This window comes from Oncorhynchus clarkii, chromosome 12, assembly GCF_045791955.1.
Source record: "Oncorhynchus clarkii lewisi isolate Uvic-CL-2024 chromosome 12, UVic_Ocla_1.0, whole genome shotgun sequence".
Taxonomy (NCBI): Eukaryota; Metazoa; Chordata; class Actinopteri; order Salmoniformes; family Salmonidae; genus Oncorhynchus; species Oncorhynchus clarkii.
Window position 1 is genome coordinate 70,714,027 of NC_092158.1, and position 69,987 is coordinate 70,784,013.

The 69,987-nt window shown below is 43.3% G+C and overlaps 5 protein-coding genes and 1 pseudogene across 10 annotated transcripts in view; 1 reads left to right on the forward strand and 5 right to left on the reverse strand.

Annotated features, from left to right (window-relative positions):
- Window positions 1-573: 573 nt before the first annotated feature.
- On the reverse strand, window positions 574-6,768 carry LOC139421162 (flagellar attachment zone protein 1-like). Of its 2 annotated transcripts, none has more exons than XM_071171773.1 (4): window positions 6,599-6,768; window positions 3,310-5,196; window positions 3,069-3,196; window positions 574-2,136 (listed from the first exon to the last, which is right to left on the reverse strand). In XM_071171773.1, the coding sequence occupies exons 2-4, from the start codon at window positions 5,174-5,176 to the stop codon at window positions 1,672-1,674; spliced, it is 2,460 nt and encodes an 819-aa protein (XP_071027874.1). In that variant the 5' UTR covers window positions 5,177-5,196; window positions 6,599-6,768; the 3' UTR covers window positions 574-1,671. The 2 variants fall into 2 exon arrangements, with proteins under 2 accessions (XP_071027874.1, XP_071027875.1); XM_071171774.1 differs by having other exon boundaries at window positions 576-2,136; window positions 3,310-5,209; window positions 6,599-6,733.
- Window positions 6,769-7,693: 925 nt separating this feature from the next.
- Window positions 7,694-29,136, reverse strand: LOC139421164 (outer dynein arm docking complex subunit 4). Its single transcript, XM_071171775.1, has 11 exons — window positions 29,020-29,136; window positions 12,007-12,138; window positions 11,584-11,737; window positions 11,394-11,455; window positions 11,124-11,280; window positions 10,647-10,871; window positions 10,347-10,554; window positions 9,483-9,569; window positions 9,125-9,321; window positions 8,252-8,352; window positions 7,694-8,159 (listed from the first exon to the last, which is right to left on the reverse strand). Exons 1-11 carry the CDS (start codon window positions 29,134-29,136, stop codon window positions 8,130-8,132), a joined length of 1,470 nt encoding a protein of 489 aa, XP_071027876.1. The 3' UTR covers window positions 7,694-8,129.
- On the reverse strand, window positions 18,201-21,350 carry LOC139421163 (heat shock 70 kDa protein-like; annotated as a pseudogene).
- A 382-nt stretch (window positions 29,137-29,518) lies between the features above and the next one.
- Window positions 29,519-43,952, reverse strand: LOC139421165 (dnaJ homolog subfamily C member 7-like). Of its 3 annotated transcripts, none has more exons than XM_071171777.1 (15): window positions 43,635-43,952; window positions 43,030-43,113; window positions 37,137-37,225; window positions 36,866-36,990; window positions 36,529-36,642; window positions 36,251-36,325; window positions 36,014-36,132; window positions 35,749-35,902; window positions 33,908-34,072; window positions 32,519-32,610; window positions 32,313-32,386; window positions 31,917-32,063; window positions 31,611-31,763; window positions 31,182-31,259; window positions 29,519-31,053 (listed from the first exon to the last, which is right to left on the reverse strand). In XM_071171777.1, exons 2-15 carry the CDS (start codon window positions 43,101-43,103, stop codon window positions 31,016-31,018), a joined length of 1,497 nt encoding a protein of 498 aa, XP_071027878.1. In that variant the 5' UTR covers window positions 43,104-43,113; window positions 43,635-43,952; the 3' UTR covers window positions 29,519-31,015. The 3 variants fall into 3 exon arrangements, with proteins under 3 accessions (XP_071027878.1, XP_071027877.1, XP_071027879.1); XM_071171776.1 differs by having other exon boundaries at window positions 31,182-31,262; XM_071171778.1 differs by having other exon boundaries at window positions 43,030-43,141; window positions 43,635-43,936.
- Window positions 43,953-43,965: 13 nt separating this feature from the next.
- LOC139421167 (NF-kappa-B inhibitor-interacting Ras-like protein 2) lies at window positions 43,966-46,924 on the forward strand. 2 transcript variants are annotated; one of them, XM_071171779.1, is made up of 4 exons: window positions 43,966-44,052; window positions 44,332-44,450; window positions 44,542-44,783; window positions 45,128-46,924. In XM_071171779.1, the coding sequence occupies exons 2-4, from the start codon at window positions 44,357-44,359 to the stop codon at window positions 45,368-45,370; spliced, it is 579 nt and encodes a 192-aa protein (XP_071027880.1). In that variant the 5' UTR covers window positions 43,966-44,052; window positions 44,332-44,356; the 3' UTR covers window positions 45,371-46,924. The 2 variants fall into 2 exon arrangements, with proteins under 2 accessions (XP_071027880.1, XP_071027881.1); XM_071171780.1 differs by having other exon boundaries at window positions 43,990-44,052; window positions 44,590-44,783; window positions 45,128-45,393.
- A 6,907-nt stretch (window positions 46,925-53,831) lies between these two features.
- LOC139421172 (zinc finger protein 385C-like) overlaps window positions 53,832-69,987 on the reverse strand; it is a 223,705-nt gene continuing 207,549 nt past the window's right edge. Inside the window, exons 5-10 of one of the 2 annotated variants that reach the window (XM_071171787.1) lie at window positions 69,572-69,803; window positions 62,877-63,257; window positions 60,789-60,982; window positions 56,185-56,283; window positions 55,484-55,573; window positions 53,832-55,042 (exon numbers count right to left, since the gene is read on the reverse strand). In XM_071171787.1, the coding sequence (XP_071027888.1) occupies window positions 54,815-55,042; window positions 55,484-55,573; window positions 56,185-56,283; window positions 60,789-60,982; window positions 62,877-63,257; window positions 69,572-69,803 (1,224 nt within the window). In that variant the 3' untranslated portion in view covers window positions 53,832-54,814. The remainder of the gene's footprint in view (window positions 55,043-55,483; window positions 55,574-56,184; window positions 56,284-60,788; window positions 60,983-62,876; window positions 63,258-69,571; window positions 69,804-69,987) is intronic. The other variant, XM_071171788.1, reaches the window with a different exon arrangement.

A 69,987-nucleotide genomic window follows, 5' to 3' on the forward strand; every position in this document is an offset into this window, starting at 1 on the left:
AAACCACATTTCTTTAAGCAAGTCAGCCATGAGCCATTTAAAACATTGTTAAATTTAAAGGCAGTAAATGAGGCCGAATGAACTGTGTCGCTGTCAGACAAGGCTCCGCTGATAGCCAGCTGTAGCAGTGGTATAGGCGCAATTAATGTATTGTATACATTCTGCCTGCGGCTATGCAATCCTGACCTGTTCACCGGACGTGCTACCTGTCCCAGACCTATTATTTGACCATGCTGGTCATTTATGAACATCTTGGCCATGTTGTTATAATCTCTACCCAGCACAGCCAGAAGAGGACTGGCCACCCCTCATAGCCTGGTTCCTCTCGGTTTCTTCCTAGGTTTTGGCCTTTCCTAGCCAACGTGCTTCTACAACTGCATTGCTTGCCGTTTGGGGTTTTAGGCTGGGTTTCTGTACAGCACTTTGAGATATCAGCTGATGTACGAAGGGCTATATAAATACATTTGATTTATAGTGTTGTGGCTTTGCTGGCATCCCACTTATGTCTCACTGAGATTTACATGCTTAATTCACCAATGGTGTAGAGATGAAGAAACAGTCTTGAACAGGGTGTAACAGTATAAATTGCATTAGACAATATTTGCCGCAAAACAAATTCCTTTATTAAGTGTACAAAACATGTGCAAAAATAGTGACTCATTGGAAGAAATACACAAGCATGGCTTTGCCCTAAGAGACCTACACATCAGTCATGAAAAGACAGTGAATACATACAACTTGACATGCGAAAACTATGGTTGACAGAAAGAGGGATGATCCCAGGCTGCAGTCACCTATACTACAGAATATTGCAAATTGTGGCCTTGGTTTCACAGCATTTGATAAGTACCAAGTAAGTGCCAGCTAATGAAACAAACTGCACATTCATCAGCATTCTCCCTTTGATTTCTGCTGCATCGTGCAAAAATAGTTAATTAGGAATGACCTCGATGAATGACATTCACAGTTCATCAAATCAAGCACACAGACACCCTTTTGGCCCATGAGCTACTTATGAAATTACCCAGCTCTTTCCTTCGTACTAAACACACACATACAAATGCAAACACATGACAGGGCCGACTGACTAAATCACAGGAAATGACCAGTGTCACGAGAAATTACTGAAAGAGATGTGCAACTTTTTGCAAAGAAGCTAATCATGACTAGAACTACATCAGCTAAACTGAAAAATCTGGCATGCGATGAAAATACTATTTGAGCCACTCACACCAAACATGAAAACACATCTAAATGCTTAACACTGACATATGCGGAAGGGGTTGTATATAGTGTTAGACGTGAATTGAGTAGGGAAAAATAGTGGTCACAAACGGGGAGAAGCGGTACTAGGTACAGCAGTACTACATCTGAGCCATGAAATCAGGCCTTGTCTACAGAAATCCTATCCAATTGCAACTATGGCACTAAAACGCATGACAAGACACTGAACAAGATGCTAAGCTTGACCTAAACTGTGGTTTAAAGGCCTCTTGGGTTGTGCAGCAAAGCAATAGAGAAAGGCACACAGCTTGTGGATTTGGGGTGTATAGCCAAGACGCCTCCCAAACCCCAAAAGTAGCACAAACACAAACCTCCCCACAGACAAATCAGAACACTAGTACGCCACTCATCCCGAGCCATCCATTACCACCACCTTCCCCCTCTCCTTTACAGTATGGTGCACTTTTGCTTCTTCTTCTTGTCCCCGTCTTTCTTGGTCGTGTCGGCCTTCTTGGGCCCGTAGAAGCTGGAGAAGCAAGCCTGGGCGGAGACGGGCTCCCTCAGACTGAGCAGCCACCTCCCCTTGCCGTAGTAGGCCAGGGAGCCGAGCTCCATCTCCTCCACCAGCTCTCCCTCCTGACCCTCTTTCTGCAGCGCTAGGATCTCCAGCAGGTCAAAGCCAGTCTGCTGTGGCTCAACCCCCTCCGCACAGCCCAGGGTGATGTGGGCACGGCTGCCTGCGGGCAGGGTGGCGGCAGCCGGGACTAGAGGGACTGCCTCCTTCTCAGCGTCGGCAGGCCACAGGGTTAACTGATCCTCAGAGAGTGAAACCCGGGCACCAACAGTGCGAGGTGTGACGAAGAGGGCACTGAGGGACAGCTCGAACGCAGAGCCATACAACTCTTTAACAATCTAGAGTGGGAAAAGAGAAAGAGGTTGTTTCAAAATGGTCCCCCGAAAAGTGAAAATGCATTTAAACAACGCACAGGTCAGATTTTAAATTCATAAAACAAGGCCAATTTGAGCTGTGTAGTAAATGGGTTAATAGGATGAGGATGCATTTTACAAATATTTCCCATCACCAATATACACCAAACAAAAATATAAAAGCAACATGTCAAGTTTGCCCCATGTTTCATGAGTTGAAATAAGAAATTATCCAAACGCACAAAAGGCTTATTTTGTGCACACATTTGTTTATATTATATCCGTTTGTGAGCATGTCTCCTTTACCAAGATAATCCATCCACCTGACAGGTGTGGATTTCAAGAAGCTGATTAAACAGCATGATCATTACACAGGTGCACCTTGTGCTGGAGACAAAAGGCCACTAATTTGCAGTTCTGTTACAACAATGCCACAGAAGTTGAGGGAGCATGCAATTGGCATGTTGACTGCAGGAATGTCCACCAGAGTTGTTGCCAGAGAATTGAATGTTAATTTCTCTAGCATAAGCTGCCTCCAACATGATTTTAGAGAATTTGGCAGTACGGCCAACCGGCCTCACAACCGCTGACCACATGTAACTATGGCAGCCCAGGACCTCCACATCCGGCTTTTTCACCTGCGAGATTGTATGAGACCAGCCACCTGGACTGCTGATGAAACAGATTAGTATTTGTCTGTAACAAAACCATTTTATGGGGGAAAACATTCTGATCGGCTGGGCCCGGCTCCCAAGTGGGAGGCCCACCACTGCACCCCTGCCCAGTCATATGAAATCCATAGATTAGGGCTTAAATTAATATATTTAAATCGAGTGATTTCTTTATATGAGCTGTAACTCGGTAAAATCGTTGAAATTGTTGCGTTTTATTTTTGTTCAATATTCTTTCAGACTTACTGGTTTGTCTGCATATTCCTTGGCTCCCTCAGCCTTGCCATAGTCACAGAATTTGGTAGTGCAATGAAGAACGCCATTGGCTTGGAAATACTGCTCCAGGTCCACCTCTTTCTCAGCCTCAACAGTGACTGAAAAAAACAAAGCAAGCTCAGTTGTCACAGTCAAGCTCAAGAGACTAAAATCTGATTTAGATATAAACAATATAATTGTGTGTATCACAAGACAGTTGTGCTGAACTCACAGTCAGGCAAGTGCTTCTTGAAGGCCTCAAGCGTGTCCAATGTCTTCAGGAAATCCATGGACGTGCACCTGACCTTGTCCTGGATGCCAGGGAGAAGGAACCAGCCAAAGAAAAGGGGCAGGGATGTCTCCTCAAGAGGAACTTTCATGGCCTGGATCTGGGATTCCTCTAGCCCCCGCAGAGTTCTCTTGGCCAACTGTGGCAAGTCTCTGCTCCACTCAGTGCGGGGCTCCAGAAACATGGCCACCAGCCGGTGCTGCTCTGCTACCTCCCCCAGACGGGCCAGCCGATCATGGGTATGGTTGGTGTCATCCACCACAATCACTTGAGCAGATGTTCCTACACTGCAGCAGGCTACCACAGCATCGTCAAAAGCCTTGTACCCATCTGCCGATGCTTCTGGACTCTCCGGTTTCACACCATGGTCATCAGCACAGCAGACAGTGCAGAGACCCTGGTAGCTATCTGCAATAGCACGTGCCAAGAGGCTCTTGCCGCTGCCGGGGAGGCCTCGGAGGATGATTAGAGTGCGAGAGGTGCGAAGGGTGGCTTTGGTCTGCTCATGCTCCAGGAAAGCGAAAGACAAAGTGCCAGGGGCAGGGACCTGCTCGACAACTTCTGCCTTCTGCTGCTCCACTGCATCACCTTCTGCCTGTTTCTCTGACTCGACTTCTTTTTCAATTTCAGCTTCTACCAGTTTCTTTTCCATCACAGTCTCAGCCGCTACCGGCTTCTCTGCTTCCACCATCTTCACAGTCTCAGCCGCTACCGGTTTCTCTGCTTCCACCATCTTCACAGTCTCAGCCGCTACCGGCTTCTCTGCTTCCACCATCTTCACAGTCTCAGCCGCTACCGGTTTCTCTGCTTCCACCATCTTCACAGTCTCAGCCGCTACCGGCTTCTCTGCTTCCACCATCTTCACAGTCTCAGCCGCTACCGGTTTCTCTGCTTCCACCATCTTCACAGTCTCAGCCGCTACCGGTTTCTCTGCTTCCACCATCTTCACAGTCTCAGCCGCTACCGGTTTCTCTGCTTCCACCATCTTCACAGTCTCAGCCGCTACCGGTTTCTCTGCTTCCACCATCTTCACAGTCTCAGCCGCTACCAGTTTCTCTGCTTCCACCATCTTCACAGTCTCAGCCGCTACTGATTTCTTTGGCTCTGGTTCCGGTACAATTTCAGCGTCGGTCGCCCTGTCTGCCTCCACTTCCTTTACAGTTTCAGGCTCCGCTGGCATCTCTGGCACCACCTCCAACACAATACCAGATTCTGCCTGCTTCTCAGATTCCTCAGGCCCTTTCTCTTCTGGTTCGAGCAGTTTCACGTCCTCAGATTCTGGCTGTGTGACAAGCTCGGGCGCTGCCTGCTCAGACAGTTTAACAGCCTCTGGGACGGGTTCTGCTATTTTCTCTGGCGCAGTTTCAATGTTATTCTCTGCTAGAGGCTCTGGTGTTCTCTCTGGCATTGGCTGCTTTTTAGGCTCTGCGGTCTGGATGTTTTCGCGTTCTACGTACATTGCTGTAGCTGGCTCAGAGACCTCTGTTGAGCTCTCTAGTTCTGGTTGTTTTTCTGGGTACTTCTCTGCTTTAGTCACAACTTCTGTAGAGGTCTCTGGAACCTTCTCAGGAGATACAACCATTTTCATTGGGGATTTTTCTGCTTTAGGCGCCGTCTCTTGCGTTTCTTCTGACGGTCCTGATTCTGTAACCACATCTTGCAAATGCTCCATTTCTTGCCTAGTCACTGGAGATTCTGCAGGATCTATTGGAGAGTCGTGTTGTGACTGGGGGCAGTCTTCTGCTCCCGTCTCCTGTTGCTCTCGAGTCTCTGACGCGGTGTCCAACACCTGGTTCTGCTCAGCATCCATATCTGGGTTCCTCAATGGACCTAATGATAAACACTGGTTTAGACAAAAGATTTTCAACGTGAAAATACATGCAATGATATGATACAAATGAAACTCATACAAATTCAATACTTAGGGAAAACAGGAACTTTATCAAAATAAAACTGTACAGCATACAAACAATGCAATGGCGCTGGAATTCATTTAAACTTCAAGCTGTTAAAAAAAAGGACGAAATTTGACAACTCTTCCCTTGTGCAAATATTTGTGATACCACACTTATCTTAGTGAGGGAGTCAAATGATATACTTTGGTATTTCTAATAAGCGTTAAAGGGCGCAGCAGATTCCTTATTTAATTACTGCACTGCAGCGGTTTCGCTGTGTCGCCCCTCGAGTCCTGCCGACTCAGTGCTCATCGTGGGCAAGGCCTCTGCCAGGTTTGACAAAGGCATTGGGTGGTTGGCTTGGCTCTATCGACCTGATTAATACATGGTTTAAGCACAGCTGGCATATTTGGAGTGGTGTGTGAGACGAGGATGTGTGTAATGTATGCCTTCATGGCTCAATTCTCAAAACATCCACATAACCGGCTGCATTATACGTGTAACGTTAGGTGGGGAAGACGTAACTGGGAAAGAAACAAACGTCAATTAGAATGCATGAACATTCATCCATAAAACCGATCAAATATGCATCACCAATTTAGTACGGAATTGGATTGATTAATGAAAAAGATTCAGATATAGGCTACGCAAAATTGGCGAATAAAAAGTAGAGGCGTGCTCAACCGCCGAAGACTAGGCCGGGGTGAGAAATGAACACCTGCGACTGATTAAACCAACCTTTTGTGTGGACAAGGGCTCGTATAGCCTCTTTAAAACGCACTTGAATAAAAAAATCGCAAGTAACACCAAGAAAAGTACGCAGAAATGATAATTTTTGAGTAACAGACAGTTGGTGAAATTAGACGACAAAACAAAAAAAATCATGGTCATCCCGTTACAGGCTAGAAAAGTTGCCCAAGAAACAAAACGACATTCGAATCAGCTCAAATGCCAATATTTATAGGAAGTGAATATTTAGTAAAAAACAGTCAGATGAGAATAATGTTTAAAGTGCAACGGTGTAAACGCGACTACTATCATCTAACAATGAAATGGTGAAACGGGGAGTGGCTGCAATGCAATCACCACGCTACAGATAAAACTAATTCGGCGTGGCAATGTCATGTCCAGATTTAGATGCCACATTTGAACAATAACGGTAGCCTATTTCAAAGCTAAAGAAATTGTATGTCTGAAATGCGACTATTTCTGAAAATTTTGATCACGTCAGTCAAGTTCCAAGATCGTACTATATGACAGCAGCTTCTAATCGGGCGATTTAGGATAACTACCATATTGCTATGAATGGGACGAGATTACCGACGGATGTTTCTTACCGTGCCTGTTGTGTCAGGAGTATGCCGCTGACTCTGCAATTTAAGCGTTTTCAAAGCTGGCAAGCAGTGGAGAGTAGGCGCTCCGCGCAGAAATCTGCCCACAACACGCAGGAAACAAAACGGAAACTACTGTCTCTTGAGCACGCGCAAGGCTTCGTGCTCTTGAGGGTGGGGTGCTTCCTATCGTTTGCGCGCCCCCGCTCTTATCAACGCGAACGGCCCAGCAATGACAATGTAGACCTGGCTCCTGGCTGAGAAGAAAGTTAAATATGAGTTTAGTTGAATTGAAATTCCACAAGCCATGGCAATAATGCCAGAAAGTCTGATAATTCATGGCATAAGTGACAACAATGAGTCATTTTCTATTTTGGCAGTTAATGATTTTAGGTCCACTTCCACAACACATACTCCTTGAAAAATAAAGCTCTGTAATAAAAATGTTTCCAGAAACGCATGTTCCGTACAGGAAATTTGCTCAACAGTTTGGGGACTTTATGAGATTAGTTGAGTCTAATCAATTTCTGATCTGATAACATGGCAGGATTTCTTAATACCCATATTAAGGGAACCAGCTACCTAGTGAATAACAGCATTGTCAGCATGCCATTCTGAAACAATGATATCAGAGTGCAGAAGTAAAGGGAACGAGCCTTGTTATCAGATAGAAAAACACCACAGCGTAACGTGTACACAGTTCTAAAGAACTGTAAGATGACTTTTGACTGGGTGCATTGTGCCAGTCAGTACATGTCTGTTGTTTTTGTCTCCAATGGCCTGCTTTTATGCACATTGGCACAGGCAATTAAACCCAAGTTACCCAACACCTGCTAACAGGTTCTGCTGAAAAATGTGCCAGATCAGCAAAAGTTCATGAGTTTCATAAGGCAGTCGAAACACATCTTAACCATCTTCCTAACCTATATTTCCTTGTATAAAGCTTCTGGGCAATTCTCTCGGTCTCTCAGATAGTTTTAATTAGATTAACAATACCATGTGTGCCAAGTGCCAACGACTCAACACACAGTAATTGCTTTCTGGATCATTAGTCGGTGGCACGTTACACTGCAAACAAAAATGACTCCAAAACACTAGGTAAGGCATAACAAAACGCTTTATTAATGAGACACTACAAAACATTACATTGGAAACGTGCATTTATTGCAATACTACAGGAAACACATAAATGAAAAGGAAGACTTCAAATTATACTATACATAGCTGTAATGATTGAATCCCTGTGTAGATGAATAATAGATTTTCAAAGTAATATATCATAGGATAAATCGATTTTGTTCCCACCCAAGTGAAGTCCTTTCCTCAGCTGTATCTCCTAAGTTTATTCTGTAAGGGGTATGTACATTTTGTATGTGTGCAATGTTTCTATTTCTAAATACGTAAATCAAAAAATAAAATAAAAGTATGCAAAAAAACTCAAGTGGAGGTCAGAGAAGCATGTTTAAAAGTCTGTTTTTATTACATTGTCTTTGAAAATCTGTCTGTGGCTCCTCTTCAGTCATCTTCTAATGAGCACTCATAAACGTTGCCTTGCCTCACGGAGAGCCTAAATAAGGGCATAAAATATTGTACCAGTGAGCCATTGTGATTTGACAATAGGAAAGAAGTGACTTGAATTGACAAGGATGATCAAGTAACCTTCTGGATGGCATCCCTAGCAGGGTCATCCTGGAGAATCTTAGCCCTGTCCAAAGCTCTTTCAAAGTGGGCAACACCGGATTTAAAGTTGCCAAGCTTCACTGGGAGGGGACACATAAGGAAATGACTGTTAGGACCAATTTAATGCTATGACTAAGATCAAGTAGACCAAGACTAATCACAGTCTCCATGAAATCAACACTCAATTTCATAGAAACTTTGAACACAACACTAGTGTCCAAAGTTTCTATGAAATCAACACTCGTGTCCAAAGTTTCTATGAAATCAACACTCGTGTCCAAAGTTTCTATGAAATCAACGCTCGTGTCCCCAGGTTGTAATTCAAAAGAGTCAGCATTGATCAGAATTGTACGGACATTTTGCCATTCAATCCCAGAAAGTCAAGGGAAAGGGAATACCTAGTCAGTTGTACAACTGAATGCATTCAACTGAAATGTGTCTTCCACATTTAACCCAACCCTTCTGAATCAGAGAGGTGCGTGGGGGGGGGGGTGGGGGGGGCTGCCTTAATCGACGTCCACGGCATCGACGCCAGGGGAGCAGTTGTGGGGGTTTACTGCCTTGCTCAAGGGCAGAACGGCAGATTGTTCCACCATGCTGGTTCGGGGATTCGAAACAACACTGTACCAACACTATCCTCTAGGCTACCTGCCGCCCCTCAATGGAACCACAGTACATAAAAAATACATTTTATTAATTTGATCAAGCTCAGACATGAGATAATTATATTTTCTTTAAGAGTCTGTAAAGATGAACATAAAATACATGCCAGGGAGCCTTTGCTATACACATCACAACTTATCAACGACTCAAACAAGGGAAGGGTTCCTCCACACTTCTACCTGCACTTACTCTCGGACTGTGCTACCAACACACAGGCGTTCAGTTGCCACTTCTCATCAGCGATTTCATCGGCCACAGCGAGTGAGCGAACGCCGTAGTCCCGGGCCTCGGTATGACGCTTCAGCTCCAGGTAGCAGCGGCCTATCTCATGGAACAGCCAGGTCCTCTCCAAACCGCCACTGGTCAGGGGGATCTTTTCCTCCCAGCTGAGAATGGAGAAGCAAATACACAAACACAGTCAATAGAATGACACAGTGAATCCATACATTAGGAGTCCTTTGTATTAAAGAAAATTATTTGCTTCATCACACAATCAAAACAGATAAAAACACAGATGTGATGCCATATACTTTGAGTTTCCACTTACGCATCGATAGCCTGTGGGAACTTTCCTATTCTGGCGTACACTCGGCCAACATTATCAAGTGCCCTTGACTTTGCCTCTGGGAGTTTGCTGTTGGACAACAAAGAAAGTGAAAGAACACTGTTCAAAAAATAAGATGCAGTGTGTGAAAAGCACTTGATTTGAAATGTGGGTTGTTAGACAATCATATACTCTCCCCTACGTATTTATTACGTATTTTGGCTCTATACGCCAGCATTTTGGACTTGAGATCAAATGTTTTATATGAGGAGACAGTACAGAATGTCACCTTTTATTTGAGATGATTTTCATACATATCTGTTTTACCTTTTAGATATGAATGCACTTTATGTATCTAGTCCCCCCATTTGAAGGTGTCAAGTATTTGGACAAATTCACTTAGTGTATTAAATGGAGTCAAAAATGTAGTATTTGGTCCCATATTCCTAGCATGCAATGACAACATCAAGCTTGTGACTCTACAAACTTGCTGGATGCATTTGCTGTTTGTTTTTATTGTGTTTTGGATTATGTTGTGCCCAAAAGAAATGAATGGTAAATAATGTATTGTGTCATTTTGGAATCACTTTGATTGTAAATAAGAACAACGTTTCTGAACACTTCTACATTAATGTGGACGCTATCATGATTAAGGATAATCATGAATAATGATGAGTGAGAAAGATGTACAAAGATCATGCCCCCAATACATGCTAACCTCTCAACATAAGAGGGGAAGTTAGCATTTGATCTCCAAAATCCTGCCGTATAGAGCCAAATTAAACGTTTTAGCCTCACTATCAAAATAAATGCTTAGTTGAGTGTACCTTTCAGACTGAAATGAAGTGTCCACTCCACAGCACTCACCATTGTCTGGCGAGGTCCAAGTCCTTCAGATGGTTGTCTAGGGCTCTGTCCATTTTCCCCAGGTCAATCAGGGCATTTCCAATGCAGCTGTGAAGGTTCCCCAGCACCTCTTTCTTATTGGGAACCACCTCCTCTGACCAGCATTGAACTGACTTCAGGACCTCCCGAGCTTTCTTCAGGCTGCTCTCTGCATTGCCTGCAGTCAAAGCTTAGAGGGGGGGAACATCTGTTTACTATTGACCAGGATGTATTGATAAGCATCAAACTACCATATTCATCCTTGGGTCTGTTCTGTCTTACCTGCATCAATCTCTTCCAGGCTCTTGAGTACAAAACGTGTGGGATCAGAGGGAGTGTTCTGCCGGGTCTTGTTCCACTTCTGCTGCATGAGCTTGCGGTCTCTCTCCCGTGCGTAGATGGGCTTCTGCTGGCGCCAGAACTCAGTGCGTGTGTCCAGATAGGTGATGCAGTTGAGGATGAGGTCCTGCAGTCTCTCCCCATCCCGCATCTTACCTTTCACCAAGTCTGGAGGCCATTTATGATATTGACTTTAATGGAATATTTGCCCTTTACCACATACTGGGCTCTGTAATTCATGCTGATAATAATGACTGTGTAAGGGAAATTAAAAGACACGTAGAGGCCAATTCTCCAGATAGGGTACGTGATAAAAGAGCATCTTCCCAAGTGTGACAGTGTATTGATTGTGTACTGAAACTCAAAGGAAAGAGTGAAAATACAAGAACATGCTAAGTAAAAGATGTTTGGCTGCGCCACCTTCGTCTTTCAGTAGCTTCTCTAGGTACTCCTTATCGCTGTAGAGCTCTCCCAGAAGCTGCTTGGCTGTCTTCTCACTCTTAGGCGTCTTCTTGTTCTGCTGCCTCATCTCCCTTCTCAGGGGGTGAATCAGCCCCTTCGGTCGTCCCTTCTTCACCTGCCAATCAACCCCACACACAGAATTCATCATGAGGATGACATACATGTCGAGGTGGGAGGAATTATGAAAAATATGCCGCTTATCGTCTCAAGGCTTTACCACTGACTCACCTCATCGGCCTTGTGGAAGAAGGACAGGTCGCCCTTGTTTTCCAGTTTCACAGATGAGGGGCCTGAGGTGGTAGAAAGGTAAGATATTTAGAAAACCAGATGGAAAACTTACAAAAACGGCATTAATGAGAACAATGAGGTACTCAATCTGTTGGTCTTTTACAAAAATATTTTTTGACCCAGTACTTACTGCCCACAGAGTTGTCAATAGCCTCTTGGGCCTTCTGGATTCCCAGTCTAAATTCCTGCAGCTCTGGCCTCAGTTTGTGCCCTCTGTGGTAAAACACCAGGGCAAACTCAAAGTCTCCCATGGTGTATAAAGCTTCCGCTTTCTGATACAAACCCTGGGAAATGAGGAATACAAATAAATCAATGGATTTTGCTTGGGAAATTATGACTAAACAGAAACAACAGTGTGCCCTAGTGGTCATTGAAAATAAAAAAGATTTGAAATTCAGTACAGTAGCTGGCCAACAGGGCCAAACAAAACAGACAATAAAAAGCTTCCCTGAATAACACGGGCTGAGAGACAATACAATGACAGCTACACAATAAAACCAAAGGCTGAAAATAGAACAGGGCTGAATAATGATGCCCAATGTTTAAATTGCACCTTGAAGAATTCTTTGTCCTCCTTGAGAGAGGCCTCTGCATCCCTCAATGCATTACCAGAATCTCCCATCTTTACATAACATTTGGATCTGGCAACCAGACAATTTTTGTCATCTGGCTGAAGAATCAATGCCTGAAAGAAATGTATGAACTGTCATTAGCTACAAATACAAACTTGACATACATGTAGTGTAGACTTGAGTAGCAAAAAAGCCACCAGCCACCGACTGAGGAGACAGCCCAAACGACTTGGCAACCAGCACATGCGTTTTCGATTGACAGCTGAGTAACAGAAGAAATTGTCTAAATGCATATACACAGAGATTGCATTCAACCACAGCAAATTGATTATATGGTCATAGCTAAATAGCTAGCTATAAGTGGCTAAATGTTTATTGTTTAGCTATCATTAGAGCTACCCCACAGATATCATCTTTCCTACTAGTCCCTTCCTGGACACCCAAGATTTAGCATTACAAAAATCATGTGATCTAAGGTCATGATGTTTTGACTGCAGTCAACTGCAAGTTTCTTCTCATAACTTCATCCATCTCTTGCATTGTGGGAGGCTCTATTGCCAACCAATCATTCGTTTTTTTTTACATGACCAAAGACATGACTGAAACAGGAACCAACTGTGCCGTGATGTGAATGTGATGTTTGAGGCGCTCTCTCACTAATTGATTGTACAATGTACACACGTATGATTTCCGTTTGTGCTTAGGAGACATGCTTTTTTCAACATTATAATGAAAGCATTTTATAAACAATGGCAACACTGCCATGTTGATCTGAGCCTTGCTGTTGGAAAACCACATTAGTGTCCGACTTTTGGCTGTGTGAGATATACCTCCCCAGTCGGTTGCTTTAGCCTTACCACTCAAACACGCCCACTCTTTTCACCATTTCTCCCAGTGGGCGGTGCTGTACATCATGGTGGGCGTGGGTTTCAAAGTGCAAAGACTATCCGATGAGCGTCCACGTTCAACCGAGAACCCTCCACCTGGGACCTCTTTCGTACATTTCAGCCAGACTCGACCCTCGGGACCCAAGGGGTGCACCTATTGGTTTTTGCCCTAGCACTACAGAGCTGATTCAAATAATCAACTCATCATCAAGCTTTCATTATTTGAATCAGCTATGTAGTGCTAGGGCAAAAAACAAAATGTGCAACCCTCGGGTTTACAATTGCACTTTCATATCAGTACATCATTTCGCTGTATTTGAACTATAGATAGCTAGCTACCAGTGGAGGCTGGTGGGAGGAGCTATAGGAGAATGGGCTCATTGTAATGGCTGGAATGAAATAAATGAAACGGTATCAAACATTTCAAACATATGGAAACCACGTTTGACTCCGATCCACTTATTCCAATCCAGCCATTACTCAGAGACTGTCCTCCTATAGCTCCTCCCACCAGCCTCCACTGCTAGCTACCAAGTGGGTGGACCAGTTTTCCCAAATGTGAACAGTGTGTAAATTAATGTCAAGTTTTGCTTGCTAGCCAAACAACAACGGCAATGCCACTATCAAGACAATATACTATGAAATATATGAAACTGATCATGAGTAGATTTAATTTCACTACGATTGGTAGGTCAACATGCAATAATACCTGTATACTGTCTCTCACTGAGATTAATAATTTGCATTGCTGGCTTCATTAAAAACAGTTAATCTGATGGATTTTGGATGTCCTTGGTCTTTTTTTTACACGAGGCCAACTTTAGCCTATTATCCTGGAGGCATACTTACACACCCTGTCTCATTACTTTGCGGGAATGATATCTCTCAACTTTAAACCAGGGTCAGCATTATGGGCGGGCCTTAGGGGGCCTGGTCGCGCTACCATACCTCCTTGCCTATCATCCAAATAAAAAAAATGTCAATGGGGGAGGATGGCCGCGAGGTGTAATGGCGGTGGGGCAAGAGAAGCATGGCAAAAATGTTGGACGAAGGGACGAGAGGTCGGAAAAGAGATATTGGGGGTAACAATATGATGTTACTGTTGAAATGGTTGTTGACATGCTGAACAATCCTAAAGGTGGAGTGTTTCAACAGGATATAGATCAAGTTTAATGGGATTGGGGTGTGGTAAAAGTTAGGGATTTATTTGGTTTTTAATTTTATGTTCATGGTAGTACAGAATAGGGACAGATCATGATTGATCGTACATTCCAGCACAGTAGGTGCACTTTAAACGCTTGTTTGCGGACCATCATCATATTATATCGAAGAAGAAGAAGTGTAATGGCGACTGTTAAGAGTTTCTTGAGTCAACGCTACATGGCGGAAAATTCAAGAACTTTGATTTGCTATGCTCTCCAGAGCTGAGGGCTGTTGAAATGAGTGATAACTGGGGTGGTGTTAAATGTTGAGAAACAACTGAAATTGAAGATTCCCGGTGTCTGTGACGCCTGCCGTTTGGTGTGACGCAGACCCGGTGGAGAGCGTGGTGAAACAGAGAAGATACTGTCTGTCCTGCTGAGTTTTGATGCAGAGTCTTTACCAGACAATATCAAGTTAGGAGGTGTCAGATATCCTGTGGGAGCTTTGGTCCCGACCCCTAGTTTGGTAACAGCTGCTGTACAGTAATCAAATAAACATCTCCATTTTGAAACAGTATTTTTTTTTAATCGAATTAGAATATATTTTATTAACAAAAACACAAAGATGTTGATGAAAAAGTACTGTAGAGGCTGTTTTTAATTTTTTATAATACTGGGCTTACAGTAGTAATGGATGTGAGTTACAGTTCACACCTTGATGAGCAATTAAATTGGACAATAGCTAGCCAAAACGCTCATAACAGCTAATTAGTGCTGGAAACTAATTTGAATGATTGTATAGAAACACACATGCCACATAACAAACAGTTACCTTATAACAAAATAATCTATATCATAAACTGCCTCAATGGCACCCTATCAAATAGAAATGAGTTTAGATGAATATATGGCTTAACATCTTTATTTATCACAGTGTGAAACTGAAGTTTATAAAAAAAATACAGTTTGCTGCCCATTAGAAAGAAAAGAAGGCGACTAATTTATTCTAGATAATCGTTCATTCAGTTAAACCCATAAAACTGTCGACAACGTGGCCTTATTTTGTAGTCTTACTGTAGGTCCGCAGTAATTTCTTTCAGGCTGGAGTAGATGTGCTCAAAAATGCTCTCTGGTGGTCTGAATGAGCATTAACAGCAACAATGGCTGACAGTAAAATACTATGATTTCACACACTTTAAAAGGTGCCTTACCATACCACACTGCAGCACAATGCAACTACTAAATTAGGACCCACTTCACATTATATACGCAGCAGTGCCGGTTTGTGCCGTTGAAGATTATGGAGGATTTTGTTTTATGACCATGGCCTTATTTCTATTACAGCATATTGGATGACTCTCATTCATATTCCCATTCACCCAGCTCAATGTAACATCAATAGGTGTAGGCTACTACATGTTACTCAAATTTGCCAAATCCCAATCAAGAGATTGCTACAACCTATAGCCTAGAAATGAAAGTTTATATTGTAGGTGCACAGGTCGAGAGACAAATTGGAGTAATCAAGGTGACAGAGACACATTCAATACCGCCTTGCACACTCTTGCCTGCATCTGGGGTGTAATCTTTAGTCCAAACAGTTGCAAAACGTTTCAAGAGTTTCTATTGGACAAATTCAGGTAGGTCCCGCCCCATTTCGTTCTGTTTAAGAATTTTTTTGCCAAAGAATCGGCAGAATGAATACACCCCTGATCACCCACAGTTCAATTTCATAGCAGCCACATAGAGCATTATCACTTTGCTTGTTGTAAAATTCCTTCTCGCATCTACAAGCTTTCCTTCTTTCACTTTTTCCCTTCACTTGTGGGCTTCAGTACACAACACAACAGCTGTCTGTGACTAGGCACAAAAACCTCTCCATGCCAAACCTTCACACCATAACCCCTAACCGCTACACAACCTACATCGTCACCATTTTAAGGTTATAGTAAAACAAAACAAAATAGAACCAACGCATTGGTACACCCACAATCCAATCCCAAGTGTACAATCATGCATCACAGTGTACAGTAAGTAGTTTAGCAGTTAAACCGGTGGGTCCCGGTGTCAATACATTTATAAAACCAAAACATTGACTTGGAAGAGTTGCAGTGTTGGATAGCCTTAGCCAGCTAGCTAACATAAAAAGCATTCCTCTCTGTTTGAGTCAGGATATTTGGGTAGGCTAAATTAGCTGCATTAGCTAAGTGAAAGATAGACTAAGAAGAAAGAAAATACAACGAAATATAGCTAGCTCGCTCTCTCTATCTATGCTGCTTCAACTATTGCCTTTCTTTCTGAGTCAACTACTCACTACACTTTATGCACTGCAGTGCTAGCTAACTGTAGCTTATGCTTTCAGTACTAAATAAATTATCGGATCCTTTGATTAGATGTAAAAGTTGTTAGTTCATACTGCAAGAGCTCTGATAGGTTGGAGGACGTACTCCAGGTGTAGTCATAACTACTGCGAAAGTCTATGGAATGGGGTGAGAACCACGAGCCTCCCAGGTTTGGAATTATTGAAGTTTTGAATTACCCAACGAAAACGTGCAACTAATTACCCAACGAAAACGTGCAACTGCGACACACGGGCCATTGTTTATTTGAAAAAAACATGGCCCTTTATTATGTCCACTTATGTACATATGCTGTATATAGCATCTTAACATTTTAAAACAAAATAGATAAATCATTTGTCCAGCCTTTGCTGCTACGCAGATGTGCATAATATGCTGCGACCCTAATCAAAAAGTATTTAACAACTCCAAACAATAACTTAGCTATAGGTTGTAAAATGTAAACTTAAAACATGTTTTTCATTGAATGAAACATACATTTTATGGGTGAACACCTTATAGTTTCATTGCATTGACATTCCCAGCATTAGTTAAGTCTGTTTTTGTTCAAAATATTAAGTTATTGAAACTGAAACAGTGCATCCTGAATGAATGGCAGCAGCAAACATAGTACCAGGCCAGCTGTGATTTACAACCTGATAGCAAAATGTTTTGGACTACCAAGAAATGCATTGGTGAATTATATTAATCATGCATTGAACTGCATCCATCTATTCTCCCAACAATGCCTTACTTTACTTCATGGAATTTTGAGTCAAATAGAACCAATTTTAAAACCTCTTATAAAGTTGGTTTTGAAGCATAAACTGGGAATTTTATATGTTTTACTGATATTATGATTGCCCATTAGTTTCATATCTGCAAAGTAGTTAAAATGCTGTCAGTTCCACTTTAAATACTTCAAAATCAATTAATTATACAGTATTTGGTTCTCTGAGCTTAACACCATTAAGCACAAAGTAAAGAAAACTGTGACCTGTAATATTTTTTTAAAATATGTGCCAGAAATATATTTGTGCCTCTTTTTCCAAGAAGAACCGTAGTGATTGGATCAGATGTTATCAGAGAATAAAGAGTTGATAGCCTAAACATTGTGGTCATTCGGGTATCTCTGGTGGTTTAGCCATCTATCAAAGTTTTGTTTACAATTTTGTGTAAGAAATATTATAGAAATGTGAATACTGAATGTGTTATGATGAGAAGAAATTCAAGGAAACAGCCAAGAGACCTAGAAACTTATTTCAATACATTTTATTTGCAATGTCCAGCAATGAAATATGGTATGAAATATGGTATCAACTCTTTTTTAGATTTTCTTTTCTGTGTTTTCTTTTATCTTTCAGTATGTTTATATATTGTCATCTTTAAATATATATATAAAGCACTTCCTAAATAGCACTGAGCCATAAAAATGCATTAACATTTTCTTTTTAAAATAATTTTACCCCTTTTTCTCCCCAATTTCGTGGTATCCAATTGTTTTAGTAGCTACTATCTTGTCTCATCGCTACAACTCCCGTACGGGCTCGGGAGAGACGAAGGTTGAAAGTCATGCGTCCTCCGATACACAACCCAACCAAGCCGCACTGCTTCTTAACACAGCGCCATCCAACCCGGAAGCTAACCGCACCAATGTGTCGGAGGAAACACCGTGCACCTGGCAACATTGGTTAGAGCGCACTCCACAGGAGTCGCTGGTGCGCGATGAGACAAGGATTTCCCTACCGGCCAAACCCTCCCTAACCCGGACGACGCTAGGCCAATTGTGCGTCGCCCCACGGACCTCCCGGTCACGGCCGGTTACGACAGAGCCTGGGCGCGAACCCAGTCTCTGGTGGCGCAGCTGGCGCTGGAGTACAGCGCCCTTAACCACTGCGCCACCCGGGAGGCTATGCATTAACATTTTAACCAGTAGAAATAAGTACAAGTACAAAGTATTTCCTGAATAGCAAATTGTATTCAGTGATACTTATACATTTTGAAAAGTCCTTTATACAAGTCCCTCACTTTAGTCAATCTCTTCAATGGTTGGGCCTTGGGAGCTGACACCAGAGCTGGTCCGTGCCTGATCTCCACAGCAACCTGTGGGCATCCCTCCCTGCTGGTATAGCTTGGTAATGATAGGCTGGCATACTTTCTCCAGCTCCTTTAACTGATGCTCATACTCCTCTTTGTCGCCTAGCTGGTTGTTCTCCAACCAGGAAATGGTCTGGTCGCACCTGTCCATCACTTTCTTTTTGTCCTCCTCGCTGATCTTGCCTTTCATGTTTTCGTCCTCCACGCTGCTCTTCATATTGAAGGCGTATGACTCCAGGGAGTTCTTGGCTGCCATCTTCTCCCTCTGTGCGTCATCCTCAGCTTTGTATTTGTCAGCGTCCTGCACCATCCTCTCAATATCCTCTTTGCTGAGCCGGCCCTTGTCGTTGGTGATGGTGATCTTGTTCTCTTTGCCCGTGCTCTTGTCCACCGCTGCTACGTTCAGAATGCCGTTGGCGTCGATGTCAAAGGTCACCTCGATCTGAGGGACTCCTCGTGGGGAAGGGGGATCCCAGAGAGCTCAAACTTCCCCAGGAGGTTGTTGTCCTTGGTCATGGCTCTCTCTCCCTCGTAGACCTGGATCATGACCCCGGGCTGGTTGTCAGAGTAAGTGGTGAAGGTCTGGGTCTGTTTGGATGGGATGGTGGTGTTGCGTTTGATCAAGGCGGTCATGACACCTCCGGCGGTTTCGATGCCCAGGGACAGGGGAGCCACATCCAGCAGCAGCAGGTCCTGGACGTTCTCAGACTTGTCGCCAGATAAGATGGCCGCCTGGATGGCAGCGCCATAGGCCACCGCCTCGTCTGGGTTGATGCTCTTGTTTAGCTCTCGGCCGTTGAAAAAGTCCTGCAGGAGCTTCTGGACCTTGGGGATCCGGGTGGAGCCTCCGACCAGGACGACGTTGTGGATTTGGGTATCCCTGAGGGCTTTCTCCACAGGCTCCAGTGTTCCCCTGAAGAGGTCAGAACACATCTCCTCAAAACGAGCCCTGGTGATGGAGGTGTAGAAGTCGATGCCCTCAAAGAGGGAGTCAATCTCAATGCTGGCCTGGGAGCTGGAGGACAGCGTTCTCTTGGCCCTCTCGCAGGCTGTCCTCAGTCTCCTCAGAGCCCGCTTGTTCTGGCTGATGTCCTTCTTGTGTTTCCTCTTGAACTCCTCCACAAAGTGACTGACCAGGCGGTTATCAAAGTCCTCCCCGCCCAGGTGAGTGTCTCCAGCTGTGGCCTTCACCTCAAAAATCCCATCCTCGATGGTCAGGATGGACACGTCGAAGGTGCCCCCACCCAGGTCAAAAATCAGGACGTTGCGTTCCCTGGACTTTCCTTTGTCCATGCCGTAAGCGATGGCTGCCGCCGTGGGCTCGTTGATGATCCTCAGCACATTCAGCCCAGCGATCACTCCAGCGTCCTTAGTGGCCTGTCTCTGTGAATCGTTGAAGTAAGCAGGGACTGTGATGACTGCATTGGACACCTTCTGGCCAAGGTAAGCCTCAGCGATCTCCCTCATCTTCACCAGGACCATGGAGGAGATCTCCTCTGGGTTGAAGGATTTGTTCTCACCTTTGTAATCGACCTGAACTTTAGGCTTTCCTCCGTCGCTGACCACCTTGAAGGGCCAGTGCTTCATGTCAGCTTGCACGACCTGATCGTTGAACTTTCGGCCAATCAGGCGTTTGGCGTCGAAAACGGTGTTGTTGGGGTTCATGGCCACCTGGTTCTTTGCTGCGTCTCCGATGAGTCTCTCAGTGTCTGTGAAGGCCACATAGCTGGGCGTGGTCCTGTTGCCCTGGTCGTTGGCGATGATCTCCACTTTGCCATGCTGGAACACCCCCACACAGGAGTAGGTGGTGCCCAGGTCAATGCCGATAGACGGGCCTTTAGCTGATGACATCTTGATGGTTTGGAGTTAGTTGCCTACAAAATAATGAAATATTTTAGAAATTGATATTATTCTACGAAAACCTAGGTGCAAATAATGTCAATCTCAACCAACAGAGATGTTATCCTAAATATACTTGAATAACAACTAGACCTGGGTTCAAATACATGCGTTCTTAAGTATTTGTAATTCTTATTTTCTGTGTATTTTAATATTTTCAGATAATCTGGTCACTTCTATTTAAAGTATTTTCTAATAATTTCATATAAATACAATTTGAAACTATTTTCAAATACATTTCTAATACACTTAGGAACAAACAATTCTGGGTTCAAATGCATGGAATATTTAAATATTTTAATTTTAAAATACACTTGTCTGTGTATTTGAGTATTTTCAAATACATGCCAATTCTTTCCAAATATATTTCCAAACACATTCCAATGCTCAACTATTTATATTTCAAAAATGTACTGGTATTTGAAAGTCCTTGAAAAACAATAATACGCATTTGAACCCAGGTCTGATAACAACACTGTTGTCAATGTTTGTGTTATATATTAGTGTTACTGGCCAGGCACATATTTAGTGGAGTTGAACAAAGACAATGACAGACACAATCATTTCTGCTAATCTATTACAGAGAAACTCTTTTCACAACAGGCCTACATTTTTTTCTATGAACACTCCTGAATAATATTGTATTATCTTCACAGAATTAGAGCAGATTTTCTACATAGCTTCATGTTCTATTTCTATCAAGTTTATAACTGTCACGGCCATTATGAAAATAGGGTACTGAATGAATCTCTTTACTTACAGTTTATGAATGTAGAGGTCTTTCGAACGTGGCTCTTCTCTTTTCTTGCTTTCTTTTCCCTTTAGTATTCTCGTTGGGTCGATGATTGAATCTGAATGTACTTCACCAGAATATATACCATCCCCATTGCCTGAAAAAAAACAACTTATGATTTCTAGACATTTCTCGAACGCTCTGACTACATTGCCCAATGAGAGCGCAGCATTCCTGCGCAATGACGCACCTGCGAGGCGCATGCATTGCACGCGCAGGAAAAGAAAGTTCTCGTCTTTCCAGAGCTTTCGAGAGGCGCGGAGACCTGTCTAGAACGCACACACACAGCACACAAATAATGAAACCATTATTTGTCTTGATTAAAATAATCAAAACAGTTAATGATTCAAATTTCAACACAAATGGAATAGCATGCGGTTCAACCTTATTCAGTCGACGTTTCAGTTTATCGGTTACACTGCAGCTCCTCAACAGTTCACGAGATGTCAGTCTATAATTTTTGTCTCACTAATGAATAATAGATATGTATTGTAAGACAGTTGAGTGCCTATAGGCATACAAGCAACTCATCACAAGTTAATGTGCCTCCAGGGAAGATTCTTTTTTTGTATTAAAGCCAGAGTATTTAAGATATCCAGTATTCATTTTTAAATGAAAGACAAATGATGAACACACCGGCTAATCCTTCTCTATTCTATTCAATGCTATTCTGTTCTATACAATTCTAGTCTAGCCTATTCCTTACTGATGGCCCATTAGTTCACATTTGCTTACCACAAACAAGATATCCCCATGATATCCCCATAAGTAGTATTTGCTAATACACTTGGAAAGTATTCAGACTCTTTGACTTTTTCCACATTTTGTCACGTTACAGCCTTATTATAAAATTGATTAAATTATATTTTTTAATCAATCAACACACAATACCTCATAATGACAAAGCGAAAACAGGTTTTTAGAAATTGACACATATTTATTAAAAATAAAAAACAGAAATACATTATTTACATAACAATTCAGACCCAGATACTTATCAGACTTCGAAATTGAGCTCAGGTTTATCCTGTTTCCATTGATCATCCTTGAGATGTTTCTACAACTTGATTGGAGTCCACCTGTGGTAAATTCAATCGATTAGACATGGTTTGGAAAGGCACACACCTTTTTCTATAAGGTCCCACAGTTGACAGTGCATATCAGAAAAAAAACCAAGCCAAGAGGTCGAAGGAATTGTCCTCCGAGACAGGATTGTGTCGAGGCACAGATCTGGGGAAGGGTAGCAAAAAATTTCTGCAGCATTGAAGGTTCCCTAGAACACAGTGGCCTCCATCATTCTTAAATGGGAGAAGTTTGGAACCACCAAGACTCTTCCTAGAGCTGGCCGTCTGGCCAAACTGAGCAATCGGGGGAGAAGAGCCTTTGTCAAGGAGGTGACAAGAACTGATGGTCACTCTGACAGAGCTCCAGAGTGGCAATGGGAGAACCTTCCAGAAGGACAACAATCTCTGCAGCATTCCACCAATCAGGCCTTTATGGTAGAGTGGCAAGATGGAAGCCACTCCTCAGTATAAGGCACATTACAGCCTGCTTGGAGTTTGCCAAAAAGCACCTAATGGACTCTCAGACCATGAGAAACAAGATTGTCTGGTCTGATGAAACCAAGATTGTACTATTTTGCCTGAATGCCAAGCGTCTCGTCTGGATCGAGGGAAAGACGAACGGAGCAAAGTACAGAGATGAAAACCTGCTCCAGAGCGCTCAGGACCTCAGACTGGTGTGACGGTTCACTTTCCAACAGGTCAACGACCCTAACTACAAGGCCAAGACAGCGCAGGAGTGGCTTCGGGACAAGTATCTGAATGTCTGTGAGTGGCCCAGCCAGAGCCCGGACTTTAACCCAATCGAACATTTCTGGAAAGACTTGAAAATAGCTTTGCAGTGATGCTCCCCATCCAACCTGACAGAGCTTTATAAATTTGCTTAAATTTCAAAAAACTGTTTTTGCTTTGTCATTATGGTGTACTGTGTGTAGATTGATGAGGGGGGAAAAAACAATTTAATCAATTTTAGAATAAGGCTGTAACGTAACAAAATGTGGAAAAAGTCAAGGGGTCTGAATACTTTCCGAATGCACTGTATTGTAAACATAATTCCCATGTAGCAGTAGCTAGTTGTATTTATAAATACATCAATATGAGAGGTATTTATTGCTCACAAAATTCACAGACGGTGGTGATCGCAACCTTTCAAAAATATTTTGTGGCCCTCCGTCTATCATGGAAACATGATACAAATACATACTCCGTTCATAACCAGAGATGGGAATTGACCAATTATGAAGTAGTCATACAGCACCTGCCCGCACCCGCTGGCTTTCTGTCCGACTCGCTATCGCAACAATTTCAAAGATTTTACTGAGTTACAGTTCATATAAGGAAATCAGTCAATTGAAATAAATTAATTAGACCCTAATCTATGGATTTCACATGACTGGGAAGGGGTGCAGCCATGGGTGGGCATAGGCCCACCCACTGGGGAGCCAGGTCCAGCCAATCAGAATGAGTTTTTCCCCATAAAAGGGCTTTATTACAGACAGAAATACTCATTGGCACCCTCCCCACACCCCCTCAGACGATCTTACAGGTGAATTAGCTGGATGTGGAGGTCCTGGGCTGGTGTGGTTACATGTGGTTTGCAGTTGTGAGGCCGGTTGGACGTACTACATCGTCGTTGGAGGCAGCTTGGTGGACAATCCTGCAGTCAGCATGCCAACTGTACGCTCCCTCAAAACTTGAATACATCTGTGGCATTGTGTTGTGTGACAAAACTGAATTTTTATTTGTTTCATTTTTAATTTTACCCCTTTTTCTCCCCAATTTCGTGGTATCCAATTGTTGTAGTAGCTACTATCTTGTCTCATCGCTACAACTCCCATACGGGCTCGGGAGAGACGAAGGTTGAAAGTCATGCGTCCTCCGATACACAACCCAACCAAGCCGCACTGCTTCTTAACACAGCGCACATCCAACCCGGAAGCCAGCCGCACCAATGCGCCGGAGGAAACACCGTGCACCTGGCCACCTTGGTTAGCGTACACTGCGCCCAGCCCGCCACAGGAGTCGCTGGTGCGAGATGAGACAAGGACACCCCTACCGACCAAGCCCTCCCTAACCCTGTTCAGTGTAGTTTGAAGAGAGCAGAGTTGGAGAGACTTGCACTTTCTATTGAGCTATTTGTATAGCCTACCTTTTAGGAGTGGGACGATTTTTAGACAGAGACTAAATCAGATCAATATTTATTTCAAGACAATCAATCAAGACATCATTTAGGAAGTAGATTTCCTTGGAAAGATAACTTTGTGTCTCTCTGCCTATGCAGCTAAGCCTACTCTGCTTAATTGAGACCACATGAAGCAGCAAGAATGACGACAGACTTGTACTAGATTTTGCTTATTATTATAATTTTTTTTTAACTAGGCAAGTCAGATAAGAACAAATTCTTATTTTCAATGATGGCCTAGGAACAGTGGGTTAACTGCCTTTTCAGGGGCAGAACGACATATTTGTACCTTGTCAGCTCGGGGGTTTGAACTTGCAACCTTCCGTTACGAGTCCAACACTAACCACTAGGCTACCCTGCCACCCCTTATAAGATAGAGCCTACCTTTTAGGAGGACGATCTGCAGGCAGAGACAAATAAATCAGTAATCAGTATTTGTTGAAAATGAAAAGCACAACTCTCACTCACCATGGTAGCCTATGCGCTTTTCAATGATGATAAAACATTTTGATTGCACCTGGACTCACATTGGTTGAGCGCCCTCCACTTTTTTTCCACTATCAATATTTATTTACACACACTGTATTAAATCATAGTCTAATCCAATTTAAGTACATTTCCTTGGAAAGATAACTGCCACGTGATTTTCAACCCATGCATAGGCAGCCTACTCTATTTCAATGAGACCACACATATACTAGGCGCACTTGAACTCGCATGCCCGACTAGGAGAGGAAGGCCACTGAAGTTGAAGCAGCTATTTTTTTTACATGAAAACAAATGTTGACCGTGAGACAATGATCTCTGTTGGGACCAAGATAATTGCGGCCTGCAATTCGGGGCGTTCCTGCATGTAGACATTCCTATATCTGCAGAAACCCCTCTTTATAATTATATTGGTCAACTTTTAAGCTAGGAGACGGAAGGTGGGCGGTGTGCCAGTACAGTAGGTTGGACGCACAATACGGTTGGATGCCAGCTGCCGATAAACCCCACAGAAGAAGGTGCGGCAACGGTAGATAGCTGGCCATACACCAGTAGACAGTGTCCTTCGTCCCTGCCTGTTGGGCACTGTTTTCTCGCAGTTCTGGTCACCTGCCGGTGAGGGCAGGTGTTTGGGAGCGAAGGACACTGTTATTTTAGCAAGATAGTCCGGTACACAGCAGGTGGGAGGCGGGGGTGACACCGTGTGCTATCTAGCTAGCTAACTAGCATGTGGTGAACCTAACTAGCAAGCTAGCTGTGCTAGTGGGAGGCGGGGGCTACTGGTAGACAGTGTCTTTTGCCCCCGCCTGTCGGGAACGGTTTTCTCCAGTACACGGCAGACAGGGGCCACACTGTGTGCTAGCTAACTACCACATGATGTTGGTCCCGCCTGCTGCGTGCGAAGGACCATGTCTACAGCTAGCAAAGCAGGGGAGGGGTGTCCATTCAGGAACCGATGGGGCTTGGTATGATATGTTACGAATTGGCAAAACGTATATGTTGAAATTAAATCTAATTTTATTGAACACATACACGTGTTTAGCAGCTGTTATTGCGGGTGTAGCGAAATGCTTGTGTTTCTAGCTCCAACGGTGCAGTAATATCTAACAAGTAAACATCTAACAATTTCACAACAATATACACAATACACACAAATCTAAAGTAAAGGAATGGAATTAAGAATATATAAATGTCAGAGCGGCATAGACTAAAATACAGTAGAATAGAATAGAGTATATACACGAGATGAGTAATGAAAAATATGTAAACATTATTAAAGTGACTTGTGTTACATTCGTGGCCAATGATCTGAAGTCTATATAGAGCTGCAGCCTCTAATGTGCTAGTGATTGCTGTTTAGCAGTCTGATGGCCTTGAGATAGAAGCTGTTTATCAGTCTCTCGGTCCCAGCTTTGATGCACCTGTACTGACCTCGCTTTATGGATGATAGCAGGGTGAACAGGCAGTGGCTCGGGTGGTTGTTGTCCTTGATGATCTTTTTGGCCTTACTGTGACATCGGGTGCTGTAGGTGTCCCGGAGGGAATGTAGTTTGCCCCCGGTGATGCGTTGGGTAGAATGCACCACCCTCTGGAGAGCCCTGCGGTTGCGGGCGGTGGAGTTGCCATACCAGGCGATGATACAGCCTGACAAGATGCTCTCAATTGTGCATCTGTAAAAGTTTGTGAGAGTTTTCGGTGCCAAGCTAAATTTCTTCAGCCTCCTCCTTCTTCACCACACTGTCTTTGTGTGGGTGGACCATTTCAGTCTGTCAGTGATGTGTACGCCGAGGAACTCCACCTTCTCCACTGCGGTCCCGTCGATGTGGATAGGGGGTGCTCCTTCTGCAGTTTCCTGAAGTTCACGATCAGCTCCTTTGTTTTGTAGATGTTGAGTGAGAGGTTATTTTCCAGCCCCACACCCCCAGGGCCCTCACCTCCTCCCTGTAGGCAGTCTCGTCATTGTTGGTAATCAGGCCTACTACTGTTATGTCGTCTGCAAACTTGATGATTGGAGGCGTGCATGGCCACGCAGTCATGGGTGAACAGGGGGTACAGGAGGGGGCTGAGCACGCATCCTTGTGGGGCCCCAGTGTTGAGGATCAGCGAAGTGGAGGTGTTGTTTCCTAACTTCACCAACTGGGGGCGGCCCGTCAGGAAGTCCAGGACCCTGTTGCACAGGGCGGGGTTCAGACCAGGGCCTCAAGCTTAATAATGAGCTTGAAGGGTACTATGGTGTTGAATACTGAGCTATTGTCAATGAACAGCATTCTTACATAAGTATTCCTCTTGTCCAGATGGGATAGGGCAGTGTGATAGAGATTGCATCGTCTGTGGATCTATTGGGGCGGTAAACAAATTGAAGTGGGCCTAGGGTGTCAGGTAAGGTAAAAGTGATATGATCCTTGACTAGTCTCTCAAAGCACTTCATGATGACAGAAGTGAGTGCTACGGGGCGATAGTCATTTAGTTCAGTTTTCTTACTTGGGTACAGAAACAATGGTGGCCATCTCGAAGCACGTGGGGATAGCAGACTGGGATAGGGAGAGATTGAATATGTCTGTAAACACTCCAGCCAGCTGGTCTGCGCATGCTCCGAGGACGCGGCTAGGGAGGTAATACGGTCGGCATTTGATTGTGAGGTATTCTAGGTCAGGTGAACTAAAGGACTTGAGTTCCTGTACGTTATCACAATCACACCATGAGTAGTTAATCATGAAACATACACCCCAGCCCTCCTTCTTCCCGGAGAGATATTTATTCCTGTCTGTGCAATGAACTGAGAACCCAACTGGCTGTATGGACTCACACAGTGTATCCCGAGAGAGCCATGTTTCCGTGAAACAGGGTACGTTACAATCCCTGATGTCTCTTTGGAAGGAAATCCTCGCCCTGAGCTCATCAACTTTATTATCCAGAGACTGAACATTAGCGAGTAATATACTCGTAATCAGTGGGTGGTGTGCACACCTCCTGAGTTGGACTAGAAGTCCACTCGTTATACCTCTTTTCCGCCGGTGGTGTTTTGGATCAGCCTCTGGAATCAGTTAAATTGCCCTGGAGGGTACGAACAAAGGATCCGATTCGGGAAAGTCATATTGCTGGTCGTAATGCTGGTGAGTTACCACCGCTCTAATCTCCAAAAGCTCTTCCCGGCTGTATGTAATAACACAAAAAAATTCTGGGCTAATAATGCAAGAAATAACAAGTAAAAAAAAAAAATACTGCAAAACTGCCAAGGGGCTAGAAGCACAGCTGGCTTTTTTTTAAATGAATTCCATTTTGTTGTGGCTAATGTTAGCTAGGTTAGGGTTACGGTTAGGTTAAATGGTTAAGGGGAGGGTTAGTTAACATGCTAAATAGTTGCAAAGTAGCTCAAAAGTAGTGAATAGTTGAATTTCATAATTAGCTAAAATGTTCAAGTTGTCCCTGATGAGGTTTGAACATGCAACCATTGGGTTCCTAGACGTTCCCGTTATAAGCCTATCCACCATCCCTTAAGTAACCTTACCAAACCTAAAATCAAATTTGAGTGTCACGGATTTACGTTAACTATGTTACGTCTAGTCTATGAGAACAGGCAGCCCTCTGTGTCCAGCCCTCTATGGCGAAGTTGTAAATAGTAGTCGGATGCGATCACGTGCTTTGAACTCGTTGATAAACGCTGATTGGCTAATGACCAACAACCTGCATAAACCATATACTAAAAGTACAGCGATCATGCTTGTAAAAACATTATATGGTTTAACAACCATATTAATACATTTATTTTATAAATGATTTGTTGTAGCATTCAACTGCCGAAAATGTCCTTAATAGGTGACGTGAGAGCCGGCGCGCAGGCTGATTGACGAGGTTCCCACTAGTAAAATTATGTTAGCTACCAGTTGGAGGGGTGTTCCAAGTGATTTTTTTTCTAGTCGTATGTGGTAAATTCACATTTAGCACTTGGTTACGAACGAAGCAATACAATAGTCCTCACTGTACCTATTCCTGCTTCCACCCTCTTCCTACTTCTGCCAATCCTCTCTCCCACTAACGTTAGCTTGCTAACTTGACTAGCTACTGTAGCTGCTAGTTAACAACACACAGAGTAAAGTTAAAGCCATACCGTTGAGTAGCTTTCAATGGCTTTGACATACTCTCCTTTCTGGTACAACTGGTCCCCCTCGGCCATGTAAGTAGAAAATGTGCTTTTGGGTCCTTGGTCTCCTTCATTGTCAGACATGTTTGCAACAAAGTCCCAGTGGTATCCTAGCAACCAACATAAGTCTCTCGATGGGTCATTCTATGTCGTCACTAGTTACCACATCCACAAAGGCATAAACCCAGCCTATTTCTACAATTTATCTTCTTAAAACGTGATTTTAAACCTAACCACACTGTTAATATTTTGTCTAACCCTAACCTTGAACAGTTACATATGCATTGGATTTTTTACTCATTCACCACCTGCCATCTCTCCAAAACGCCACAAAAAGTCTGTCTTGCATCCCAAAATATTAATTTTTTAGCACTTTCTTTGAGTTTGGGGTACACCTCGAAAATAAAGCCAAAGGAAATCAAATAAAAACGCAATAAAAACATTGACAAAAGGGACATTTGAAGGGTGAAGGGGGGAACAAGAGGCCTACTTTATTTACATGGCTGTTTGATAAAGACTCCATAGTCAAGACTGTTGAGGGCTTCATGAGAGCAAGTCCAGGATGGGGATGCCTTCCTCTTAAAAGTGCACCAAGAGATCTTAAAAATAAGATCAAAACCTCTACTATCCATAATGGCATAGCAATTGTATGATGAGCTCTTTATATTAGCGGCATAATTTACACAGGGCATTGGAACTCGGGCCTGAATAGTTTAATACTTCTAGGGTCATAGCCCAGAGACAACCTATACATTATACCAGGGTATACTTTTAAACAGCATGGGGAAAATAAGATGTTAACTCATTTGACAGCTTGCCTAGGCACGTTCTAGATAACCCCAATCAGACCGTATGCATTATGTGTGCTGTGAGTGAGATGATACTTACTGTACTAGTTGACTGAGTGGTTGCTCAAGTTCAGCATACTAGGGTACACAGCCAGTTAAATATATAGATGTCCACACAGTATCTTATAAAATGGCAAGCACAACCAAATTCATTTCCTGAGTTTGTGCCAAAAGGATGTTGTTCGTTGGTGCCCTTTTTCAGTCTTTTCCATAATAGAGCATCCTCATCTCCTGGTAGTGGCTCAGACAGCCAATTTACAATAAATATACATTTAAAAAAAATAAGAAAAACAGTCAAACTATCAACACAAATAAACACTTTACATTCCAGTAAAATGTACAATGTAGCAACCGGTGAATGGCAACATCAAACATAAAACCTGTGGCGAGGAAGCTTACCACAAGATGGCAACAGGCCTGGCATAGTACACCAGCACAGCCATCTTCTGACTGTACTTAAGCAGTAGTTTATGGATTTAACTCTATTTACCCCAGGCTGTTATGGAAAATAATTAACTGTTCATATAACATGAAATGGAGACAACTTTCATTAAGCAATCATCCACAGCTGCTAAGTCATCTTTTGGTTGTTGGGTATAAAGTAGGCTGCCCACACAACATGCAAGTTGTTCAGTTTCCCATGGAATTTTGCACCATTAAATACTGGGCAATATATGCATGCTTTGAATACGGCTTGGACAGTAGGTCAAATGTAGGAGGTTTGTAGGTCCCCAGGTTCTTCTCAGATTGCCCCATCTTGAAGTCACATCTTGGCCTGAGCCTTCAGAAGGCCAGATACCTGCACAGTCCCGTTTAATAGTTCCATTATGAGTCATACTTGTTTGGGCCAACATTCTTTTTATACAAATTTGAATTTCAATGTTTTTATTGTTTGACAAAATTAAACCAAATATCAAAATAGTATTAGTCTTCAATGGATCCTTGCATCATTCGTTTGTTGCATGATGTGATTTGACAGCATTATTCATTCAGGTAATGACAGAGTCCAACTGAGGAACAGCCAGACAAATTAAAAATGAGGGTGGAGTTGGGGGGTGAATCCATTTGAATAGAGTCCATGATTGAGCTACTGTATAAGTACTAGGATCCTCCAATTAACCAAACTGGAAGAAAAAATTTCCTGGTCCGGATGCTACAACACAAAACAAAAAAGTGTATATTATTCAACAGAATCTGAAATAGGCTGAATTGTGAATTTATTATTTGTTAAATCGTTTAAAAAAAAGTACTGTTGGTTCCTACAGCTGTTTGTATACATACATTGATTAGCTTCGAAACTATAGCCCTGGCCACCTCCACCACCAAAGAATGCCTTGAAAATGTTGTTGGCGTCAAAATCTGCTGGGGACAGAAACACATTATGAGGATCAACATCACAGCTGAGGGAATCAGCCAGTACAATCTCAGCACAAATTCATAAAACTAACCATGTAAAGTTAATGTGGTAAACACCCATTTACAGCTCTGAAATACACATGGCTGAACCCAGTTGATTTTTAAATCAAGTAATAGTAATTTAGTCCCTGTTAAAGCTGAAATGGGGGGGGGTGGCACCACATTTCACCCCAGCACCTTTGTTATTGTTGACGAAACAGCGCAGAGGAGCAGCCAGCGTTGTAGTGTTTTTTTTTTTTTTTTTGCATTCTAGCAGTTTCAGCCCCTTCCCCCCGGCTGATCTCCAGCCCTCACCTCCCATGTTGCCCGTGTCGTCCTCCAGATCGTGACCACTGTCGTAGCGGGATTTCTTCTTGGGGTCAGACAACACGGTGAACGCCTCGCCCACCTCCTTAAACTTCTTCTCCTCTTCCTTCTGAATCTCAGCACTGGCCGAGCTGTGACGGTCTGAGAGAGAGACAGACAAACCAGGGCCGTCAGTCAGGGGAAAAGTTCAATGTTTTATTTCCCCTTTGCATAGAAATACATCTCCTGACACTTATTTTGTTATATTAGTAAAATAGACTGGATAGTTGAACTGAGAAATGGGCTCTTAGCTACCTGGATGGTGCATGAGGGCCCGTTTACGGTAAGCCTTCTTGATCTCGTCCTCTGTGGCGTTCTTGTCCACTCCCAGCACCTTGTAGTAATCTTTTCGCTTGCTCTTCTTCAGCTCCAACTGTGCATTCTTCAGCAGGTGCTTGTGTTCTAAGGAAAGGAGTTAAGAGTGAGACGACAAAGATAGTATTAATAACCAAGAGCAGTTAGAGCACCGTAACAGCAGGAGGAGCTATACAGTAATTCCACCCCTTAGAGAACGACACCTGAGACACTGCGTCATAACAGGGTGTGGGGGGGAAAACAGGAGTGTGAAGCAACAGGACCCAGACAGAGAGGTAGCGTGGCGGCTGGGATGGAGAGAGGGGTGGTTGAGTCACACCAATGAGACAGACATACCTTTTGTTTTCTCTGTCTGGTAGACCTTCTCATAATCCCTCACAGCCTCATCGTACTCCTCCTTGTCCATGTAACTGAACACAGAGATATATAGAAACAAGCTTGAGGGATCATAACCATATCCAATGAATATCCATATTCTTGCTTGCTCTCTAATAATAAGAACTACGGACATATTGCTAGGAAACTAAGGTAGATTGACGTACCACTGTGCTCTCCGTAAATAGGCCTTGATGTAGGTCTCATCCAGCTTAACTGCCTTTGTGCAGTCTTCAATGGCCTGGTCTATTTTTTTCAGCTTTGGGAAGAAAAAAAAAAAAGAGAAAAAAGGAAATAAGAGAGTAAGAGGACTGGGGAATGTGCAAAAAAGCACAAGCCAAAAAAAAAGATGCTGGCCTAGTTCTAGATAGAGAAAATGAAGCAAAGTGCAGAGCACTGCTAAAAATACACACAGTAAGAGAGGCCTCACTCTATGAGAGGTGTGTGCGAGTTTGTGGCATACATTGTTAGTATGTGCGCACGTGTGAGCGAGAGAGTGAGTATGCGGGTGCCCATGCAGAAGGCCACCTTCACAGCCAGTACTGTAGTGCTACATTGGTCCATATGAGTGACTTCCTGGAGGATTTACAATCTAACAAGCTACACATGCTGCCAGGACACATTTTGAGCAGAGTTATACAGGTATAAGGCCTTTTAAAAATCTGTTTTGCAAAGAATTCGTGTGGAATCACAGAATCCAGACATTAATACAGAATTCAACAACACTCAAATGTATTTTACTTATTGGGAAATCAACTAAATATATTGAACTTATTAGAAAATGCATTAATTTGTCCAAGACATGCATCAGTGATTCAGTGAACTTTCTGAAGAGGCAACGGCTCAGGAATGCCCGTGTGCGTGCGGGTCTACCACTTTGTGTAGTCGTTAGTGATGATGCTAATATCACAACAACCATCTTCTGGTATATGGAAAGGCTTTCCCAAAAACATACATTTAAAATATTAAACACACAAAGTAGCCTACGCCTGCCTACCTGGCAGAATAATATCATGGATTATCAATCCAGCGGCCATTTGTTTTACAAACTCTGCAATCACATGAGCGCTACAGAAACATTGTGACCAAAAAGGTCTCTAGCTTTGCACAGTTGAATTATAGGGTAGGTGTACCCAAATGTGGTTTAAGCATGGTTGTGGACAATAATAAATACATTTGGATGTTATATCAAGTGTGATTTAGAGAGCGAAAACCTGAAGGAAAAAACCAAACCCTGGAAAAACAAAACTGAATTTGGGAAAACACTAAACGGAATCAGGCAACAAAAAATGCACACATTTTATAGGGACCTAAATGTATCAAATATCAGCTGCCTGGCTGAAAAGGCAAAACAACCACGGTGTAATATAAAACAGCAATAGCTCCTTTGCAAGCGAACAGAGAGCCTTTCAATGAAGACTAAAATATTAATAATAGGCCAAAGTGAACTGGGGACCAAAATGGCAGAAACACCAACACCAACACCATAAGACAAGACAACATGGTATGGCAGATGAGAGGGGTTCTCCTCCTGGTGCTGTGTGTTTGAGCCTCACCTTAGATCCCACAGTGCCCCTGTTACAGAAGAGCTTGGCATTGGTTTTGATGTTGTTGGGGTCTATAGTCAGGGCCTCAGAGTACAGCTCGTAGGCCGCATCATAGTTCCCATCCTTGAAGGCCTGGTTCCCATCTTCCTTCTTGGCTTTGAGTGCTTTGGCATTCTGGGTGGAAAAGAGAGAGCACTTAGCAACCTCTGCAAACTTAATGTGTCAGCAAGCCAGTAGTGGAGACTAGAGGTCGACCGATTATGATTTTTCAACGCCGATACCGGTTATTGGATGACCCCCCCCCCCCCCAAAAAGCCGATACCGATTAATCGGCCGGTTTTTATTTATTTATTTGTAATAATGACAATTACAACAATACTGAATGAACACTTAATACAATACATCAATAAAATCAATATAGCCTCAAATAAATAATGAAACATGTTCAATTTGGTTTAAATAATGCAAAATCAAAGTGTTGGAGAAGAAAGTAAAAGTGCAATATGTGCTATGTAAGAAAGCTAACGTTTAAGTTCCTTGGTCAGAACATGAGAACATATGAAAGCTGGTGGTTCCTTTAAACATGGGTCTTCAATATTCCCAGGTAAGAAGTTTTAGGTTGTAGTTATTCTAGGAATTATAGGACTATTTCCCTCATTACCATTTGTATTTCATTAACCTTTGACTATTGGATGTTCTTATTGGCACTTTAGTATTGCCAGTGTAACAGTATAGCTTCCGTCCCTCTCCTCGCTCCTCCTTGGGCTCGAACCAGGAACACAACGACAACAGCCACCATCGAAGCAGCGCTACCCATGCAGAGCAAGGTGAACAACTACTAGAAGGCTCAGAGCGAGTGACATTTGAAACGCTATTAGCGAGCGCTAACTAGCTAGCCATTTCACTTCGGTTACACCAGCCTCATCTCGGGAGTTGATAGGCTTGAAGTCATAAACAGCGCAATGCTTGACGCACAACGAAGAGCTGCTGGCAAAATGCACGAAAGTGCTGCCTACCACCGCTCAGTCAGATACTTTTATTTATTTAACTAGGCAAGTCAGTTAAGAACAAATTCTTATTTTCAATGACGGCCTAGTGGGTGAACTGCCTTGTTCAGGGGCAGAACGACAGATTTGTTCCCTGTCAGCTCGGGGGTTTGAACTTGCAACCTTCCGGTTACTAATCCAACGCTCTAACCACTACGCTACCCTGCCACTACCCTTATATGCTCCGTCAGATTATATGCAACGCAGGACACGCTAGATAATATCTAGTAATATCAACCATGTGTAGTTAACTAGTGATTTATGATTGTTTTTTTATAAGTTTAATGCTAGCGAGCAACTTACCTTGGCATACTGCATTCGCGTAACAGGCAGTCTCCTTGTAGAGTGCAACGAGAGAGAGGCAGGTCGTTATTGCGTTGGACTAGTTAACTGTAAGATTGCAAGATTGGATCCCCCCCGAACTGACAAGGTGAAAAATCTGCCGTTCTGCCCCTGAACGAGACAGTTAACCCACCTTTCCTAGGCCGTCAATGAAAATAAGAATGTGTTCTTAACTGACTTGCCTAGGTAAATAAAGGTATATACATTTATTTTAAATCAGCGCCCAAATATACCGATTTCCGATTGTTATGAAAACTTGAAAATCGGCCCTAATTAAATCGGCCATTCCTATTAATCGGTCGACCTCTAGTGGAGACAGAATTGGTTAAAGTGCTCTGTGGCTACCTCTTACAAAAAGGTAAGGATGGAGGCAATTAGTCCACATTAGCATAATTATTAGGCCGGTTAGTTGAGCCTAATTGCAGGGCTAGAGTCCTGGTGGTAGGTGGATGGAGGACTCACTCTGCAGGCCAGGCGAGCCTTCTCATGGTCAGGGGCCATGCGCAAGGCCTGGACAAAGAACTGGACAGCCTTGTCAATACAGTCCTCATAGTACAGACAGAGACCACGGACGTACAGGGCATCGCCATTAGTAGCATCCATCCGCAGGATATCACTGAGAGGACGACAAAGAAACAAGTCTTACATGACAACACACATTTCCAATTGTGTGCATCAGCTTGGGAAATTGCCTTTATTTAATGGTTTTCAACAATGTCTTGTTTACCTGGCTACCGACTGGGCCTCTGGGTAACGCCCAAGCATGGCCAGACACTCTGCTTTCAGAACCTTGAACCGATGGCAGGCTGAGGCCGACTCCAAGGCACGGTCCATGCAGAACACAACCTGCATAGTCCAGAGAGAGAGAAACACGGTCCTATCAAATCTAGCACCAATCTGCCCATTCCCCCAAATAAGGATAACAATCTGCTTGATAAAAGACAACATGCAGCCAAGAGCCTACCATCCTGAAGTCATGCTTTTCAAATCCTATTTCAGCCATCTTTTCATACTCCAGGACGGAATCTGCATTCTTTACCTGAAAATAGATCCAAACTTGAAGAAATCAAACTTATGCTTTTATATAAGGAAGCCACTACACGGCATGATGTTTTCCTCAATCTAAGCAAAACTCATGGAATATCTGTCACAGTTAAAGGATTTCAACTACTGTAGAGCAATTAGCTCTTTACAATGCAATGCTGTTAGGACCTAGTCTGCCAGACAGACTGTCTGACCCACCTCCTGCTGTGCCTGGCTGTTGTCAGGCTCCAGTTCTAGAACCCTGTGGAAACAGCGGCTGGCTGCCATAGCGTTGCCCAGGGACAAGTGGCACTTCCCCTCCCGCAGATGACCCTGTGGGAAAGTTGACTCACAGTTAAGAGGCAGGAACACTGACACAGGCAGGGAGGAGACCCACCCGCAAACCATGACTCAGATCTTTCCATTACCTTACCGTTGTACTCATCCAACTGCCAAACATACTATGAGATGAGACAAACCGGAAAGTCTGACTAACTTGTCTGCCTAGGAGCTAGCTGGGTATTCAAGGCCTGCTACGCCTGGTGGCGGACCCTACCTTCATGAAAGTGTCGTCGAGCCGCACTGCCTGCTGGGAGTCCTCCAGCGCCTCTCTGTGCCGGCTCAGCATCATCAGCGTGGCCGCCCGGTTTCCATAGTAACTGGCATTCCTAGGACACATGTCTGTCGAGAACACAATAGAAAAATAAATCAAATCACTCACTGTCATTAACAAGAATAGATGATCCTCTCCCCCACAGAAAACAAGGATGTTACCCCTCTATAAAGAGGATATTCTTTGCAGTTGATATCACTGATGGAATTCTTACCTATGGCCTTGGTGTAGTAGTTGAATGCTTCAGAGTAATCCTTCTTGATGTAGTAGGCATTACCCTGCTCCTTGAAGCTCTCCGCTTCCCTGGATGACAGAGAAATAAAAGACAGAGCTTGACAATGAGGCCATTTGTTGACATTACCCAAGAGAGAGTTCTGAGTAAAACTGCATAATGACAGGATGTAGGGATGGGCATGACTAATCGGGTACTCAAACTGACATCAAAACTCCATCTTTAACCAGAGATCACTTTTTTCCCCAAATAATGTAAAACTATTTGATCAATTTCATCTTGAAGACAACATTCATTTGCTTTGACGCTAGTGTTTGATTTGTGGGACACACACACGCACAAAGGAAAAAGAATCACAGTTCTGCTCCCTAAATTCCCTTTCCCCCCCGTGTCTCACTCAATTGTATTCGGACCTCTCCCTCTACACATGCGTTTTGGAATAATTGCATAACTTTCCACTTAGGCTACTTTGTGGTTGTCACAAGTTACCACAGCCAAAATTGTCTATATTGTAAAAATTCATAAATAGAAAGAGCTATTTGGTCTTAATTTAAGGTTAGGCATACCGTGAACAGAGTGGCCTTTTGCCATTTATTCTCACTTTGTTATTTGAAAATGAAATTAACTCCAAAATATTGCTATTTTTAAAACAATCCTTAGAAAGTTGTTGCAATTTCTGTTTAATCCACCAGAAAAGACAGAACAAATATGGTTAAACTGAAATATACTAATAGATCATTTAAAAAAAATTCAAACCCTGTTTTTTTTTTTTAATAATTTCTTGTTAATTCTATCATAAATAGGAGTGGTGTTGTCACACATGCAGCTAGCAAACATAATGGAATGTCTGCTAAACCCACAACTACAACCAACTAATTGCAGCCTTACCGCAAAAACAGAAGAGCGAAGTAGAAGGGGGAAAAGTAAGGTACTTGTCTTTTGGCCCAAGACTGCAAGAGGGAAAGATTTGATGTCCATTCCATGGCAAAAACTGATACAAAAAACAGCATTGGATTCAAAACTTAGAATTGTTTTATTAAAATTATAAAAGTGTATTGCAACCAATACACACACATACATATAGGGGTTACAACCATCCCAGCTGTGCAGATCTCGCTTCGAAGAGAGTCATTAGATCATTTGTTTTGGTACTGTCCACATGTAGATTGTTTTTGGTCACATTCCAGGAATGGCTGAAGAATTGCAACATTTACCCAGAGCTAACTCTACAAATAGCACTACTGGGTGATTTAAAAAAGTCAGTCAACCGATCAATAATACTTTGAGCAAACTTTTACATTTAAATTATATTCTGTAGAACGGAATAGAAAGGTTCAGAACTTCTGGGAAATATTACAGCTGAAAAATATATTGCAAATAGAAGAAAAAGGGGATGGTCTTCAGAGATAGATGGGAATGGTTGAGGGTAGCTGAAGGATGTGATTAAAAACAAACAAAAGATAATACTAAAATAGAATGTGTCCGTAAAATGTACACTGCTCAAAAAAAATAAAGGGAACACTTAAACAACACAATGTAACTCCAAGTCAATCACACTTCTGTGAAATCAAACTGTCCACTTAGGAAGCAACGCTGATTGACAATAAATTTCACATGCTGTTGTGCAAATGGAATTGACAACAGGTGGAAATTATAGGCAATTAGCAAGACACCCCCAATAAAGGAGTGGTTCTGCAGGTGGTGACCACAGACCGACCACTTCTCAGTTCCTATGCTTCCTGGCTGATGTTTTGGTCACTTTTGAATGCTGGCAGTGCTTTTACTCGAGTGGTAGCATGAGACGGAGTCTACAACCCACACAAGTGGCTCAGGTAGTGCAGCTCATCCAGGATGGCACATCAATGCGAGCTGTGGCAAGAAGGTTTGCTGTGTCTGTCAGCGTAGTGTCCAGAGCATGGAGGTGCTACCATGAGACAGGCCAGTACATCAGGAGATGTGGAGGCCAACAACCCAGCAGCAGGACCGCTACCTCCGCCTTTGTGCAAGGAGGAGCAGGAGGAGCACTGCCAGAGCCCTGCAAAATGACCTCCAGCAGGCCACAAATGTGCATGTGTCTGCTCAAACGGTCAGAAACAGACTCCATGAGGGTGGTATGAGGGCCCAACGTCCACAGGTGGGGGTTGTGCTTACAGCCCAACACCGTGCAGGACGTTTGGCATTTGCCAGAGAACACCAAGATTGGCAAATTCGCCACTGGCGCCCTTGTGCTCTTCACAGATGAAAGCAGGTTCACACTGTGACAGACGTGACAGAGTCTGGCGACGCCGTGGAGAACGTTCTGCTGCCTGCAACATCCTCCAGCATGACCGGTTTGGCGGTGGGTCAGTCATGGTGTGAGGTGGCATTTCTTTGGGGGGGCCGCACAGCCCACCATGTGCTCGCCAGAGGTAGCCTGACTGCCATTAGGTACCGAGATGAGATCCTCAGACCCCTTGTGAGACCATATGCTGGTGTGGTTGGCCCTGGGTTCCTCCTAATGCAAGACCATGCTAGACCTCATGTGGCTGGAGTGTGTCAGCAGCTCCTGCAAGAGGAAGGCATTGATGCTATGGACTGGCCCACCCGTTCCACAGACCTGAATCCAATTGAACACATCTGGGACATCATGTCTCGCTCCATCCACCAACGTGGCGTTGCACCACAGACTGTCCAGGAGTTGGCGGATGCTTTAGTCCAGGTCTGGGAGGAGATCCCTCAGGAGACCATCCGCCATCTCATCAGGAGCATGCCCAGGCGTTGTAGGGAGGTCATACAGGCACGGAGGCCACACACTACTGAGCCTCATTTTGACTTGTTTTAAGGACATTACATCAAAGTTGGATCAGCCTGTAGTGTGGTTTTCCACTTTAATTTTGAGTGTGACTCCAAATCCAGACCTGTGTGATTTTGTTGTCAGGACATTCAACTATGTAAAGAAAAAAGTATTTGATAAGAATATTTCATTCATTCAGATCTAGGATGTGTTATTTTAGTGTTCCCTTTATTTTTTTTGAGCAGTGTATATAGTATGTGTAAGCTGGAAGTAGAAGCCTAACGTCTCAAACACACCGACAGCCTCATTGTGCTAAATAGTATGCAGCATCCTCTGGATATGTATGCAACAAAAGTTCAACGTTCACCTTCTGCTACCATTTCTGTCAAGCAGTCTGCGCATACAGTTTGACGCATACGTTAAATAAATCCAACGTATGCACCACACAGAATGCACTGCAACAGCCTCTGCAATGCAATGCTGCAAGGCAAACGCAGCTTTTCATTGGAAATGAATGCAATTCTGGTGTACCAAAATTCAACGACACTGTCGGTGTGTTGTTATCCATTAGTTTACTCCAATTAGGGGAGGTAGGGTTAGGAGAAAATAATACAGTAAAATATATGGGGCATTGGAAATGATGCAGACAATTACATTGATAGTTACAATCTATATGCAATATTAAAGCTGACCGACTCCCTAAAAAAAAAAGGATTAGGTTTAAAATCTGATTTTCCAGAGCAAAATTGTGGAAACTGGTAGGGTTTAACTTTGTGGCAACTACCGTTAGTGTTGACCTTACTTTGCAATTAGAAGTCGATAGACATTTTCAGTGTAGAACCTGCCAAAACATTAGTTTGAGTAAGACAAAGAGCATATTTTTTTTTAGAATCATTACGCCTACTCACCAAACAGATGCCCTGGCCAAAATACATCCACATGCAGTGTTCAATGTAGAATTGTTCATCCATTTAGAAAATTCCAAGGAACAGGCATAATAAACTAAAAGTACACATATTGCTTTGTAACCATTAATACTTTTTTCAACTAGCCAAATTAGGCCCTGTTTCAAATTGTCACTGAGAACAACAGGTCCAGACGCAAATCACTTTGCATTATTCTGTTCCATTTTTATATTACATCATGTTTTTTTACTATAAAATAGGTGTCGACTGTGATAAGGGCTCGGGAAATAATAGCGTCTTGTCTTCTAAATTAAACACATCAAGGCTATGACATTGCACAGCCATAGGCTTCTACATGCAAGTGCCACACAGCTGAGGTTTTTGAAGATTGGGTTCCATGATATAATATAACCAGTTGGTATTACAGATTCAATAAATAAATCATAAATGCCACTTATTTTATTGACTGAATAATAAATTATCAAATTTAGCAGTTAGGATTAGTGTACTCAAAAAAATATAATGTAAGTACTCGGTCAAAAAAAGGTCAAATTCCCATCCCTAACAGGTCATACTGTATCATCCACAGAGACAAAATAGACCAAGTAAATGTGAAAAAGGACCTTGAGGAAAACCTCTAGGTGCATTTGTGAGTAATCAACGACTTCATCCCAGCCTGTGTCGCAGACTGCAAGGAGGTAGGATATTACATGATACTGCATATTATACATAACTGCTGACAAGCAAAACACACAGACAAGAGACAATACTAGGATGAAAGGTCTTCTTTAAATGATAATTCACTCTGGTTGTAGACCAGGGCTAATCTAGGTCTATGATAGACCAGTAGTGTTCAGGAAGCAATCTGATATTCTACTGTTTCCAAACATGTATGCTGGAAGAGTTAACCTTGGTGTGCAGGTGGGAGAGGGGGTAAAGAGCTGCGAAAATCATCTAAACATAGAAAGAGCCATAACAGCAGGCAGTGAGGGGTCTCAGCCAATGGAAATAGAGGTAGTGGCCACAGCTCACAAACAGAGCAGCTATCTGAGCTCAGTGGGAAATAGAGGCAGATCACCAGGGAGCACATGGCAAGACAAGCCAGGAAGAGGGCAACTGCCATTTTCTTGGAATCTGTATTTATTTAACTAAGAACAAAAAAGTTAAGAACAAATGATTATTTACAAGAGTGGCAGATTTTTACCTTGTCAGCTCAGGGACCTGCCGCCCCAACATCTTCACCATGCTTCACTTCAAATCACAATCAGGGCAAGAAAGCTGACAATGAAGCAAAACTGAAAATAAAGGCAATTTTCCAAGACAATGCCTTGCCCTTGTTAATGTTCTTGAGGAAACAGGACGGTTACCCCTATATCACCTGATCATAACACATTGGTTGGTTATTGAACTTGTGGCCCCCACTGTTGCCAAGAGGAAAGTTGAGAGAATTACTAGTGGTAGGAATATATTAGCTAGGCCCAGCGTCATTAATATATGGATCTGGCTAGGCCTAGCTGACAACCTCGGATACATTCACAGTAAAAAAAAATGGCTCACCCTTCAGGCATACCAAGAAGACCATGTCAGTCAATAGTATGTTACCTCATACAAAGCCTAACTTATAGCTGTCTCGTTCAGGTCATCAAGACCTGAGAATGTTCTGGAAGAACGTCACTCAGCGAGGACAATCAGTGGGCAGAGTGGGGCAAGATTTTGGGGACTTTTCTGGGTCGTGCGTGGGTACATAGCTAGCTAACATAACTGTTAGTATTGCTAAGTAAATAATTAGCTTAACACATTTGGTTAAAAAAATATATAGAACAAAAACATTAACCATAGGCTTTGCGACCGTCATAGCTAACGGCTACTTAGCTAACGTTAGTTAGCTTGCTATTGTACTAGCTAGTTGGCTAACGTTAGCTAGCCATAACAACACACGACGGTGCAAACTTTGTCACAAACTGTGACTAACTTTCTTTGTTAGGTAACATTAACACAACAGATAGTCAACTTTATTTGTTGGTATGGATTTTTCAAAAAGAGAAATGGCTAACCGGTTAGCAAGGCCTAATTCCCGTGTGACACAAAGCAAAAGCAAACCAACACTAGCCAGACCAAGATTATAATAACATGACAATGGCACGAGAACACTCAAATCTAAAGTGTAACATTTGTTGTACATTTTCCCGCAACGTACCTCTCCAATTCCTCGTCGCTGAGTATTTCCATTTCAGGATCCATAGTCACATCGCAGTCATCAACCGTCGCCATTTTGCTGGGACTGAGAAGGGGAGGGGGGTGATTGACAACTAGACAAGGCGATCACTGAAAGTTAGTCCTGTATTTTTAACTGAAACCTGGCAGTCTCAAAACCTTTTAGGTCCACCAGCATCTACTAAGCTAACATATTTAATTGTTTAAGATGGTCATACCAAGGATCATTTAGATATTTGATTTGGAATTTTAGGACCAATTTATGTATCAAAAATAACATCTTGAATTTGGCCTTACTGCTATTAGCCCATAGAAACACATTGGATAACATATTTATACATGGAAAAACATAGGCCAAAATGAAGTTTTGAATTGTCTACCCTTAATAATATATAAGAAAGATCAGGCAACTTTTTATTAAAATTTTTTTACACACATATTTAACCCTTTTTTTTTAGACACTAAACTACTTCCATATATACTGCCATTAATTGTTTTAACTGGTACCGGGCTACCTTCAGGCGAGTGTTGTGAGGCTTACGTCCTAAATCAAAACAACCGACACGTATGAGTTCGTGAGAGACTCACCTTCATCATATCAGTGTGTAGGCCAAACACTTCGGAAGCTACAGACAGAAAGTGGCAGATAGGCCGTAAAGTCTCACTTTAAAATGGTTTTTCGCCCAATAGTTTTTGTCCCAGGAGTTGGCATTGGCAAGAAAGCAGAAACAGGCCCCCAGCCAGGGTAAAACAATGCATGATCGGACAGGCTATTTTGTCAGTAAAAATAGAGTAACATTGAACTAGCTCGCTCTATTAAAATAGAAAATGTTAATGTCTTCCATCCTCTGCAGCTGTGGCTCAAACAAGTCTTACGACCATCGGACGCTAGAGGTCTCAGTTACTAAAAGTAGTGAGGAAGATGTTACGTAAGCATAGTAAACAAGAAGTATTTTTGGATAGTGGTGTCTGGAATTTACGGGAGCGCTGTATTTACATTTTGAAGGTAAAAAGATTGTAAGGAAATAAAATGTTGAATTGAGTTATCTGTACGAACATAACAATGGACAATATCACTTAAATATAATAGTTAGCTAACTAAATGCATGCTACACGTTAGCATGTAGCTAGCAAGCTAGCTACGGGTCCTAATAATATCATGTTCTGCTACGTGAGGGAAAACGTCCTACCTCTATGACTTGTAAGAAAAAAGTGTGTGTGTGTGTGTGTGTGTGTTTTGCTAGCTGCAGAGACATCTGTCATCTAACTTGTTATTCAATTACAGAGTTGCCAAGAGACTGATCATCATCATGGGCAAGAGTTGTAAAGTGGTGGTGTGTGGTCTGGCTGCCGTTGGCAAGACTGCTGTCCTGGAGCAACTGCTGTATGCCAATCATATTGCGGGTAAGCAATTAATTCGTAAGACCTAGCTAGATCAAGGACAATGTTGATGTTTTGACTACACAGATCACCTGTCCCCCCCCCCCCCCCCTAGGCTCAGAGCCCATGGAGACCCTGGAGGATATCTATATTGGCTCCATAGAAACGGACCGTGGCACTCGAGAGCAAGTGCGCTTCTACGACACCCGGGGTCTTCGTGATGGTCTGGAGTTCCCTCGCCACTACTTCTCCTTTGCGGACGGTTTTGTCCTGGTCTACAGCATCGACAGTAAGGAGTCCTTTAAACGGATGGAGGCCCTCAAGAAAGACATTGACCGCTACCGTGATAAGAAAGAGGTAAGGACTTTCATCGATTTCAATGGTAATTGTAAAGCACAGTGTCATGTAGGCGAGTTAAATAACAGCGCAGACTTCAGGACAAAACAGACCCTGCTGATGAATGGCCGTCCTATCGCCTCTGACTGCAGACCGTCAGCCACCTTTATTGTTTGTTAATTTCCTGATGGTCCTACGTGTTGAATCACCACCGCACATCAACAGCCAGCAGGTTATGTACTACGCGTGGCGACATTCGTTATGGTGTGTCTTGTCCTAAAGTTCTTATCTACACACCACACTCCACTTGCTGATATACAGGTGATGTGAGGTTGTGCTAAATGGATGAGATGATCTGTCCACAGGTGAACATAGTGGTGCTGGGCAACAAGCTAGACATGCAGGAGCAGAGGAGAGTGGACTCTGAAGTGGCCCAGTACTGGGCCAAGACAGAAAAGGTGCGTCTGTGGGAGGTGTCTGTGGCTGACCGGAGGACCCTCATCGAGCCTTTTGTCCACCTGGCCAGCAAGATGACCCAGCCCCAGAGCAAATCATCCTTCCCCCTCAGCCGCAATAAGAACAAGGGGAATGGCTCTGTCGATAGCTGAGGGATTAGGGGGATGGAAGAGGGAAAGAGTAGTAGGGGAAACACAATAGACTGATTGTTAGCCTATCACAAATACAGCCAATTTTATGTATGCACAAATGTACACTGACTGAAACAAATGGTTTCATGGAGATTTTGACTGATATTAGACTCATATTTGACCATTTAGACTGATCTTTGACGACAAGTAAATGTTGACATCAAAAGTAACACAAATGGATAATCAAGAGGGTTGTTTGTATCATGGAGGATACATAAGGGATTATATTACTGTTAATTAATCATGAGATTTGTTACACTACTGGCATGCCATCTACTCAGATGAAATATGGAAACTATTTTAGCATGGATGATCTGAATTTAATTTTAAGTTAGAGTACATGAAACAAATCCATATTTATTTATTTTTGAATCCCTCCCCTTTTTCCCCCCAATTTCGTAGTATCCAATTATTAGTAGTTACTATCTTGTCTCATCGCTACAACTCCCGTACGGGCTCGGGAGAGACGAAGGTCGAAAGTCATGCATCCTCTGAAACCCAACCAAGCCGCACTGCTTCTTAACACAGCGCGCATCCAACCCGGAAGCCAGCCACACCAATGTGTCAGAGAAAACACTGTGCACCTGGCGACCTTGGTTAGCGCGCACTGCGCCCGGCCCGCCACAGGAGTCGCTGGTGCGCGATGAGACAAGGATATACCTACCGGCCAAACCCTCCCTAACCCGGACGACGCTAGGGCAATTGTGCGTCGCCCCACGGACCTCCCAATCGCGGCCGGCTGCGACAGAGCCTGGGCAGGAACCCAGAGTCTCTGGTGGCACAGCTAGCTCTGCGATGCAGTGCCCTAGACCACTGCGCCACCTGGGAGGCCGCAAATCCATATTTTGAAGAATTAAAAAAACATTCCTCTATTCTTTTAGCGATGTTAGAAATGTTACTGCCTTTTGAGATCGCTTTGAGTTTTAGAATGACATTATTGTCTAAAGATTTGAATTGTGGCTGACAGACTAGTCTCTTGGTGAACAGGGTGTTTGAAGAGCTTCCTGCCTGCTGGACAGGCCCTGAAGAGCTCTTGACCACAGCCTAAACTCGCTGAATTATCTGTACCTTATCAGAAACTCCTTACTGTCCTTGAAAACCATGGGGTATCCTTGATCTTTGCTACTGAGCTATGTTGGTCAGACGAAATGCAAATGTATTTCATTTTCAAATTATTTAACAGACTGAAGCTATTTAATGCCATTTCAGGGTCCATAGTTATTGTGCAACATTTCATGTGTGTGTCACTGAACAAGAAAGATGCCTTGGCCTAGTTTGGAGTAGTTTTTTGCTTTGACTATTCACAGATCTTTATATTTGTGTTATGTTTGGACATTGTTCATCTCTGTCTTTATGTCTGTATTATTGATGTGCATATTATTTTCATGATACATATTGGGGCATTTATACTCTGATGCAATATACAGCACAGTATTTATCTTTTAACATGTTCTGGAGACTGGATAATTGTTTGCATGTCGTGTAAACAAATAAAAAGATTCGCTCGGCATCTAAGTTGACGCTGTTGTGTATCTTTGATTTGCATGATTTATGAAGAAATTAAACACAATACAAACATTTTAATGTCTTAATTAAAATATTCCTACATTGCTGATATTCCTACATTGCTGCCATCGCCACAGATCATTCCCATGAGCTAGGATAAAGATCTACAGAGATCTCTAAACTTTGCTCAAATCCATCCAAACTCTGCCTCCATGTCAGAAATGTGGAGAAGGAGAGAGAGGAGTCAGAGTAGTGTCACAGAATAGCTCATGCATTTTCAAAGGGCAACATTTTAAAGCAGCTTGGATGACCAACGATTCAACTTAGTTTCTCTCACTGCTGTGTAGCAGCTCCCTGGGGGGCTGGCGGGTAGCCTAGTGGTTAGAGAGGTGAGCCAGCAACTGAAGGGTTGCCAGTTCAAATCCTGGGACTGACAGGGGAAAATCAGGTAGGAAATGAGCTGGCTACCAGAGGGTTTCTGGTATCAAATCCTAGATTCCTTCAGTTGTGCCTGTAAGCAAAGCCCCAGTTGTGCCTGTAAACTGCTCCCTGGTTGCTGAGTGTGGCAGCCCCCCACACCGCTCCAACAAACGAGTATGTGTGTCTTTTGGAGGGGTTGGGTTAAAAGCGGAAGTCAAATATCGGTTGGACCTTGTGTGCAATTGGCCTTTTGTTCTTTAGTGGTAATTGCTGTGAGTACGTCTGTACAAATCCATTATAAAGGCTTCATCTCTGCCTTTGATGTAAGATACTTCAGACGAGATTCTTTGTAGTCTATATTTAACCTGACATTGACAACAGTCAGGTTAGGTATGATTCCTCTCCCCAGTAATGAATGGCATTGGTTCTGTGGAATAGATTGCTGAAACATCTATTTTATACCGTTGGAACTATACATCTAAATATTTCAAGCACAAAAGAAAACCTATTTTAAGTGGCCATTTTATGTTGAAACAGTGTTGTAGTAGAGATAGGTCCCCGTGGTGATGAGAATTCTGCCCTACATACACTGAGACAAGGTCAGACATGTTTATGTAGAGCAAATGAAGCTGCCAACAGTTCCACATGGACCAGCTGACTGGAAAGGTTAATGTAAGCTAATGAGAAAACCTCAAGTGGAACGTTTCGGAATTGATACTATACTCACCTTCAGAGCACAAGCAGAATGTTGTTTCTCAGTTCAAACAGGTTGTTTTTAATGACGAGCCAGTGTGCTGATGATGTTCTTTACTAAGAAATTGTGCATTTACTGAGTCACATGTATGGATCATTATAAACTATCATAGTGTTTACAACCCACATTTATTGTCTTCTTACACAGTACATAAGGTACAATAACTTTAACACAAAACAGCCTCCAGGACCCTATATAACCCGCCACACTCTCATACATTTTCTTATCTACGTTTAACAGAGGGCAATGAACCATAAAACATCTCACTCTCTATATTGATCTCCTGTTAAAATGTGACATTTACCACACGGCTTGAAATACACACTGTGAATACTGCGGTTGGAGCGAGGGGAGCAGTAGACTTGTGACCTGTCCCCGTTGTGATTTATGAACGCACCTCTTCAACTAGACTACCGCCAAAACCATTTCCCCAAGGATGACACTAAGACAAAAAAATACCAAGGCAATGTCCTTTTATCTCTACTCCAATAATGTTTTACTGTCATAGCAAAAAACACCAGATTCATCTTCAGTGCTGCAGCTGAGCATCTAGCTAGGCTCCCCCAGGGACATGCAGGACCAATGGGATTTCTCCCCCTTTCTTTTTACAGTGGAGATTATTTATCTCAACCCTGGCAGTTGCTATAGTGACCTTCTAATCGCAGCATTTCCCTCCCAGCACTATGTCTTCAAGAGGAGGTGTGTGATTTAAGGGGTTGGATAGAGAAAGGCCGGCACACAGGTTGAACAATGGACTCGTGATTTGGCATGATGATGTGCCCCATGTGGCCATTCTAACTGTTTGACCCCAGCCTCTGGACCAATACAACCCAAAGTCAAGGTCAGTATGTCCAAACAGGTTCCCTGTTATAAGGCCAGATCTTTTTGATATGAAATCCCTAAAGAAAGCTATGGCTACCGTAGCCTGCTGCAAAGATAAAACTGTCACAGAAGAGATTATTCCGTCCTCTTTACAAGAGAGGTATGAATTTATGGCCATGATTTGGTGGCAAGAGAAAGGTCAAATGTTTCTTATGACATAATGATTTTGATGCTCTGTGACAGATCAGCATTAACCGGGCCCCAAAGCAGTTGGTGCAGCTCATTCCACCTGAATACACAGAGGGCGAGTTTACATAATCTGCTGTAGGACAATACCTAATGAATGTAAACACACATGTCATTTTGAACAATGTTTTAAATATGATTTGATCATGCTGCAAAGCGCTGTGCTGTGCTGTGCGTGTGGTGGATCTAACAGCTTTGACATTAGAAAGCAGGACATGTTAACAAGTCGTCTGGTTCCAGTCAATAGCCGGACACTTAAAGGTCAATAAAATACAAAGTGATGCTGAGGAAGCGAAAGATCTAATCGATTTATTTCACTATCCACCTTATCCCTCTGTCTATTTCTCTCTCTCCCATTTATTTCTCTGTCATTCATATCCAACCTGGCATTATCTACACAGATGGAGAAAAAAAAAATTTAAGCAAAGACTCAATAGTGTATCAAAACGTCTTACTCTCTATTCCACCTTACAATTCCTATTGCACATCATAAAGATCACTGTAGTCAAATGTACTGTGAACATAGTGACAAAGATGTTACAATAAATACTGGCCATGTCCCCACATAGAATATCTTCATGTTTTGTAATGTACCACTGGTTTTAAATGGAACACAAGGGCTGCATTTACAAAGGCAGCCCAATTCTGTTTTTTTTTTCTCCCACTAATTGGTCTTTTGGTCATTCACATCAGATTTTTACATTAGATCTTTTTCAGAGCTGATCTGATTGGTCAAAAGACCAATTAGTGAAAAAGAATATCAGATTTGGGCTGCCTGTCTAAACCCCGCCAAGCAGCCACAGATATTGGGTCAGCAGGTAGCCTAATGGTTAGAGTGCTGGACTTGTAACCGAAAGGTTGCAAAATTGAATCCCTGAGCTGACAAGGTAAAAATATGTCGTTCTGTCCCTGAACAAGGCAGTTAACCCACTGTTCCTAGTCCATCATTGAAAATAAGAATTTGTTCTTAACTGACTTTCCTAGTTAAATAAAAGGTAAAAAATAAATATTGACATGTACTGTATAACTTGACATACACACTGAACTGACTCCGTGTCCCTGTGGGATTGATACAGAGAGGGAGGACCCAGGGACTGACAGACTGACCACCACAGCAAAAGAAATGGGTGTCACTCCAAAGTATTCAGGTAGAGATCAATATATCATTGTAGGGGTTTGGGGAGAGGTCTGGCAAGTTTCTTCTGTCCCCACTGGCTTCAGACATGGGTATGATCACTTGACCTTCCCTTGTTTTGGCAATGGGAGAGGTGTGTTTGTGCTTACCTAACGTTTACACATGGGGAGAGCTGGCATAAGGACCTACAGTGGTAGTGAGAACAACATTGCTGTCCAACTACATTAAGAGAACGGGCTCCCCTTCCAATAAAGGACATGGATGGGAAGCCAACAAATTAATAGCTGTTTGAACAAAATTCACATCATTATGGTATGCTTGTTACAGTTCATTACAGTCCAGAAGAGTCTCCAGACAGATGTGGCTTTGGTGATTGGCACTATTATGGCAGGAGACTGACTCTGGCTTCAGTTCAGACAACAAGAGCACATGACACAGGACCTGCTCTGTACACAAAGGACAGAGAAAAGCTGTGAAGAACAGCGCTGAGCTGAGCTGTGGTGGTGGTCCAGAATCCAGTACCGTTCCATGATATTGTTCAGAACCTAATCTCTCTCCATTATCTGGAGCCGCTCCAGAGTATGATGTTCTGCCCACTGAAACCACCTGGGTGTGAATACTGTGCAGATAATCCAGAATATCATCCAGACTGTTGTTCCTCAGCATGCCACTCCTTTCTGTGACAATAGCCCTGTTTATACCTGCTGTTAACATGCGACCTTCATCCTGATCTTGACCTGATCTTGCCTGTTTACACTTATAAGACCTGATCACAATCAGATCACAATGCATATTTTAATTGTCTACACTTCTCTAAAATGTGGGCAGAATGTGAACAAGATCAGGACAAAGGAAGCAGGTTGGAACCAGGTATAAACAGGGCTAATGAGGCAGGACTCAGATGGGGACCGACACCTTTCTCCATTCGCTTATCTTTTATCTTTGCAGTGTTGAATGCCTGCTGTGAAGACTAACTTCTAAAATAGGGGGAAATGAGAGCTGTGCTTTGACATCAGTGATATGCAGATCCTATACCAGGAAACTCCAGCTCCTCCCACCTCACAGGCAGTAGCCTCAGTCAACATGGCTGCCTTGTAGTTTCATAGCCTGTCATTACATACAGCATATGTTCTTCTACTGGAATAAATGGATCACTGGTAGACTGATAGATAGACATTTCACCACACTGCAATTGAAGAGAATGTGATCATAGTGCTTTGTTTTATCCATGGTGTCTCTTTCTATAATAAATGGGACACATCCCTTATTATACCCAGGACTGAGCTCTGTATCTGGGCTGGTCTACTATCCATGGTTCCCTTGGCTGTGCACAGGGATGGAGGAGTGAAAAAGAGAGACACGGACACACCACAATGTCCTCCTATATGATCGTCATATTCCATGTCTGAACATCTTACATCCAAACTTCTCCAATCCTGTTCTGTATGGCTATTATTTCACTTCATCCACAAGTACCCATCTCTACGGTGATGAAGTTTGAGAGGCTCTGATTGTGTGGATGATTGTATGGTATTAATGTAGCTGAAACTGTAAGCCCAGAGAAGGACAGAAACTGACCAGTGGTTGACACTCTTGGGATATACTGGATAATTACATCTGAAAGGCATTTTTCCCCCCCACATCTATTGTGTTGTGGCGCTAATAATTAAATTCCATAATTCAGTTCAACTTTGAACAAGGGAAAAAAAATCACTCAACCATTTTTCGATTCAACATTTGTCTCTTTTGTAGGTTAAAAAACAAGTACAGTAAAACCATGTAAATAAAACAAACAAGAAAAAACAAGCAAAGTATTTCTCCTTTCCATGTACAGCGTGTGTCTGCTGTAGCCTACATCAACAGTCTACCCTCAGCTAAGATAGCGTTTCATCAAGATAAAGATAACAATAGCAACTTTGATAAAATGTCTATATTTACTCTATATTTTCTACATAGATCATTTGCCTTCTCTAGATGTATTTATTTAATAAAAATGTCCTTAAAATGTCTGAATACCATAGAGTTCCCATGTAATGATAGATAGATAGACAGACAGACAGACAGAACACTGGAGATCAATAGGCTGGCTGGTTCACTGAGTAACTTACTGTGACTGGAGAGAATCACATTGGTATGGCAAAGAGACCTGATGGCTTGGTTTAATATTCCCATAGACAAAGGCCTCAGAAACATGTACAGAATCAAAGAGATTTAAAAAGATGGAGGAGAAACAGTGCTGGATTTGATCTAGAAGGGCAATAACATGGTCTTCACTGCAGGTGGCGCTGCTGCGTCACACACATGGAAATACTATTGCACTGAACTGAACTGAAGGGAACAACATAACTGCATAGGATTTCCCCCATTTTGCTGTTGCTAAAGTAGACTGGTTGGGTGTAAGTGTTGGGTTTGGTAATAAACCAGCAAAGAGAGTTGGTGTTGGGATAAATCAGGAGACCCAAGTATTGGGGCCGGTCTGGTGGGGCTATTGAGTGTTCGTTTAAAGGTGGGTCTACTTGTTTAGGAGAGAGGGGTATGGGAATATGATTATGTGTTCTACTGCACTTGCGACATCAATAACACTGGCTGTTCTGTGTAATCCATATAATCGCCGTGTCCTGCTCCTCTGTAAGGTGAAAGCCCAGCAATGTCAACACAGAGAGAGGGCTGAAGCATCATGAGAATGAGATTGACCATCAAGGAAAAACGCATCACAACAACCCATCAGTTCAAATTACTCTTGGATTTGGCCTTTCAAATACAGTACGGTAGGGTGTACAGCATCTCTGTAGAGGTACAGATACATTGTTCCGAATCAGATAAAGCCACCTCCCCACATCCTATATTCTCCTACTGTATAACCGTTCGAAACACAGACACATTGATTGAACGTATTGCTTTAAAAATGTAACTAGATCTGAGATTTAGATTCAGACCTGTCTCATGGATAATAACAACAATAAAATTGAATCGTTATCAGTTGATTGTTTGTGTGATTGAAAAATGCTAAATCAAACTCTCGTGAGTTTATGAAAAATCACACCAGGAACAAGAACCAAAAACTAGAACATATTTTCATTGCTTTCATAAGTAAATCTGTTTAAGGTGCTTTTAATGTGGTTGCCATGGCACTGTGCTTTGCTTCTTTCCCTCCATTCCTGATGATCCAATCGGTGATCTGGGAAATGTGTTCTCACACCCCCCCCCCCCCATCACCCACACATCTCTCTGCACAGTGGAAACCTTTAATCGAGGATTGTAAACCCATCAAGTAATTTCTACCCCTTAGTGGTTTTTTTGAGCAAGGGGAAATTGTCATTCACTGCTATCCATCAGCTCCTGCTGAGATAGCTCAAGAGAAAATTAAGGACTATGGCTCAGGGAGTACAATTGGGGGATCAAGCACTATAAAATCACTGGGATACAGGGAACCATGGCAGATTATAATATAAGACAGCTAGGCTTTTAAAAATGATTTTGTGCTGCCTGTTCCGCAACGAGAGAAATAGAGACAGTCAGAACCAATGCACCAGCACTGCTACGGAGCAAAGATATTTAATGAGGCAGATCTGCAACTTGAGACAAAATCAAGTTGACAAGCTGACCTTTTCAGGACCTTAATGAGTGCTTAATTCTGGGGATGCAGGGTAAAAAATGAATTATGAAAGGCCATGTTGGGCTGTGACTCAGAGAGAGAGAGAACGAGAAAAAGAAAGAGGGAGAGAGAGAGACAGAGAGAGGGAGAGAAAGAAAGAGAAAAAGAAAGAGAGAGGGAGAGAAAGGGCTTAATCATCTATTCTACACATCAATTGAGAGCTCTGGGTTCCAATGACAAGAGCCCAGTAACGGTTTGGGAGATAGGGGCTTGGTGGAAGGGTGTTGGTGTTAAAATATGAGTTCATATAGTTCAGACAGATCCCACTCATAGACTTGGGTCCGTAGGACTGCAGATCTGCAGTGCCACATATGGCTGAAGAAAGTCACAAGCTCAGAGAGCATTGGGCTCACCTGCTAGCATCCCCAATATCGACCCATAACAACAAAAAGCAAGCCAACCAATAATAGAAACAATGTTCTGAGGAGTAGCATGACGTAAAGGGACCTTATTTGTGGCAACCACACTAAACAGATACATCTATTTTTGTTCTCTAATAAATTACACAATAATATTAAGAATCCAAACCAAATCGACCCATGAAATGGCTGTGTAAGAGAGAGGCCTCCTGGCTGCACCAGTCTGTCCATGGAGGTATGTCCTGTTCCTCAGGCCACCAACCACAGAAGAAGGAGCAGACAGATAGGGTGTGGTGGAGAGGAGGCAGGGCCTTGGCATTGGGGGTGTGTCCTCCATGACATGAGCAGTTGTTAGCCTCGTTCTCTCTGTTCTCTCCATCCTGGTTTCTGTGGTCTGCATAGTTTGTGCGTGGCGTGGCGTGGCCCTCGTCATGTGGGTCACAGTAATGGAGGCAGGGCAAGGGGGTTGGTAGAGGGGGATAGAGGGACGGGGGGCTGTACTGTGTCATTAATAAGGGGAGAAGATGATGGAGGGGTGCGTGGCCCTCAGGGGCCCCGGGGCGGGCCGGAACAGGGTGGGGCTCAGGAAGGGCGTCTGAAAGAAGGTGGTGCCCGCCGGGTGGCGCAGAGCCAGAGGATTGGTTGCCATGGTGCACAAGGTGGGCTGGGTGAGGGGGCTGGGCAGGAAGCCAGTGGTCAGGCTCCTGGTCAGTTGCTTCTGGAAGGCCAGTTTGGTCTGAAGGAGAATAGGAGAGAGCAGAGGAGAGAGGAGAGCAGAGACAGAGAGTGCATGTCATTTCTTGAAGCGCACACATTTACTCAAAGTAGAGCACACATTTGCTCAGCAAACACGTTTCCCAGGGAACATTGCTCTTTTAGCACACATCGTTACCTTGGCTAAACATGCTCGTACATTTCTCCATACTAATATCCGTTCCCTCACCACAACTAGGGGACTTATGAACACTCTCACACAGTCAAGACAAAAGAACAAAAGACTGAACCACAAACACACAAACATGCTTAACTCCAAACCCTTTACAAAGTTTACATTAGAGCAATCTTTTCTGGTGCTGTTCAATTCCCTGCACCTAGCCAGTTCCAGTGGTTAAGCCAGCTGTAGCCCTGACAGCCCACTTCTCCCCTGTCCCTGCCTGCACTGGGCCCTGCCACTCACCTGAGTAGAGAGAGAGGTGAGGTTGTACTGGCTGAACATTTTCTTCATGGCAGACACGGCCCCGCCTGCATACCCAGTCCATCTCACAGTCTGCAGGGAGGATGGGAAGAGGGGGAGGTAGAGGAGATGGAGATGCAGAGGAGGGAGAAATAGGGATGTGGAGGTGGGGTGGAGCGGAGCGGAGGAGATGGGGACAAGGAGAGGTTCAAGGGGAGGTGCGCACATGACAGGAGCACAAAAGTGATTAATACAGAGTGCTGATTCAGGCTGCATGCTTTGTCAGTAGGGGTAGTGCTGGGGGTAGTGCTGGGGGTATTTCAGCCTCCAGTCTCAGGTACAGGGGACCCATTCACTACCACAAAGCAGTGTCCTTAACCTCTCTGACAGCACAGGCATACAGGCAGGCAAGCTGCTTCACAGGAGAGACAACCCCCTAGGGAGTAGCAATGAGGTGTGTGTGTCAGGGTTGGAGACAATTACATTAAAATTCAGTCAATTCAGGAGATAAATATACATTTTATTCAGAGATCAAACATGATTGGCCATTATTTTCTTAGAGGATTTTCCAAATGTATGGGTCTTAAACTTGAATTAACCTCAAACCGTGCGTGCGACTGCGCATGTGTGTCTACATGAACATTCATGTAATGGATGTGTGTGTGTGTGTGTGTGTGTGTGTGTGTGTGTGTGCCGTTTCTCACCGATAAGCTGGAGGTAGGCTGGCTCTTGTTGTGGGGACTGAACTTGGGTTTGGGGGGCTTTCCTGCCAGACGGTCCTTGTGTCTCCTGCTGTTCATGTGCTGAGGAGATCAGAGGAGAAACATTAGTCTGCTAATCTAGTTATTAATGTTGGATTTATCTAGTGGACCATGCCTGATCTACACTGAGTGTACAAACAAAATATTAAGTTGCTTTTGCCCTCCTTTTGCCCTCAGAACAGAACAGACTAAATTTGTCAGACTTCACAAGGTGTCAAAAGCGTTCCACAGAGATGTTGGCCCATGTTGACTCCAATGCTCCCCACAGTTGTGTCAAGTTGGCTGGATGTCCTTTGGGTGGTGGATAGATACACACAGGAAACTGTGTGTTCTTGATGAGCTCTGGAGAGGCGAAGATCGAGAGCCACGCGTCCTCCGAAACACAACCCAACCCAGCCACACTGCTTCTTAACACAGCACGCATCCAACCCGGAAGCCAGCCACACCAATGTGTCGGAGGAAACACCGTACACCCAGAGCCTGGGCTCGAACCCAGGGTCTCTGGTGGCACAGCTAGCCCTGCGATGCAGTGCCTTAGACCACTGCGCCACCCGGGAGGCCCGGCACTTTAATATTTTGTCTTGCCCATTCACCCTCTGAATGGCACGCATGCACAATCCATGTCTCAATTGGCTCAAATCCTTCTTTAACCTGTCTCCTCCACTTCATCTACACTGATTGAAGTGGATTTAACAATTGACATCAACAAGGGATCATAGCTTTCACCTGGATTCACCTGGTCAATCTATGGTCATGGAAAGAGCAGGTGTTCTTAAGGTTTCGTATACTCAGTCAACCGTATTGTACACTCAATATGCACTATCTGAAAAAAATATTTAGAGGACACAAAACCACAAAGAAAACCTACTACAACTTCCCTCTATCTACAGTATGCACGTCTATTTCTCTCTCCTCTGTTCTACTATCAACTGGCTAATCCTAGTTCATCAGAGGAGGTTTTAACAGTGCCATTGGAATACACTACTAAGGCTTGTTGTAGGCAAGGTTGCTACACATGCCCATATATATATACTGTATCTTTTCCATGACCAGCTCATCTGAGAGAGCTGCAAAACTTTCCAGAACCATCCCATCATACGATTACATCTACGATTGACTAAACATCACCAGGGAAGCAATTACCCGAAACAGCCTAGAAAAGAAGTTCAATAAAACCATGTGCCTAGATTACCACACCATAAACACGTCAATTAACATACGTCTAACAGCTCGCACAGGCTCAAATAGACAGTTCTGAGTGAATCACCATACCATCTGATATACATCTGCTTAGTGTGGGAATGCTTTTTCCAGAATGGCTTTATTGTAATAAAAATGCAGTCGCTGCCACTGTGCCAGGTGAATTCAAACACACATTTCCACTGCTAGCATCACCTCAGGAATAGTAAACCTTCTACTGTGACATGTGTAAAGAGCATTTAATAAGTTTGTTATTACATCATGGGTCCTGTGCTACCTTTAAAAGTGGGAGGGCTGAGGTAGTGACGCCATAGGCACATTGCATTCGGAAAGTATTCAGACCCCTTCCCTTTTTCCACATTTTGTTATGCTACAGCCTTATTCTAAAATGGATTAAATATTTTTTCCCCCTGATCAATCTACACACAATACCCCATAACGACAAAGCAAAAACTGTTTTTTAGAAATGTTTGACAATTTATTAAAAATAAAAAACAAATACCCTATTTACATAAGTATTCAGACCCACGGACAACCATCTCTGCAGCACTCCACCAATCAGGCCTTTATGGTAGAGTGGCCAGACGGAAGCCATTCCTCAGTAAAAGGCACAAGACAGCCCGCTTGGAGTTAAAGGACTAAAGGACTCTCAGACCATGAGAAACAAGATGATCTGGTCTGATGAAACACAGCAGTGGATTTCGAATAAGTCTCAATGTCCTTGAGTGGCCCAGCCAGAGGCCGGACTTGAATCCGATCGAACATCTCTGGAGAGACCTGAAAATAGCTGTGCTGCGACGCTACCTATCCAACCTGACAGAGCTTGAGAGGATCTGCAGAGAAGAATGGGAGAAACTCCCCAAATACAGGTGTTCCAAGCTTGTAGCATCATACCCAAGAAGACTCAAGACTGTATTCACCGCTAAAGATGCTTCAACAAATTATTCAACTGTAAGTATTCAACTTACAGTTGAAGTCGGAAGTTTACATACACCTTAGCCAAATACCTTTTTCACAATTCCTGACACTTAATTCCTCAAAGAATCCCTGTCTTAGGTCAGTTAGGATCAACAATTTAATTTCAGCTTTTATTTCTTTCATCACATTCCCAGTGGGTCAGAAGTTTTCATATACTTAATTAGTATTTGATAGCATTACCTTCAAATTGTTTAATTTGGGTCAAATGTTTTGGGTAGCCTTCCACAACCTTCCCACAATGAGTTGGGTGAATTTTGGCCCATTCCTCCTGGCAGAGCTGGGGTAACTGAGTCAGGTTTGTAGGCCTCCTTGCTCACACACGCTTTTTCAATTCTGCCCACAAATGTTCTATATGATTGAGGTCAGGACTTTGTGATGGCCACTCCAATACCTTGACTTTGTTGTCCTTAAGCCATTTTGCCACAACTTTGGAAGTATGCTTGGGGTCATTCTCCATTTGGAAGACCCATTTGCGACCAAGCTTTAACTTCCTGACTGATGTCTTGAGATGTTGCTTCAATATATCCACATAATATTCCTCCTCATGAAGCCATCTATTTTGTGAAGTGCACCAGTCCCTCCTGCAGAAAAGCACCCCCACAACATGATGCTGCCACCCCCGTGCTTCACGTTTGGGATGGTGTTCTTCGGCTTGCAAGCTTCCCCCTTTTTCCTCCAAACAGTTCTATGTTTGTTTCAACAGATCAGAGGATATTTCTCCAAAAAGTACAATCTTTGTCACCATGTGCAGTTTCAAACCGTATTCTGGCTTTTTTATGGCGGTTTTGGAGCACTGGCTTCTTCCTTGCTGAGCGGCCTTTCAGGTTGTGTCGATACAGGACTCGTTTTACTGTGGATATAGATACTTTTGTACCTGTTTCCTCCAGCATCTTCACAAGGTGTTCTGGGATTGATTTGCACCTTTCACACCAACTTACATTCATCTCTAGGAGCCAGAACGTGTCTCTTCCTGAGAGGTATGACGGCTGCGTGGTCCCATGCTGTTTATACTTGCGTACTATTGTTTGTACAGAGGAACGTGGTACCTTCAGGCATTTGGAAATTGCTCCCAAGGATGAACCAGACTTGTGGAGGTCTACAATTTGGCTGAATTTAAAAAAAACTTTCTCATGATGTCAAGCAAAGAGGCACTGAGTTTGAAGGTAGGCCTTGAAACACATCCACAGGTAAACCTCTAATTGACTCAAACGATGTCAATTAGCCTATGAAAAGCTTCTAAAGCCATGACATCATTTTCAGAATTTTTCCAAGCTGTTTAAAGGCACAGTCAACTTAGTGTATGTAAACTAATGACCCACTGGAATTGTGATAGAGTGAATTATAAGTGAAATAATCTGTCTGTAAACAATTGTTGGAAAAAGGAACTTGTGTCATGCACAAAGTAGATGTCCTAACCGACTAGCCAAAACTAGTTTCTTAACAATACATTTGTGGAGTGGTTGAAAAACAAGTTTTAATGACTCCAACCTAAGTGTATGTACACTTCCGACATCAACTGTATGTAAATGTAATATTTCTGTTTTATTTTATTTTATATATTTGCTAAAAAACGATTTAATCCATTTTAAAAGAAGGCTGTAATGTAACAAAATGTGGAAAAAGTCCATGAAAATAATTAGTCCAACCAAGAAATCAAGTGTTCATTTTGTTTGAAGAGGTAGTTCTATAGTCTGCCCTTTCAACATCTACTGTAGTGACATCATCTGTCTGTCTGTGTGTGTCAAATCAAAATGTATTCGTCATGTGACAGGATACACTTGAAAAAGAGATTTCAATCTCAATGTGACCTTAAATAAAGGATGAATAACTGATAACCCCACACAAAGCCAAAAACACTGCAGGACAAGGGGCATTTGAATGAGAGTCTTATTCGGTTAGCACTCTATCAAGCACTTCTCAGGGTGTGCAAAATTACCTACAAACCCCCTCTCTTTCCTCTTCTCACCATTCATGTCACGCAAACAGCGCCAGGAGTACTGAGTAGCCCAGAGGGTCATATCTCTCCCTGTCTATCTCCCATACCCCATGGCTACGTTCACAATATTTTCCACTCTTTCCAGCCATTTTGAGCTCCATCAATTCAGAACACTGTCAGGACACGTTTAGTGGAGGAGGAAAGAGACCCAGTGTGTCAGATCTCTACATAGACTAGTGGCACACTGGCCTCACTGTGAGAGAACATGAAACCAGATCTTGTCCAGTCCAATCACCTCAGATCCACTCAGGAAGTCAACATATGAAATTATACCTCAGCTGTTTCACTTCTCTCCCCACTGCTGAACCCTGCTCACCCTGTGAAACCCCCAGTCCTCCCCTGCCACCCTCCCCTCGACCCCGAGCCTCCTCACCTGGCTGAGCTGGGTCTCCGAGTTGACGTAGATCTCACACACCTCGCAGTGGAAGTTCTTGCTGGGCACCCCTACGCTGCCCTTTGTGCCCAGGCGCTTGCTCTTGCAGGCCGAGCGCCCCCCAGCCCCCGCCATCTTCCCCCGGCGCCGCGGCTGGACGCTCTGGCCCTCCAGCATTTGTTTGTGCTTCGTACCTGGAGGAGTGGATTTGGAGGAAGCGAATGTCAGATACACTCTGGAGCAGGTACAGTAAATATATTATATATATATATATATATATATATATATATATATATATATATATATATATATATATATATATATATATATATAGTTGAAGTTGGAAATTTACATACACTTAGGTTGGAATCATTAAAACTCGTTTTTCAACCACTCCACAAATTTCTTGTTAACAAACAATAGTTTTGGCAACTCGGTAAGGACATCTACTTTGTGCATGACACAAGTCATTTTTCCAACAATTGTTTACAGACAGATTATTTCACTGTATCACAATTCCAGTGGGTCATTAGTTTACATACACTACGTTGACTGTGCCTTTAAACAGCTTGGAAAATTCCAGAAAATTGTCATGGCTTTAGAAGCTTCTGATTGGCTAATTTTCATAATTTGAGTGAATTGGAGGTGTACCTGTGGATGTATTTCAAAGCCCACCTTCAAACTCAATGGCTCTTTGCTTCACATAATGGAAAAATCCAAAGAAATCAGCTAAGACCTCAGAAAAACAATTGTAGACTCCACAAGTCTGGTTCATCCTTGGGAGCAATTTCCAAACGCCTGAAGGTACCACGTTCGTCTGTACAAACAATAGTACGCAAGTATAAACACCGTGGGACCACACAGCCGTCATACCGCTCAGGAAGGAGACGCGTTCTGTCTCCTGGAGATTAATGTACTTTGGAGCAAAAAGTGAAAATCAATCCCAGAACAACAGCAAAGGAACTTGTGAAGATGCTGGAGGAAACAAGTGCAAAAGTATCTATATCCACAGTAAAACGAGTCCTATATCGACATAACCTGAAAGGCCGCTCGGCAAGGAAGAAGCCACTGCTCCAAATCCACCATAAAAAAAGCCAGACTACGGTTTACAACTGCACATGGGGACAAAGGTCGTACTTTTTTAAGAAATGTCCTCTGGTCTGATGAAACAAAAATAGAACGTTTTGGCCATAATGACCATCGTTTGGTTTGGAGAAAAAATGGGGAGGCTTGCAAGCCGAAGAACACCATCCCAAACGTGAAGCACGGGGGTGGCAGCATCATGTTGTGGGGGTGCTTTGCTGCAGGAGGGACTGGTGCACTTCACAAAATAGATGGCATCATGAGGAGGAATATTATGTGGATATATTGAAGCAACATCTCAAGACATCAGTCAGAAAGTTAAAGCTTGGTCGCAAATGGGTCTTCCAAATGGAGAATGACCCCAAGCATACTTCCAAAGTTGTGGCAAAATGGCTTAAGGACAACAAAGTCAAGGTATTGGAGTGGCCATCACAAAGTCCTGACCTCAATCCCATAGGAAATTGGTGGGCAGAACTGAAAAAGCGTGTGTGAGCAAGGAGGCCTACAAACCTGACTCAGTTACACCAGCTCTGCCAGGAGGAATGGGCCAAAATTCACCCAAATTATTGTGGGAAGCTTGTGGAAAGCTACCTGAAACATTTGCCCAAGTTAAACCATTTAAAGGCAATGCTACCAAATACTATTTGAGTGTATGTAAACTTCTGACCCACTGGGAATGTGATGAAAGAAATAAAAGCTGAAATAAATAATTCTCTACTATTATTCTGGCATTTCTTATTCTTAAAATAAAGTGGTCATCCTAACTGACCTAAGACAGGGAATTTTTACGAGGATTAAATATATTTGTCATTGGGACAGAGAGAGAAAATTGCAATTTTAAAGCAAATTTCCTGCTATTCTACACATTTTCTGTAGATTTATTTTTTCTCAGTTTTAAAGTTAATAGCCTGTAATAAAAATAAATAAATCATGGCTTATGACGTGATCTTATGCTATCTGAGGGGGCTGCGGGGTGTGCTACGCCAGAGACTGTCGTGTTTGTACCACTGTTGTGTGCCTCCAGCTGGGATGTAGAGTTGACCGTGACCTTGCACACGGGACAGTGGAGGTGTGGCTTGATCCTCTTGGGGTCCTTGTCATCCTCACCCCCCTCTGTACTGGAAGTGTCTGGCTGGCTACCTGACTCCAGGGCTGTTCCAGGGGCCTCTGGGCCTTGCTCGGGGCCACTGGTGTCTGAGGCTCCGCTCTCTGAGGCCTGTGAGGAGGGGGACACCTCACCCTGAGGCTCGGGGGACAGGGTGGCCAGCTCCATGGAGGACACCTCATATACAGGGGTCAGCATCACAGAGCTGCTGCTGCCGGGGCTTTTGCCCAGCTTCACAGCCTCACAATTCACCACTCGCTCCAGGTCAGCAGGCAGCAAATCTGGGGAGGGGAAGGAGAGGAGGCAGTGGTCAGTCACTGAACATTACACTGGTGGTTACGGAAGAGCGAAGAGCTTAATGCCTGAAGAAAGCCACCGAGGTCTACAGTTGCTGTGTTAATCTAGTGTGTACCTCTGTACCTCTGATAGTATAGCTGAAATGCTAACAGATGAAATGCATTGGTAAATGCTCATTCCAAAGTACTGCCTTCAAACGCTTCATATTACAGAACAGGTTTATAGATTATGGAAACAGATTGTAAAAGCAGCAATACATTTGTGAGTGAAAAGTGACATCAAATGATGGTTGTTCTCATTTGAGGCTAACTTGGAGAATTTGCTCATTTCTGTTCAGTCATTTATCTATAAATGATCATGAAGAGTTTGAAGACAAAACATTGGAATGAACATTTACCAATGCATTTCATGTGTTAGTATAGCTGAAATGCCACAAAGCTATCAGTCTTTGTTATTAACCCCGAGGGACAGACTAGACTAACACAGGGTAGATATTCTCTCTCTCTTTCTCTCTCCCTCACTATCGCTCTTCAAATATCAACTTAAGGTCCTAGGGCTCAGTCAATTTAAACAAATGCATTGACTGCCGGGCCCAGCCCATAAGTTACTGGAGCTCCATTAAGCATGCACACACACACACACACAAACACACATTTTGTGATGTTTTGGACTTCGGTGAGGGGTTTTTCGGCTGTTCAGGCACAGAACATTTTTTCTGGAGGCAAGCCAAAGTTCGAAGCCGGAATCTACGCCCCTTCATCTGTGATTGTTCAACAGTAGGGATCCTTTAATAAAGTCTTTGTCATTCAACACTTGTTTTCATGCACATTTTCCATTGAAAAATACTACTTTACAATCTGTTAGATGTAAAATTGCGTGACTAAGATGTCTTCGGCAAAAACGTAAAAATGAATGACAGATTTGATTCGTTCGGACTTGTCATCTCAAAATGGAAAAACAGTACAATTGCCGTTATTTCTCGTTTTTAAAGTGAAGGCCTTTTTTTTTGTTTTGTTTTTTTTGTTGTTGAATTTTTACACCTTTTTCTCCCCAATTTCGTGGTATCCAATTGTTGTAGTAGCTACTATCTTGTCTCATCGCTACAACTCCCGTACGGGCTCGGGAGAGACGAAGGTTGAAAGTCATGCGTCCTCCGATACACAACCCAACCAAGCCGCACTGCTTCTTAACACAGCACGCATCCAACCCGGAAGCCAGCCGCACCAATGCGCCGGAGGAAACACCGTGCACCTGGCCACCTTGGTTAGCGCACACTGCGCCCAGCCCGCCACAGGAGTCGCTGGTGCGCGATGAGACAAGGACACCCCTACCGACCAAGCCCTCCCTAACCCGGGCGACGCTAGGCCAATTGTGCGTCGCCCCACGGACCTCCTGGTCGCGGCAGAGCGCGAACCCAGGAACTCTGATGGCACAGCTGGCGCTGCAGTACAGCGCCCTTAACCACTGCGCCACCCGGGAGGCCTAAAGTGAAGGCCTTTTAAGGGAGTTTGCGAGCACACTCGTTCGGTTCGGCTAGCCGAGTTCGGATAGGCGCCAGCCGAACTGAAGCACCCTCTCAAACATCCTCCACAATCCTACTGGCCCCATTGATTTTCTCTTCTAAGTCCCAGAGTAAATTCATCATGGAGATAAGGACTCTTCCTTATCGTTCTCCTTCCGGAGGAGAAGGAACCCTAGAAGGCTGAGATTAGATAATCCTTCCTCTCTGTAATGTAATGCGAGACTGAACCCAGGGAGATTCAGGTCCCCCCTCCAGCAGGGGATTGGTATGATCCTGGGCTTATGTGAAAGACAAAGATCGGGCCACCTGAGAAGACTCTGGAGGGGATGGATAGCGATCAATGGATTTAGCAGGAGGCCCAGAGAGGAGGACAGAGGATTGTGGGAATTAGTCCCTCCTCAGAGGCCTTAAACTCATGAAGGGTTTTATTCTGAGCAAAAATGTTTAAGGTATCGTATCGGTGTTCACTTAAAGTGCCTTCAGAAAGTATTCACACCCTTGACTTTTTCCACATTTTGTTGTGTTACAGCCTGAATTTAAAATTGATTAAATTGAGATTGTGTCACAATACCCCATCGTCCCTAAGTTGAATTTTTTTTTGCAATATGTTTACAAATTCATTAAAAATGAAAAGTTCAAATGTCTTGGGTCAATAAGTATTCAACCTCTTTGTTATGGCAAGTGTGAGCGGACCAAGTCATTTTGGTCAATACAAACACTCCAACATAATGAAAATCTCCCAAGGAAAAACATAGATCTTCTCGAGATGAAACAGGAACACAATACGATTATCATTAAACTACAACAAAAGTCACGGGTTTGTCACCATCTTAATGGTGCTTCATGGTTAGCTTCTCTTTCTTGGTAGCCATCTTCCAGAGATAGGTTTATCCTGCTTCTTGCTGGTTCCCTCCTCTCTCTTGTAGGGAAAAGATAATAGGTCATTAGTACCATCAGCTGTGCTTAATTGCCTCAGGTCCCCTTGACTCACATGCCTAGTTGGGCTACTATCCGTGAGTCCAGCCTGCCCTCTGGTGGTACTTCCACACAAGCCTAAATAAGCTCTGGAGTAAAAATGTGCTTAACAAGTCACATAATAAGTTGCATGGATTCACTCTGTGTGCAATAATAGTTTTTAACATGATTTTTTGAATGACACCTCATCTCTGTAAGGTCCCATTCCAGTTACTACAAAGATGCAGGCGTCCTTCCTAACTAAGTTGCCGGAGAGGAAGGAAACCGCTCAGAGATTTCACCAGGAATCTAATGGTGACATTAAAACAGTTACAGAGTTTAATGGCTGTGATCGGAGAAAACTGAGGAGGGATCAACAAAATTGTAGTTACTCCACAATACTAAATGACAGAGTCAAAAGAAGGAAGCCTGTATAGAATAAAAATATTCCAAAACATGCATCCTGTTTGCAATAAGGCACTAAAGTAAAACTGCAAAGTGGCAAAGAAATTAACTTTGTGTCCTGAATACAAAGCGTTATGTCCCCTTGTCCGAGAGAGATTTACATGGTTATCAAAACGTCAGGGTAAGCCTACACGAAACACAGCGCTTATTTTAAGTGTTTCTAAAATTCCCTATGGGAAAAATTAATGGTGGAAAAATGATTGGAACCATTTCCCTGTTTGACCACTAGGTTTTATGGGTATTACAACACCTCCACTGAGGGGCTCTATAAATACTGTATAAGGACTAACTCTGTAGGAACTTCTGGCAAGTTCTTCCCACATTGGTGCACATTATACAGATAGATATAAAACATGATCCAGCATGACTTTGAATTGTCCAACAACTCAAAATCAAATAGTATCCTTACGTCTTAGACCTCAAATGTCTTAAAAAGAAAAATGACCATGGCAGTGATGTTGCAGAGTAGCACGACACAGATACATCTTTGGGTAAGCACAAGGATTGCCTTTGGGCAACACCTTCTGTCAGTCAGTGTCCTCCTCACTCATTCCAAATGTTCCCTGACTGAAGTGACTGTCACCCCAATGCTGGCTGTCAGCTCTAAGGCCAGTGTATTGGCAGGGAAGAGCCCCACACTGTCTGAGGAGCGGAGGGCTACAAATCCCTCTCCTGCAAAGAATCGATGTTCAGATCGATGTCTTGTTGCGAGTCATTCGTTTATTTGACCATAGAAAGGCAATCAGTGTGTAGGGCTCAGACTGTAAACCGTGCAGTATCTGAATACTGTAAACTGTAGAGTCAGAGAGTATTGACTACATGACAGAGCTGACTGTTGTCATAGAGCTAGTAGCTATATTAATATTCTGATTAGAAGACTGTTAAACAAGCTCACACACTAGCGGAGTAGTGGTGAGCCCTCACAACCATGTTCATTAAACCAGCAGTGTGTACACACACACACACACACACACACACACACACACACACACACACACACACACACACACACACACACACACACACACACACACACACACACACACACACACACACACACACACACACACACACACACACACACACACACACACACACACCCCAGCTTGTCTAGAATCACTAGTCCGTGACACTCTTAAAGAAAATGGACAACTTCCTCAAGGGAAATCCACACTATATTTCATCATTACAGAGGCGTCTGAGTTCTGTTCCCCTTGGAGACAGCTTCAACAAAAGAGTCAATCAAATGCTGAGGTGATTGATGGTTGTCATTGACGATGCCGGCCGGCCCAGTGTCTCTAGGCACCAGTATGCCGATCTCTCTCTCTCTCTCTCGCTCTCTTCTCAAATGGAAAATCATTCAATAAAATAATAATAATCATTTATATCAGCCTAATCAAGGTGTAGATTACATGACACATGCCAATGTTCTAACTTGTAACACAGCTGCTAGTGCATTCAATGGCAATGTCTGTAAAGTCGGCTAGTGTGGATATGATGGAATCTAGCCCTTGATTGGTTCCCAATGGGCGACAACATGGGCATTATGGTCCGATTGGCACCTGCCATGCTGAGTTTGATGACAGACAGAGATAATTTCAGTGTTAATTTTGAGTGTTCTCCAATTACAGTTTGGCATTGTAGCGCTCGCCGCCGCTGGCTCGCTCTGCTGCATTTCAATTTCACATCGGGCCAATCACACAATGTGGCTTATTAAAGAGCGTACCTCCTTGCAAAATTGCCTCAGAACTGTAAAATGATTTACAACATAAAAAATAGGCACAGCTTATCTACTTTCTCTTTCCACCGCCTCTCTTGCTCCCTCTCTCCTCTACCCCATCTCTCACTCTACCTTTCATTTAATCTTATCTCTCATTTTCTACTCTTTTCGTCCCAGCCGCTGCATCCCCCCTTTCAGACCTTGCTCTACGACGACAGAATATTAAAATTAGATTTGATGAGAGAGAGCGTTATCTTGCTCCCAGTCCTTTGTCCAGTTTCTCCTCTCGGAGAGAGAGAGTGAGTCAGTCAGTGAGTGCTGGGGGAAAGGAAAGTGTAGACTCTCTCCCAACCCACACCTCACTTCACCCTGATACCTTCCTATCTCTTCTCACTAATATTCCCTCTAGCATCAGAAAGAAATTAGTTTGAAATTCAGGTCTTGCAGTAATATTTTTCCGGCCAGAGTGATGGAGGGATAGATGGAGGGAGGGAGGGATGAAGGAGGGATATACAGGATAGAGGAGGAAACTAGTCTGGCAGACAGATCCTCAAGTCCCATCGCTGCAGATGGATAAAACAGGGCTCCTGATCCTAAATGAGATCAATCATGTAATGTAATGGATGCGCTCTACTGGCTTCATCAAAAGACTACTGCTACATTTCATTGTATTGGTCCCAGACTCAGGAGATACATCCATAGTCTAGTCAGGTCCATTGTGGGGGATTTCTCTCATGTCACAAACAGTACGCCTGCGTCCCAAATAGCACCCTATTCCCTCTGTGGTGTGCTACTTTTGACCGGTCAAAAAGAGTGCACTACATAGAGAATAGGGTGCCATTTGGGACACATACAAGTGTGCTGCAGTCAGATCATTCCTCGACTTCACAGAACTCTTTAGGAACTCCTGTACAGGGACCAGGCCTTTCTCTACAAGCATGGCAAACAGAGGGGAAGGGTGCAGGGAAAGTAAATTGAGAAAGTTGGGGGTAAGCAAACAATCCCCCAGGCTCAGAGCCACCATCCACCACCACGGGGGACAGATTGGATATAAGGCCCAGCTGGGAGGGACTTGGGGACCACTGGGGGTTACGATTGGATGTTTGGAGGCACCGCCGTCCTATCCTCTCATACACCATGATCAGGAACATGGGTATGTGTGGGACAGGCCCTCCTGTTGTTAGACTTTAAACAGCAGACATTAAATAACACAGGGGAGAGAGAGAGATAGGGGGGGGGGAGAGAGAGGGAGGGAGGGACAGGATAGCATCAAGAAATAATAATGACAAAGTACCGGAAGAGATGAGAGAGTGATGGAGGGAAAGGGATGAGATGAAGGGAGAGGGATAGAGGAGGAAGATGGAAGGACCGGAGAGAAATGGGAGGAGAGGAGACAGATGAAAGGAAGAAAGAGGGATTAGGGGTGGAAAGTGATGGAAAGAAAGTAGATGGATAAGAGGTAAGATGGAGAAGACTAAAGGGGGAAAGAGAGGGATGAGGGAAGATAAGTGAGCAAAGGGGAAAAGCAGAAAAAATCAACAGAAAAAAGGAGAGAAAATTTGAAAGAACGATCAACTACACAGAGTGAATATAGATAGGTTTCTGTTTTTTCCTTTTCTCCCTCTCAGTTAACTTACTCGTTGCCTCCATCGGGCCTGTGTCCATGAGTGCGGGGAGGGTCTCAGTGGGAAGTCTAACAGTTGCAGCAGTCTTAGCCCTCTCCCTGTCCCGTTCTCGGTCTCGGACCCGGTCTCTCTCCTTGCCTGTGGTCATAGCTTCCCCAAGTCGACGCTGACGGTTCTTCTGGGTCTCCATGGCTTTCAGCTTCCGGGCATGCTTATGCCCCTTATAGTGCGCCTCTGCCTGGTTCTGGAAGGGACCCCACAGAGAGCAGAAACACCACAGGAAGGTTACCAGTAGTACTTATCCATAAACAGCTGTAAGACATGCACATTGAAAACACTCAAATATACAGTACCTCTGCAAAATTAGAGATTACATTTTCATCTTTACACACACAAGACCTGGGTTCAAATACTATTTAGGACATTTC

What these genes read in the sequence shown, in the direction of transcription:
- LOC139421167 (XM_071171779.1), top strand. Translation starts at nt 44,357, where the DNA reads ATGGGCAAGAGTTGTAAAGTGGTGGTGTGTGGTCTGGCTGCCGTTGGC. An exon ending in GTATGCCAATCATATTGCGG is followed by an intron (nt 44,451 to 44,541) that starts GTAAGCAATTAA and finishes CCCCCCCCCTAG; the next exon opens with GCTCAGAGCCCATGGAGACC. An exon ending in GCTACCGTGATAAGAAAGAG is followed by an intron (nt 44,784 to 45,127) that starts GTAAGGACTTTC and finishes ATCTGTCCACAG; the next exon opens with GTGAACATAGTGGTGCTGGG.
- LOC139421164 (XM_071171775.1), bottom strand. Translation starts at nt 29,136, where the DNA reads ATGTCTGACAATGAAGGAGACCAAGGACCCAAAAGCACATTTTCTACT. An exon ending in TCTTCCACAAGGCCGATGAG is followed by an intron (nt 11,281 to 11,393) that starts GTGAGTCAGTGG and finishes GTTGATTGGCAG; the next exon opens with GTGAAGAAGGGACGACCGAA. An exon ending in GTTGGTAGCACAGTCCGAGA is followed by an intron (nt 8,353 to 9,124) that starts GTAAGTGCAGGT and finishes GTCCCCTCCCAG; the next exon opens with TGAAGCTTGGCAACTTTAAA.
- LOC139421162 (XM_071171773.1), bottom strand. Translation starts at nt 5,176, where the DNA reads ATGGATGCTGAGCAGAACCAGGTGTTGGACACCGCGTCAGAGACTCGA. An exon ending in CAAGAAGCACTTGCCTGACT is followed by an intron (nt 3,197 to 3,309) that starts GTGAGTTCAGCA and finishes TGTTTTTTTCAG; the next exon opens with TCACTGTTGAGGCTGAGAAA. An exon ending in AGGAATATGCAGACAAACCA is followed by an intron (nt 2,137 to 3,068) that starts GTAAGTCTGAAA and finishes TTCCCACTCTAG; the next exon opens with ATTGTTAAAGAGTTGTATGG.
- LOC139421165 (XM_071171776.1), bottom strand. Translation starts at nt 43,103, where the DNA reads ATGGCGACGGTTGATGACTGCGATGTGACTATGGATCCTGAAATGGAA. An exon ending in CTACTACACCAAGGCCATAG is followed by an intron (nt 36,991 to 37,136) that starts GTAAGAATTCCA and finishes TGTTCTCGACAG; the next exon opens with ACATGTGTCCTAGGAATGCC. An exon ending in TCGACGACACTTTCATGAAG is followed by an intron (nt 36,643 to 36,865) that starts GTAGGGTCCGCC and finishes ACTTTCCCACAG; the next exon opens with GGTCATCTGCGGGAGGGGAA.